This window comes from Lucilia cuprina, chromosome 4 (assembly GCF_022045245.1).
Source record: "Lucilia cuprina isolate Lc7/37 chromosome 4, ASM2204524v1, whole genome shotgun sequence".
Lineage (NCBI taxonomy): Eukaryota > Metazoa > Arthropoda > Insecta > Diptera > Calliphoridae > Lucilia > Lucilia cuprina.
The window spans coordinates 10,416,794-10,488,021 of record NC_060952.1 but is presented as its reverse complement, the minus strand read 5'-3'; the positions used below and the strand labels follow the sequence as shown (position 1 = coordinate 10,488,021).

General features: G+C 27.2%; 1 protein-coding gene across 1 annotated transcript; it reads left to right on the top strand.

Annotated features, from left to right (window-relative positions):
* The first annotated feature begins 52,727 nt into the window (after nt 1-52,727).
* LOC111680951 (putative leucine-rich repeat-containing protein DDB_G0290503) lies at nt 52,728-66,203 on the top strand. The gene is made up of 5 exons (XM_023442664.2): nt 52,728-55,288; nt 63,106-63,257; nt 63,446-63,580; nt 63,667-63,924; nt 63,995-66,203. The coding sequence occupies exons 1-5, from the start codon at nt 52,860-52,862 to the stop codon at nt 65,689-65,691; spliced, it is 4,671 nt and encodes a 1,556-aa protein (XP_023298432.2). The 5' UTR covers nt 52,728-52,859; the 3' UTR covers nt 65,692-66,203.
* The last annotated feature ends 5,025 nt before the right edge of the window (nt 66,204-71,228 follow it).

The window sequence follows — 71,228 nt, the reverse complement described above, 5'->3', positions numbered from 1 at the left end:
TTCAGTTCTAGTTCAGTTCTAGTTCAGTTCTAGTTCAGTTCTAGTTCAGTTCTAGTTCAGTTCTAGTTCAGTTCTAGTTCAGTTCTGGTTCAGTTCTAGTTCAGTGCTTTTACAGTTCTAGTATATAAATTTCTTTAAATTGTATTTTTTAAATACCATTTCAAATTTGTAAAATAACTTTAATACTTTTATTAAAGGATATATGTTTGTGTGAGATATTGTATGTATGAAAACATTTAATGTCTATGTTAGAGTTGGTATTGTGGTTGTGTTTATATTTTGGCTAATGTTCTATTATTTTAACCACTTTTGATTTTGACACCAGCTGATGCTGTGGTCACTCTCAAAGAGAAAAACCTCTGTCTATATAATAATATCTATAAAATATACTTGTAAGTGCTAACCCAACATATATTGAATGTAATCACACAAACAATTTATATTAAACATACACACAGATGCAAAAAAATACCAACACCCATGCAATACACTTATATGTATGCGGCATATAGTTACTGCCTTCTGTACCCTGCAGTTTAGAAGTAAAATATTACATTTTACAATAATATATTATTAATAAAAATATATTTCTTACAAGTATTAGTTCATATATGAGATTTACGCATATATTTTTAGTCCAAAGTAAAAATTAATACGTTTAACAATTGCCGTTACTAAGACTACAAGGCATTTCAAAAAATATTTGGTTAATATTCAATGCTTGCAGTTCACATTGAAATGAGTGTGTTAAAGGACCAAAAATAATAAAAAGATTTAAAACATTATTCAATACAAAAACAACCAACTGATATACACATAAAATGCGTTTTAAGCTAAAAGTCTATATTTTCATGAGATGGCATTTTTATGTTAGATAAATTTTTATATAATTTTGTTTAAAATAGATCTTTACATGTATGTATATATTTTTATATTTTTGGGAGTATTTGTTTGGTTGAAATTTGGATTTAGATTTTAGTTTGATTTTGGGTTAACTATGGCCAATTGAACACAACCACACTTTACGTTACTGCTGACAGCATGGCCTGGAGCTTTGGGAGGCTAGATTTCACCAATAACAAAATCCTTTAATATATAAACAGATTTTTAAAGGATTTTGCATTAAAATGTGCAAGCATGCAAATGATGGGTAAATGCAGACAAAAAGAATATTTAAAATTTGCCAAAATATTTATGTGTAGTTTTTGGTAAATTTATATAATTGAACATTTTTTGGAAAAAATTTAATGGAATAGAAAAGGATTTTTATAAAATGCATTAGTACATAGGTATGTAGTTTTTTTTAAATTCTCAAATGACTATGCATGGTTAAAAAAATTGGACTTTTTTCTAACTCGTGTCTTGTATCCTATACCGTCAGTATAACTAACTAAATTAAATTAATTTTATTCAGCTATTTTTTAATAGAACAACCTATTATACTGGGATATTTTCCTGTTTAAATTTATAAATATTGAATTAACATCTCACTCTAATTCTAAAACAATTAATCTTATACATTTAAACCTGCAAAAGCCCCCAATATAGGACTTACCATATCAAACTTATTTCGTTTACAAATTCCTGCATATATAATGTCATCTAAAACAAAGAATTATTTAGTTTTAGTGGTATTAGGAGAAGCTCAAATAACAAAATACATATTTATTTGAAAACTAACATTAAAACGCAGAAAAAAATCTAAACCTAAAAAATAATGGTAACAGTAACTGCAGCAGTTGCTTGCATTTGTTCAACATTTTCAAAGAACCCCAACGAAAAAGCATCAAACCACAATGACAGTACGGTCATGTGAATACTATTTGTATATGTTTTCAAATAGATTTTGTTTTATTTTGTTATCACACCACGAAGTGAAAGGACAAACAGAAATGAAATAAAAAAAATCAAATAAGCAAATATTCGAAATTTATTTGTAAAATACGGTTAAGGCTTAAGCATATTTTGTTAGTTTGAGTCCGGGTGTTGGTTTTTATTTGCTCTCTGAAATGTTGATATTTTTATTTGCGTTTGTGGCATCAGTGTTTAAAAAAATTAAAATCCTTTTACAAAAAATTTCAAATACGATTGTGTTTTATATAAATATTTTTATTTGTATACTTCAGTAGTTGGAAAAATATAAGATGATTAAGATTAAAATATTTATGGAATATTTAGAAGAAAAAACATTTTCTAAAGGGGGTTCTTATATGGAGAGGAGGTAATTTTGAGGTAACTCTAGCTGCATTAGTTCAGACTAGTGATTTCAACAGACGGAGAACCAGACGTATGGGAATCTAAAAGTACCCACAAAATATTTATTTAATTGAACATAAACCACTATTTTGGATGTGTTACGAACGAAAATCAGTATACATTTTATTGATGGTCGTTAAAAATATTTTAACATAAAGTATGATTTATAATTTATTAGTGAACACAAAATATAGCTCATACGCCTACAGTTATACATATTACATTGTTCATTAATATAACCATAAATAAATTCAAGATGGAAAATACAAAAAGCTAAAAAATACGTTCTCCAGACAAATTCAACCCTCAAGACTTTCAAAGACCTGGTAGACCTGTAAACACTTGGAAACGACAGATATATGTAATACGAGTTGTATTAATCTGATGATGATGATGAAAGATGATGTTTTATGATAAATCGAACTGGATAACTAAATATTTTTATTTTGCACACAAAATCGATTTTTAAGTGAATAAAAAATAAAACCAAAATAATAGTAATTCATGATATCTTCTGGGAATAATAAAAAAACAGATGGACTAAGTGCTCTTAGTGCATTACGGTGTATGCGGAAACATGTCTTTACTGTTTTTCTGATACGAAAAAAAAACTATTTTAAAATTTTCTGGAATTTTCTAAACATTTTTTATAAGCTAAAAATGACGACAATTTTATACCTATTTCGATAAAAAGCGAAAATACCCAGTAAAGACTTTACTTACAAAGTAAGTAAAATTCGAATTATACTACAAAATGTACTTAATTTTGTTCGTGAAATCGTCACAATTATTTATAATTTTCTACTTGTTGATCATAACCGCAACCAGGGAGATCAGAATTTATTGCCAATTTTTTCATAAAGCCACAACGTGGCTTTTAGTTTCTAAAAATTTTGTTATTATTCTGCTGCCATCTTGAAGACATTAATTCTCGAACCAGTGCTAGTGTGTACTAAACTTATATTTGTAGTTCTGTTTCTTTATTGATATTTCATCGATAACGGTGTATGCGAACATTATATAAGATTATATATTTTTGGGACCCATTTCGAAAAGATTTTAGAAAACTTTTTTAAACATATCATACTGAGATCAAGATTTTCAATTGCAGGTAGGAAACTGTCGTATTTAATAGTTAAAACCCTTCGTTTAGAGGTATTCCTACAAAAGAGTGATCCACAGGACCTGTTGTGCGCTCCTTAACCAGTCTCTCAAGTGGGAATCGAACCCACCACTTCTGGTCTACCAGGCTAGAACACTAACCTACCGGAGACCACCACACACTAATGTACATATCCAGTAAAATATTTTCAAATTTTGGTAATGAGTATTACATACATTACTTGGTAATAAAATTTACATTTGTGTTGAAACCATTCCATTGAGTAAGAGAATAGACTAGAAAACATATAAAAATAACTGTAAAACAAGTTTTAAATCCGGAAAAGGCGAGTAAGCAGATTTGTAACCAGTTAGTTTTTGGTCATCGTCGAACAAAAATAAGTAGTTATTTATCCAAAGAGTAATTACTTACAATATTACTTACCTACTTACCGGGTAAGTAAAGGTTTTGCTGGGAAAATTAAATGTGAAATTTGTACTTCTTTGTAGTTTTTTTTACACGAGTCATTCAATATAAAGTACTACAAATTATTTAAAAATTATTTTATAATGTATAAAAATGGAATACGGATTTCTTCTGAATGAACATTTATAAATTTGATTATAGTCCTAAGAAAAAATAAAACGTTTTTAAAATTAGAAGAAAAAGAAATATTTTATAAAAATTATTACTGGGTTATACACAAACTCTACATATATGGCTAACATTTATTCTATTAAAAATTGCATACATACGACAACGGTATGTAGATCCATACACAAACACAAACATATATGAAAATGTATATTCTTATTAATTTTTTTCCCCAACTCGTATTTATACTCAAAATATCTCATACGAAGTCAGGATGTCAGTGCAAATTTATCGCTTTTAATTTTACGGAAGAATGATAAAAATAAAAATAACAACAAATACAAATGCAACAACGAGTAAATAGAAAAAAAACACCAAATAAAAATGCTGCCTTAATAGTTTCTGCATAAGAGTTGTTGTACTTGCCGTTGCATACTTTCAATGATTTCGTTATAAAAATTGTAGAATGAGTTTGGTGTTGCAAAGCGATTATTGCCTTTTTTAGTTTTTATGTTTCTGCGGCAACTTATTGAAAACAATAAATAAAGATTTTGTGACAAGTCATCTTATAAACCGTTTAACCTCCAGTAAATATATAGAGACAGTTGGAGTAAAAGAGAGTGAGTGAGTTGAGAGGGGACAAAAAGGCAGATTGTTATTGAAATTGGTTTTTCCTTTTTAACTGGTGTCATCTTGTTGTTTTCTTTTTTAGGCTGGGGAATGTTCCTTTTTATGTGTTTAACCGCATTGTCATCAGTGTAAAATATTAATATTGTGATTATAATGCGGTTATAATAAATTGTTTATAAAAATATATTTGTATCTATTATATGCATATAATAAATAAGTTTATGATGTTTTTAGCTGTATGAAATGATTAAGATGATTTATTTTCAATAAAAGTAAAATTATCATTTGAGCTTGAGTAACTAACATGCTGCAATAATTAAATATTTATATTTAATTTATTGATTTCTTATTATTTTCTTTGTAGGTATTAAAAACTAATTAAATTTCCCACAAACCTGTGTATACAGGTTTGGGGTCAGTTTTAGACAGACAGTTTATACAAAAGAAATAGTCTTTTATATAAAAGAATAAAAATAAGCATTAAACATAATTTACTTTTTATTATACCTGTTAAAAAATTGTTACTAAATAAATGTTAACAAACAAAGGTATGCAATATGATGATACATTTTAGTGAGTTTAATCAAAAACAATTCAAGGATGATGATGGTCGTAGTTGTAAAAAAGAAAAAAAGAGTTAAAAAGTCACAAAACAAACAAATGACAAATTGCAACCCAAAAAAAAAACAACAATAAAAATGTTTATTTTAAACATTTTCTGAAAAAAAGCAACTAAAGTTAAAAGTACAAACAAACCATTAGAGATGACCACAGGAAATTCGTGAACTCACTATGTGTAGCAAACGGAAACTTTTAAAAAATACCATTGTATATTTGAACTTTTTTTGTAAAAATACAAAAAAAAATATTACACTTGCAAAAAAATTTTAGTAAATTTAGAATAGAAAAATATATTAGTCATATTATATGTTAAAAACTGTCGTTAACTGAATTTAAATAATCTTGTAGTTTTTACCACGTATTTTTATTATGATTTATGCCCTTAACATTTAATGTTTTTATGAAATGCTTTATATGTATGTATTTGTTTTGAGGTTAAGTAAAGTTTTAAATTTATTGTTTATATTTTTAATTTCATATATAATTGTTGTGTAACAACATGAAATGTTCGAAATAGTAAAAAAATGAAAAATATTTAGTCAAAATAATTACAAAGTTTGCTAACACCGCAAAATCACACAGCGGTAGCAACATAATTAAAAGTTTTTGTTTAAATGTATAGAAAAACATTGATGCAGTCAGTTTATTTATAAAGGCAAATACGAATATGTGGAAACAGTTTATTATAGTTTGTTTACAATTTATTACAAATTGTTTGTAATTAAAAGAAGTTTTTTTTATTTGCTGCTTGTTGAAGTTTAGATATTTTAAAATGTGCAAAGGATAATAAAGTAATGAGTTTTTCAATAAAATTAAAAAAAAAATGTTTCTTATTTTTTATTTTCCAGATATATAAATTTTTGTACTTATTGGTGATGAAACGTCCATTTTTGTATATTTTTTTCGATATATTACCCTTTTGCTAGATCGTTTATTACGGATTTCAAAGTTATTGATACAAAATTATGGGTTTCTAGTTTTAAATAGAAGGTACCATGCTTTCTATTGCCTTTCTGCTTACTTGTATATACATTTTAAAAACCTATTTTATGGGATGTGCCCACCTACTAAAACCAGTCCATCCATTTTGTTTCAAAATTCCAAGAACATTCTGAAAATTTGAGATGTTGAGATGTGAACGTAGCATCTAACCTGCTTGAAAAAAATACAAAAAAATTCTGTAAACATTTTAAAAAATAAAAACAATTTTTTTACTACATTATCAATCTGTCTGTCCTTGTAATTGTCGCAAACTTACAGATCAAAATGTTAAAAGTAAAAAAAAAATACGAAAAAATTTGGAACATTGAAAAATTGGGGGAAATCGGTCAATAGTTATTACATAGGTGGACATGTTTTCTTATTACTAAATAGAATACTCGTCAGAAAATAACAGAAAGTAAGATCCATTAATAGCACATGATCGGATCAAATGAAATACAAAAAGATCAACTAAGTAATAAAAAAAACATTCAAAATAAATTCAAGTTGTAAAAGTATAGCGAAGTCCATTCAAGAATTTTTCATATTTTTCTAGCATATAAGGTCTGGTCCACACTAGGAAACTTTTGTTAAGATCTTTTTCTTAATTCTCTTTTGAAGTTTCTTTAATGTGCACACATAGAAATTTTTGTTTTAGAAACTACATGTAAATTGCATTGATTTATTGTTTAAGGAATGAGAAGAATAACAAAACAGAACTAGTTTCCGAGTACGAGAAACTCCGTTCCGCGAGGGAGATGAATGATATTCTTTCTCTTTCTCTCTCACGAAAAATCAAAAGTTTCCCAAAAAAGTTTCCTAGTGTAAACCTTCAGTATCAAAAATCATTTGAATCCAAAAAAATCGGCATTTGTTTATTAAAGATTTTCCTAAATATATTAACGTTTCTATAAATTGATTTACAAAGAATTGATCTTATGTCAAAATTAATCCTTAAATTAAAAAATTATAAATTTACATTCACATCAAACAAGTAAATAACATGTTGCCAAATTATCTAGTGTTTTCATTAAATCCAAATAAGTCTTTTAGAAATTCTATCTTATATAAAAGTTTACTTAATTAATTTGCCAATATTTAACAGACATTTTGTATTTTTTTTATAACCTGTCTATCAACATTCACGCTTAATTATTTCTATACCTCTATCTACAATGTCAATTAATATTTTACAAGCTATCAACAAGCTCTATTGAAGAATTAATTTAATTTTACCCCAGCCAACAGTTTAATATTCATTAATTTCTTCAATAGCCAAAAATTTTGTTGACATTCTAGAAAAGTACCTACTACTAAATGTATGAATAACAACGCAATTTTTTGGTCATTCGACCATATTGGCATTTCAATATTTTTTAATAAAAGCAAAATATTTGTCTTCTATTTCTACACGAAAAAAAGGAAGCAACATCAACAGCAAAAGAGGCAAGAGAACTTTTCGTTACTCATCTAGCAATAATAACACAACATTTTTTTTCTAGACCAACAATCAAGCAATGTTGACTTTTTCTATTGCCTTCAAGAGACTTAAAATAAAATTTTTGAGGGGTTTCTATATTTCTATACTTTTCTAAAGGTGTTGGGTATATAAAATAAATTACAAGTTTTGTAACAAAGATTTAATAGATTTAAAAAGGGAACAGTTTTGTGAAAAATATTAAAAAAAAGTAAATAGTATGAATGTCGAGCACCTGCCTTGACGGCCTTATGTCATGGTTGTCTTTTTCTTCCACTGGGTAGACTTAAGAACGGTCTACCATCGCCCCTTTGTTCTTCAATAAAGAACTCAGGTGGCAATTTTTGTATATTGGCTTTGACCGGTTCATGCACAAGTACTTTGCTGGAGTACTCGAGCTATCTAATCTCTTACCATTGGATGGCCTCTGTTGATTCGGCAACAGAACCTAGAGACATAAGCAGTGGACCGAAGTACGATCCATCAATAAGCCGAAGACATTGTTCTTACCCAAAGGGACACACTGTGGTAATTCTGATATGAACAGATTATACTTTGAACATATCCGTACAAGGAAAGAAAATTCAATGGTATCAAATGTATATGATACCTTTCATCCATCATCATTCAACCCTGGACACATCTCATACAACACATTCATAAGAGAAAAACATACGACACATTTATTATAGGAAGACGGGTGGTTGAGGCCCGCCGTACCCCACATTCATCCCGTACCATATACAATTAATACCAACTCATTTCCAATGCTTAGTCCCTCAGCCACTCCTCTGTGGGTATCTGTTGATTTTCGGCAACAGCACCGAACTTTTCCCGAAATATTGACTTTATCATGCATCAGTCTTTTAACCGCAACTTACTCTCCCTGTGAATTTGGGTTTAAACCACAGCAACTACGTGAATCCCGAAGGAACCTCAACCAACTGACCAACCAGGCCAGTTGCAGTCCTGCGGCCAACTGGCCACCAGATTATGCGGTTCTCTGGTCTGAAGTCTGTCAATCTATGCAAGGACTAAGCCAAACAGTAGACTGTAACAAATTTTTCAGTCCCGGCCGGGATTGCAATAATACCAAGGCGGAGGTCTCACCAAGCTAACATGCCCCCGGGGGAAAGTAAATAGTATGTAAACAATCCACTTCAGATTTGATACCTTAATTATTTTAAAAATATTTTGGACACATCTTTCAAAATAAAATCCATAGGTATTTTTCAACACATTAAAAAAACTTTGCCGATTTATTGACGTAATATTTATTTCAACTTTGGAATTTGGGTATTATAGCCGTTATACTTTTTGAAAACAAAATTTTCCAGGACAAATAAATGAAGATTTGAATTCTTTGGTTTATTTCTGAGATATATATTTTTAACTTAATTTTCGAAATGACGTATTTCTAGTCGAAATGTGGGAAAATGGTACTCTTTTTATTTAAACTTTTCTCAAAGGTAGAATGATTGAATAAATAATCAATAATTTATCTTTTATAGATAAGTTATTCAATCAGAGCAGTGCTGATTAAATATTGTTTCTACATAACTATTATTCAAATTCATACTCAACTACTTTTTACCAAGTAGTCCTTTTTGTGTTTTCTTTAATACTGAACTTAGGAACATAAGAGGTGACTCTTGGCTATTTTCTAGTTCTACAAATGGTACTTTCAACACACTGGTTCCTTTTTTACTTTCTTCTGTGTTTCCCTTTTAATTTCCTCCATACATAAATCAAAGTTCTTATTTATTTATTAATATTTTGATTGGGTAGCAAAGCACCAGAGTCTGTGTTCTGTAACGTTCGAGTAAAGAAAAACATTGAAATATTAAAGTCTTCTACTTTTTAATTGCGTGAATCAAATAATTTTATATATATATAGAAAGTGGACAGATATTACCCATTTGGAATATTAAATAATTTTATGGGTCTACTGAACCCATAAAACCTGAATGTTTGAGTTAATGCCTCTGGATCAAATATAACTCAAAATTCAAAATGTTTAATTCAATCAGGGAACCGTATAATTACTGTGCACAAAAGGATTTTTATTTTTAGTTAATATTACATATGAAAAATACCATTAAGGTACTATTTGATTTTTTTTTTTCTAAATTTTTCAAATTTAAGAAAGTGTTTTAAAATTTTGACAGTATAGAAATGTATATAGACTATACGCAAAAATTTAGCTGTTAAGTTAATATAATATGTAGGGCGCTAAATATACTGGCTTATACTAGAATATTTCTTTTAATTTTTTTTACTTTGATATTGTAGAGCACTCAACTTGTACGTACATTTCCTATAAAACTTCTGCAGCAACTATACACATACAATACCACATCAATATACACACAAAATTCATTTATAATGTCCTTGTTATACAATCTGTTGTATGTGGTATTGAATGTTGTTTTTGTGTGCGTAAAACATATGGATATGCGTACAGTATATGTATATATGTACCAACAAAAAGTGAAAAAAGTCTTCCTCATCCTTGTTGTTTCATTTTTTTCAAGTATATGTATATAGAGGTGTTTTATATCATGTTTGTATTTTTCTGGCGTTAATTTTCTCAATATGGTTTAACCTGCAGCCAAAAGTTAATTAAAAACCAACAAACTCCAATATTGGTTAATAACACAAAAACACTGCAACAACAACACAAAGGTTGTATATAGTGGAAAAAAAGTATTTGAAATTTAAAACTCTGTCGAATTAAAATCAAACAAAAGCTGAAAATGTGAGCCCGCATATAAAATGGTGCAAATGTTGAGAGTTTTAATATTAAAAGCATTTGAAGTTGGTAGATATTAAAAAAAAAATTAAAATTTTATTAATAAAACCATGATATGTAGATTATACCAGCGACTTGTTTAACGGTATAAAAAAAGAAAAAGTTTGAACTTTGAAAGAAATTTTAATTTACACTTTTTTAATTGAGACAAGTTATGTCTTAATAGCCATAACAAATATGTGTTAATAGCCCTATAATATAGTTATGAATAAACAATGACCAATATTTTGAAGTTTTACAAATGTAGTGATATAACCAATATCGATGATGGGTTTAAATGATAGCAAGCTAATAATATAAATTACTCAGTTCGACAAAATTTTTCAATTTATTATTTATAAAAGAAATCCAAATATAACTTCAGAGTCCTTTTGAGACTTTATAACAGCTGGATAAATTTATTTAACTCAACTTTAAAATAAACGAAAAACATTACAATCGGCTCGGAATAACTTTCTAAGATTAGCTATATCCGCCCTTCCGTTTGTCTGTGTGACCATGTAAATATTGCGCGCCACTACACGTCACCATTTTCAAGATATGTTGATGAAAAGCACAGACTAGCACTAAAACAACCGTAACCCTTAAATTGGACGTTTGAGTTCATAATTATGTAAAATGTACAGAAGTTTATATGAAACTGATGATTTTTGTAATGCTCGGGCCTGATTTATCCTAGACCCCATAAAAACTCCCGATGAATATTCTACCTAAATACGATGAAATTCTAAATAAATTACTTTGGTGTAGACGTAAATGCTTTTTTAATTTATTGGGATAGGCATTGAGGCTTCATTTCCGAATTAAGGGTAAAATCAATTTTAATGTTTTATTATTATTCATTATCATATGGTTGACCATGACCGACTAAAGTTAAACAACACTACAAAAATTCGATAAAAGTTTTCCTTAATAAAACATAACATTTAACAAAAAGATTATTATAAGAAAAATCCTAAATAAATTTAATTTTGATTACCTTTGTCTGGATGTTATCATAAACACACAAGAGACGGCAGTAACACTAACAATAACCCTGTTGTTAACCCTCATCTATAATAATACGTCGTTGACAGTTGACTACAATTTCTTTCAAAAATGACAAAAAATTAAAAAAAAAAATAAAACTTTCACTAGAAAAGATATTTTCTATTTTACACTATGTTATTTTTTTTTCTTCAGCTTTTTTAAACATCTACAAGTTGTTGGTTGGCTGCTGACAATGAAATTTTATTTTATGTATTTTTTTATATAAAAATGTACACACATACATATATTTTTAAGTAATCTACCGCAAAACTTAAAAAAGCATAAATGTAAAGAAATATGGTTTTCACGAAAGTTAACACTAAGGCTAAAAAAGTCTATTAGTCTGTCTGTCCTTACAACTGTTGGTAATATGGTGTTTTCAAATGTCTATTCTAGCATGTACAATATACAAACTCCTAGACAGTATATCTATCTGTCCGTCCATCCAATTGTCTATGTATACATATTTAGATGAGTTCCATTCTAGTATGAATGAATATTATGGTTGTTGCTCTTGTTACTGGTGATTATATTCAACTAACATACATAAATATATTTTTATGATGTTTTCTCTACTATTTTTTCTAGCTGTTTTTTTTTTATTTTTATATGTTTTGCAGTTGTTGTAGAGTTGGTTGCTACAAGGGCGGAAAGCTGTCATAAGCAGATAAGCTGCCGCAATAAGCTTTCGTTGGAGATATATTTACACTGATTTACGAGATTCAGTTTGCATATGGTAATCGTAGGAAAACACAACGACCTTTTTACAATTTTTATTCCTCAGTTTTTTTCCATCTTTTTTCACTGGTATTTTATTTTTAATTTATTTAAAATTTTACATGTTCTTTGGGTTTTTTCACAAAGAAAATTGCTTTCGTGTTCGTTTGTCATAATTTCAATTTTAAATTGTTTATAAAATGTAAAAAGTAAAAAAGTAAAGGCATCCTTACTAAATGTACTTTAAAATTAAATGAATTTCTTTTTTTAAGTGTTCCATTTTTCATTGTATAATGAAGTATATTTAAAGTATTTTTATAAGTTTTTGTAATTTTTAATATATTTAAAAGCAATTTCTTGTCCTCTGTTTGCAGTTTTTTAACACTTTTTTGTTATTTCACACTAAAATCCAATCTTAGAAATGGTTTCGTTCTCTATACTGTTGTAGCTTAATCAACAGTAGTTGTATTACTACAAGAAAAACTATTTATGTGTTAGTTTTATAAGGGTTTTCACAGTTTAGCTCAAACCTAGCAAAACAATGGAACGACTTGTACTTACTCAATAACTTACTTTTCAATGACTTTTACATAACATTTTCATTACATAACGATAAATAATATTATTTGTAAGTACTTACGGGGAATAATTGTTCATAATTGGCCAGAATGACTTAAAATACTATTGTTTAAGAATGGTATGAATATCTATCTACTTTAATTAAATACCTGTTTTGATGGCCTACTTCACGGTAGTATTTTTCAACCACTGGGTGAGAAAAATGTAACGACTCACCACCGACTCATTGTTCTTACATGGATGCTCCGATCCAGTAAACGTTCATTTTGCTCAAGTACTCGAGCTATCTAATATCTTGCCATGGTTTCCCGTTGGGGAAGGATAGCTGTCATGAGCAAGCTCAATCTAACCCCTGGCAAAGGAAAAACCTTATATGTTGCCCATCCAAACTATTGAGATGGTTCTGTTGATTCGGCAACAGTACCTAGGGGACGAATTAGTAAACAGTAGCCACAAAGACTGAATGAGATAAGTTGAGCATGTTTTAAAGTAAAATCTAACACATTCCATCCATTAAATCCATCGAATTAACATTAGAAACACAATAAAACTCCACTCCTCGTATACCCAATGTTTTCATTATCATCTCAAATCCAACAATGTATTAATTCATACTATGGCTATGACTATGGATTCCATAGTCATGTTCTATAGTTTGTACCGCTCATAGAATCTAGGAACGATAACATAAATTTATCAAGAAAATTATATTACATGTATGGTTAAATGTATGATTCTTTTAACCACGCACCCAATTTCTACTAAAAAATCAGAAAATATGAGCAAAAATAAGAAAAACATTATCGAAAATTTTTATTTTTTACAACGTTCAGGTCCTGCTTTTGAAAGTAGTGGAAAGAGGGCCAGAGGTAGACTTATTAAAGTTGATGGCTTAAAAAAAATATTTTTTAATAAATTTTGTCTCACATAGCACTTAATGTTGTTCACTGTGAATCATTTTTTTTTAACAAAATAAAATAACTTTTAGTTTCCACTAAGCCGCTTCCTTATTTTCTATTAACCGAAATTTTGTATTGTCGACTTAATCTGTTATCATCCTAAATATATTTTGTCTGCCATTGTGGATTGCATGTTTTTCTTATATCACTTTTTAAATATGTGTTTATTACTATTGAAGAAATACTACGTCCATTACAAAGTTGTGCTAAAAAACTATAAATGTAAGTATTTTAATTTTAATTAAATAAATATAAGTGTCACAGTTCATTTTCATATAGTTTTTTTTACGATAAGAAATATAATAAGAAATCGAATAACTCTAATCAAGAGATTAGAAAAATCTATTTAAGAATTAAACATGGCAACAATTTTCTAGATAAAACAGAAGTTAAATAAAGCAACAACATTTCTTAAGAAATAATATTTTATCATCAACTAAAAGATATAAAAAAATATAAAAAATTAGTTAAATTTTTCATTGTTAAAATTCATTGAAACAAATTAATTATGTTGCTTTATGACACACGCATCCATTACCAAATCCCTAAAGTATTTATGAGTGTATAATTGTGTCTACATACAGAAGACAAATTAAAACGTATGCATCCATATATGTATGCTACACAACATTTCATAACTAACCAACCAGTCAACCAACTAAAAAGTATTCTAACTACTTAACTAAAAATCATATAATTTATACGACGCCAATGCCAAATGAAGAAAAGAAGAAAAAAACATTAATATTCGTAAACGTTAAAATTACGTTTGCATCCGACATTGGAGTACTTAAAAAAAAAGACAAACGACATGCTTCACTTAAAATAATGTCGGTAATGAAATTAAGCTAAAAAGTAAATCACTGCTCAGTGCATGCTCATGAAATGTAAATAAAGATTTCAAAACGCAATCTTAGTTAAGCATCAAACAACGCTAATAATTTATTCCTACAAACAACCCAACAACAACAACAACAATCTGTAAGAAAATAAAAAAATATCAGTTACAGGACTTTACTCTTGTGAAACAATCCACTTACCCACACAGCATCGGTTTAGTATATTTTGTGCCTTTTACGCGTATGTGTGCGGAGGTGAGTGGAAGAAGAGTATGTATTTTCAGTAGAAAGCGCAGAAACATGTAATTGGATGGAGTTCAACTCATTGAAACGTATAAACACGTTTCTAAAATTATGTTTTACCTTAATGCACCCTATACTGTGTTTGTATATTAAATGTACTCTGGCTAATACTTGGTTTAATATATGAAACCAATTTTTGCTAAATCTTTTAATAATAATATGTTTAAAAGAATTAAATTTTTTTCATTCTAAAAAAATATGAAGTAAATAGACAATTTTGAACCAAAAATTTCTAAGAGTAGATCATTTTGGAAAAATACAAAAAAAATTAAAAAATATTAGAAATTTCACAAAATATCAAAAAACCATTAGAATCAAAAGATAGCTTCAATCAAAATAATTTGTTTATTTTCCTTTAATAATCCCCCGGGACTTTGTAACCTTGATTGGATTTATTGCAATCTCATGTAAAAGAAGTGCTACCAGTACCTCTAGTCTGCCAGGACTATAAACTATTAATGATCAAATAATTGACTGAAATTTTCATGGAATGATTTAACATGAGCCCGAACCAGAGAACCGCATAATATGTTTTCATGAGAAACGGACTTAGGAATTTATTTTGTTCCGGATATTGGGAGATCCCTCCGGGGTATATGTGGTGACTGTAACTTAAACAAAATTTTGCGGTAATGGATAGTCCTTGGCTTGTTTGATAGATTAGTCTTTTCGTCTAGCGAATACATCTATATGTGCTATTGCTGACTCAACAGAGGCCATCCCATTGCGAAAACGGAAATAACATTTTGCATCTCGGAAGTTAAACAACTGAGCAGTAATGGTCAAAGAGTAGATATCTCAAGTACTTGAGCTAAGTGCTTGTACATTTGACCGACTCACTCTGTATTGAAAGCAAAAACGTGTTTTGTTGCCCCTCATAAAATTTTCATTGCTTTATTTTATGATGATTCCCAAAATATTTTAAATCTATTTTTAATTTTTTTTAAACAAAATATCTAATATGGAGTACCGTATTGAAAGGGGGTTCAAAGTCGCTTCCCATGATAAATAAATAACCGTCATTGTCATATTCCAAAATATTGAAAGTTGTTAATTTTTTCACTAAAAAAATAAGATGTATTAACAATTTGGAATTTTTACGCACCACTAGGCTTGGCTATAAAAAACCCTTTTAAATGATACCACATATTGTAAATTTTTTTCAAGAAATATTGTAAAATTTAAAAAGTTAACTAAAAGGGAATTTTTTCGTAAACGGTCCAGATAACAAACGGTCATCGATAGCGAATATTTTAAGGGGGGGTTACTCAAACACCGTTTTTGTGAGTCGGTCTATTGTACATATATCTAGCAGAAAGTAAGAAAAATATTATAGTTACAAAATTAAAATTTTTGTTCAGAATTTGCAGAAAGAAATAGTCCAAAAAAATATTTTTAATGTTTTGTTCCAAAACAAACAACATTTACTACTATAAAATCCTGTTTGCAAAATATCTAAGAGTCGGCTTTTCCCGATTACTTTTCGTCTAGGTAAACTTTTGCATCTCCTTCAGTAGCAACCAGCATTTTTGTGTTTGCTGAATTGTGTTTTTCTCTCTCTCCCTCTGTATCTCTATGAATAATGCGGCCACCTTTAATATTTATAAGCTTGTTTCTTACAACAACTACAGCAAAAACAAACAAGTTACTAGACCCCCATTAATAGTAAAACATTCCATGCAATCTCTGATGAAGCCAAAAGACCAAAAAAAAACGACGAAAAATACAAAAAGTTTAGTGATTATTACTGACGGCATTACGTGACTGTTTTGGAAAGTGTCGAAAATATGTAATGTCAGAATCAGTTTTATTTTTCACTAATGCTACTGCCCCGTACTGGTTGGTGGTGTTGTGTGACTGTTATTTTGCTTTGATGGGCCATAACCAACCATCATCGTCATTATAACCCTCAGCAGAAGTTGCTTAGCGGTAGTGATTTGTTTTAACTTAAAAAAAAACACACACACATGCATACCCATATTGAAACACAAGGTAATGTAATGTGTTTTAAGTAGAGATTGTATTCCTTTTTATACTGCGTGCCTTCGAATTTTTTTTAATTTTGTTTCACATTCGACTTATGAATGTCTATGAAAATGACCTGATGATGGGGTACATTATCCATAAATCCTATTGAAAGTATTATAAGAGAAAGCAAAAATAACAAGACCAAAAACAACAGCAATATTAGAAACATCAATAACAACATAAACTATTAAGCAGCTTGTAATTTGTTGCTCTGCCGTTAAGGGAAGTTCATAAAATATACATAATGTACTTCTACGACTACTGCTACTATAGCCAGTTATACATACATACTTATCTTAACAAACAAAGACGAGAATCCTAATTTCATGCTACACATGTTTTGCTCATAGAGTTTTCCTAATGGATTGGGTGTAGAAGATAAATTTGTTTTGATTTTGTATGAAGTAGATGTAGATGATTTAATGCAAAAATTAATTTAAATTAGTAATAAAAGAATTTGAATAAAATTAAGAGAAAAAATAGAAAAATATTTACTACTTAAAATCTAAAAACTTCAAATGTAAGTAATTTAATCGATTGTCAGATAATGTTTAAATGTGTCTAGAAATCTAGAAATTAAGCATGTAGAGCCTGGAGTATGTTGGAACAAAAGGGCACTAAAAGAGAACTTTTTGGTACTTTTAAGTTTATCAATAAGTGAAAGAAACATGAAATTATATATATAGAGCCCAATGTAAATGATAACGTAAAAAAGGGAAGATTTTAGTACTTTTTCCTCAAAAGGTACTTTTTTAATTTTCTATAATATTGAACATAGAAATATGAAAGTAAGCATGTGGAGCCCGATGTAAGTAAGTACATTGAAAAGGTAACGTACCTTTTTATTTTTTCATAATATTGAACCAATAAACATAAAATTAAATTTTAAGAGAACTAAGTTATTGCAAATCTGAAAGAAAGTACGTTTTCGTTCTATGACTCGCACTCGCAAGCAGAGGACAATTTGTTACTTCCTCGTACAATATTTTTTGTAATAAAATCAAACTGAATGTTTTTAACGCATAATGGTGAAGGGTATACAAGATTCGATATAGGCGATTATTTAAAAAAAATGTATGAAGTTTTAGAAAATATTCTTTCCCAGAAAGATCTTCTATAAAAAAAAGTATTTTTATAAATCTTCAAATGCAGTTTTTTATAAAAGATATTTTGCAGCCTTTTATAAAATCTATTAATGCAACTTTTACAAAAGTTTTCAAGTTTTTAATGAAAAAAATGAAAAAGAGGGTATTTTAGAAAAAATAATAATCTAAAATACCCTCTTTTGAAAAAAACTTTAGCACAATTAACGTTACAACTATAAAAATTAAACAAAATATAGCTTTAACACTCAAAACAAGCCGTTTACAAATTTCACCACAAATACGTTAACCCATTTAAACACAAGCTGTAGGAATATTAAAGATGTAATGCTTGCTTTTGTTACAAAATACGAAAATGGGAAATAAAAAAATCGCTATTTAAATTACCATATTTGAATAAGAGTTAAGCTTTGTCGTTTTTAAACTGCACACTCAAACACACCAATAAATAACCAATGAAACAATATGATATAGAATGCAGCAAAAATGAAAAAAAAAAAAATAAGAAAAAAAAACAAATATACTATATAAAAAACAGAGCTCATCCATAAATTTGTAGCTGATGAATTTTAAGTATCTTTCTGATATTGTCCACAACAAGTCAATTCACGTTGCCATTTTTGGTTACCATTTTATACTTTTTTTCTTTTATATCCGTTCCGCAAGTGAAAGAGAAAAAAAATAGTATTCTTGTATAAATTTACATACATTTTATTTTCAATATGCAGTTGATTTTTTTCTTGTATTTTTTCATGCAAAGAGGAGGGGGAAATGCTCGTTTATTTTTGTTACCGCCATAAACTTGATTAAATGCCGCCGCAAAGTATTTGTTGTTGGTTTCAGTTTTTTTCTTTATTATTACGTTTTCAATGCATAAATTTAGAGATTTTACAGACAATAATTTTTTTTGTTAGGTTTTTGTATGTATTTTTAGAGGATTCTCTTTTATTTTATTGCTCTTTGTTACTTGAATTCATATGGGTTTGTATGGATTTTTAAATTAATGGTTTACACAAAATTTGTTAACGTTTTTTAGAGAATATGTTTATTTAGAAAACACTAAAGGAATTAAAAAAGATCATAAAATGAAATTTAAATTAATTTTATACCAAGTAATAGTTTTAAGTATATGATACCCATTGTTAAGTAACTGCTATATATGATGCATTGATGTCTATGCAAAGGTAAATTTAAAAAAAAAAAACAAAATAAGGCACAAATATCTAATTCTTCAACTATTTTATATTTCCTTAATATTTAAAGAAAAATAACTAAACAAATTATCCACCTGCTGCATGTTTTCATTTGAAATTTATTACTATTCAATTTTCTTAAAAAATTTATTATCTACTAACGAATTTTTCATTCTGAAAATCTGAAATAAATTGAAGTCTATTAAATGTGTTAACACACTTTAAAGGAAAAAAAATCGACCTTTACTTTTGTATTTACAAGTCAACTACTTAAGAAAGTTGTAAAGTTTGTTTCTTCCTTTCTTTTCTTTTTATAGAGTTGTAGGAAAATAAAATATTAAAATACAATGAAAACAAGAAATCAACTCACAGTAAAACAATTGATTCCAATGAATTTTCAACAAATTTACCAAAACACAAATCAACATTAATCAATGGCGAAAAAAAAATGCTGAAAAGGGACGTCAAGAGAATGAGAAAGAAAGAAATGATAAAGAAAAAAAAGAAATTGTAAAAAACGAAGTACCGGAAGTTGCAAATAGGAAAACATCTATTGAATTGTCAATAGTTAAGTTTGTATATGTTTTTTTTTATTATTTTTTGTTTTGTTTTTCATTTAAAAAATACGAGAAACCATTGCTATGAAAAACAAAACAAAAATCTACAAAATAAAACAAACAACTACGGAAATAAAAGAATTTTAAATGAAGTTTCAAGTAACGGATGTAAAACAATAAAAAACAAGATATAAATTGCAAAAAAAAAAAATAAAGAAATGAAACAAACAAGAAATTCTTATATTTTAAGGAAAAATAACATGTGTTGAAAAAATCAAAAATGAATTATTAATAATGTTTATTGTAAAATATTACTGGAATAAATTTTTAATCAAATTATTTATTAATAAGGAAAACATAAGTAAAGTATTAAAAAAATATATATTTTGTGTAATAAATAAGCATAAGTCAAGTGGAATGAAAAAAGATATTAAACCTTATAATTAAAAATAAAAAAAGTTTTAAAACTGTCAAAATTTAAAGATTATACAGAACCTACTTATTTGGTTCAGTCCATTTCAGAATTCATTGCTGAATTGATAAAGATTTTCGACCTGAGGTTTCAAACAAAATATTTTTTATTTTTCTCGTGTTCAATACACATTTATTGTGAGGCATTCCTTCAAAAAATTGGTCCAATGGGCATCCTAAGGTATATATTTTTTAACACTCTAACTTTTACTGTTTCCTACTATTTCTTGTTCTTTGTACTTCGACATTAATGTTTATCGTACATAATTTGGAAACTAAAGATGTAAAAGCAATGCAAATCGTATGAAAAAGTGTACAATATATTTTTGTTTTTAAATAACTTTTATGTAATGAGAACAATATGTGACAATATGTAATGAACAATAGAAGGCACTAAAAAGTATGTTAATAGGTAAGTGATAACAATTATCTAAAAATTTTAATTTTCATTTTGTGGCCACCTTAATAAACACATACATATATACATTAGAGTGTTCCGAGGAAAAGCCTTTTTCAAGAATTTGATTTAGGAATACCTCTCAATCGATGCGTATTAATGTACTAACCACGAGAAAAATAAAAAACATTTTTTTTCGAATGATCCTCAGTTTCTTACTAGCGATTGAAAATCCTAACCTCATTATAATTTGTGAAAATTAAAATATTTGAAATTTGAAATTTGAAATTTTAATTTTTGTAGAGTATTTCTGCTCTATTAAATAATTTTTAGTGGGTTGTAGAGACATATTATTTTCGCTTTTTATCGAAATAGGAATTAAATTTGTCGTTATTATTCTTTTATACAGAAAAATGTTAAAAAATAATTTGGCATTTGGTTTTTTAGATTATTTTGAAAATTATATACCCCTGATAATACACTGAAAATAATCCATGCTCAACTTTACGAAAAAAATTTGGTAACTTCTATTTTCGTAATATTTACAAAAATTTCGTGTATAATACGAAATATTATTTAATAAAACCTTTTTCTATTTTTACGAAAGGAAAACCTTTCATAATATTTTTTCTTAAATTTTAGCGAAATTAAACATAATGATATTAATTGTATTATAATTAAATAAAACTACAACATTTTTTTATATTTTAAGAAAAAGTATAATATTATTCTAGAATTTATAAAAAATTTAAAATTCGTGTGGAGAAAAATTTTGAACTAAAATTAGAAAATTTATTTTAAAATAAACAAAAATGTTTGAATAAATTAATATTTCGGAAATTTTACAATATTTATTCAAAATTCCATTTTTTTAATTTATGTAAATAAATTTTTTCAAGAATATTTTGCATTACACTGAAATATTTCGTAAAATTTCGTATATATTACGAAAGAATTTCGTGGTGCGAAACAACGAACGATTCGTACAATGTACGACATTTTTCGTATATATTAGGCATGGATTTTTTTCAGTGTATATTAAAAATTGTTTTGTGGAACAGCAAGTGTACAAAAAATTTTAATTATTTTTGTAGAAAAAGGCTCAAAATTTTTGAATTTTGAAAAGATTGCAGATCTTTTATGAACATATTGTACTAAGTTCAATATTTTAAATCACTGGTGGGAACTGAGCGACTATTAAAAAATTGAGTTTTAATTTTCTAGTATTTAGTACATTAATATTCCTTGTTTGAGAGGCAGTCCTCCAAAAAAATTGCTCCACGAGACATACATATGACTATACATAATTTTGTATATTTCAATAAGAGAAAGGTGATGTTTTTCATTAAAATATACATACATTTGTGATAAGTTCATTATTTGATTAAAAATATAACCAATAATTCAAATAAATCTAGTTGTTTTTTATAAAACTTACTGAGGAAAATGTTTAAAATTAAATAAATTGTGTTAAAATAATTTAATGTTAACTTAAATAAGAAAGTAAAGAAAATTTTTAAAACATATACTAGGGAGTTTCTTTAATTTTTAAAAGAAATTTTGTTTAAAGTTGGTCATACTATCTACAAAAGAGTTCCACTTCAATTTAAAGAGAAGTATGAATATATGGTCGGACATGGCCGACTATATAATACCCTACAACAGCCAGTATGTTTAAAATATGGATTATTTTTTAAATAATAACTTAATTTCATAATATTTTTTTTATTATTGGCCAAAAAAGAGATTTTCTACAAGAGGGCTTTTATTGTTGGTAGAGAAATTAACGTTTTTGTCAATGTTATTCAATTAATTTTGACTTTCAAGTCATTTTCTGAAGGGAAGATTATATGGGGGCTGGGGTTAAATAAATATTGTATATTGTTTAAAAGGTTCAATCCACCAAGTATCTCCACAATCCGATACGAACTCGACAAACTAGAAAACAGGGAATAAAAACACCCTAATACCCTTATACAAATCCACAGCTCCATACATGATGTAAATATATGTGACACATGCATACATGCACAAACACTTATGTCCAGAAGCGTATTGTCCTGCAGTAACAATTAAACACATTTTTACTGTAGAATTTCTAAATAAAAGTAGAAAAAAGTAAAAACAGCATGATAAAGATGAGAAATACTTTGATGAAAAAATAACAGTAAACTTTTGAGCTGCAATGCATTGTATTTGGGGAAAAAAAAGCTGTTTGATATTAACACGTTGGTTGGTTGTTGGTCGGTTGGTTGGTAAGATACATCATACATCCATATATACATATGTATATTAGATGCAGAGTACAGAGTTTATTTTCTATGGCATTACGTTTGTTTCACAATTTTTTTTTTTTTTTTGTAATTTTTTTCTTTTTTGTTAAATATTGTCATAAAATATGAGGCAAACACTTACTCTCTCACTGCCTTTTTGTACATACTTGTCAAGCGTTTTTCAGTTTTATTCTTACATTTTTTTCTATTCTGCTGCTGATTTTTCTGTTAATATGACTGCAATACAAAACAAAATTTTATTTCTTTTTATATTTGGAAAAAAAGTACAGAAAAAATAAGAACCTAAGCATCACTGAATAAACAACAATGGCTACAAAAAACAAAACTGTTTGAACAATAAAAAACAGGACATTTGAAGCCAAAGGAAAGGATTTCATTTTTATATTCTTTTGCTTACGTATTGTACTCATCTCGTTCTTTTTTGCCAGCAGATTTATTTATTATTTTTTTCACTCTTTTCGTAAACTTATTTTTTTCTTTTTGTTTTTATTTCAAATGTCGTTTTGTTTTAATACACTTTTTTTGTTGGTGTGTTGCTGCTTTTATTGTTGGTGTTGTGATGCAAGCTGTCATGTTATCGCATTAGAAATTTGTTTCCATTTTTTCCATTTAATTTTTTTTCATTTCTTTTTAAAAGTGGACATTGCCACAATAATTGGAGCGTAGATTTATGTGCTGTTTGCATGAGTATGTTGGTTCGTTTTTTTTCTGCTTACGAATGCATTGTGTTGACAGTATTTCGCCTTAACAAATAAAAATATACACAAAAACTTTTTGTAACAAAATTTAGAGCGTTTTTAGAAAATATGAAAAAAAGCAACAAAGTTAAATTGTTTCCCTATGTATTAAAAAAAAAAAGAATATTAAAGAGAAAAATTTTTACGATTTATAATATCTTATAGAAAGAAACTAATAGAATTGTGATAGATTATACATTTCTGATCTCAATTACGGAAGATTGTAATTCTTTTATCAATTCAATGAGCTTTAAATGAATTTCGACACAGGGAAATAACATAAAAAGAACCCTGCAGTTCGACAAAGAGTCAATGCAACCGAGAAAGACAGCAATTTCTACTTACGCCTTTTGTCACGGATGTACTCTTTGTTAACGAGGGTGAAGGTTATAATCACTTAAGTGTTGCCTTTGTAAGCGAGAGAGTGGGTACTTTAAAAACCAGCTAAAGTTTGTTTATCCGTCTCTTCATAATCTATGGGGTAACGATTGAGTTTTTCATTTGACAAGCACATGTTAATATAGCTTGTCATCTGGAAAGTTGATGGCTAAGGATAACCATGAGTGGTAGGATAAAAAGTAATTCGGGACTGGCTTACCGAATTGCTGGGAAAAACAAAAAACAATGTTTCTCAAATAGCAAATTCAATGTTCAACAAATTGATGAAAGATTATGCTCTGTTATCGACTTCTTAAAAGACACCAGGATTTTGTATATTTTTTTTTGTTTTTACCGCTAATAAAATAAAAGTACGTTTAATTATTATAAATTATTTAATTAGGTTTTGAAACTTAATACAAACCGTCAATTAGTTTTATTGATTATTATTAAAAAAAACCTCAACGAACGTTTTGTACAGTCTCATTTATTGCTAGTCTACAATTAAAACTTAGAAAAAAACGAAATTCAACAATCAAAAACCTTTTCCAGAAACTCATATATTTTTCTGTAACTGCAATAAAAATAATTTTATGATAATTGGATTTTTATAAAGAAATAAACAAATAATTCGTGTAACAATGCTAGGAAATAAAACAAACAAATTGTTATTTCTAAGAAAATGAACTTAACTTGATAATTAATATTTTATTATATTAAACAAATTTTATTTCATATCAGTACGACTGATAATTGTACGAGGTTAGTGTTAAACGTTTTCTTAAGATATAATGAATTATTTTATAAAAGTTAGCAAATTCACGATTTGATTCGATATTCCTTTTTCCGATTTCAATAATTATTAAATTATTGAATTCTATGTTTTTTAAACAGTATTATTTTTACACTTTTCTGACTATCTTCGTTTTACCTGTAAGTTAATAACAACATTACGCAAACAATTCTATATAGATTCATTTATACAAACTGTCGATCTGAAAAATGTAGAAACGGGTGCGTATGTATGTTTGTGTATTTAATTAAGGAAAAAAATAGTATCCCCTTTGGTGATAATTTGTTTCATTTGTATTCATTCTTTGTTATTTATTTAGTTTTATCATTCCCTTTTCTTTACTATTCGTAGGACTACCCAGCAGTTTTATATATATATAGTCACTGTTATTGGTACCATAGCTAATTTTAACCAAAATACATCCATGCAAAAGCTTAGCAGTGACCTTTACTTGTAACCTCTTACCTATAAACATATTATCCTATGATATGCTACATATCGTCCTTATTACACAGAAGCAGTCTTGTGATGTATTCTTAATATATGCTTTCTTATTCATTAAACAACTTCTCCGTGAAAATTTAGAAGATTGTCTTATTACTTATAATCTACTATGGTAAGTACTTGTCTCCAATGTCATCACCATGTTAAAACAATGACTAAAAGTTCTATTGTATCCCTTACATGGTAATGCATGTTTATGCTGGTATAGTAAACGAATACAAAGGCAAGTCATAAATATGAAAACAACAAGTATGTATATGTTTGTATTTTTTTTTTTTTTTTTGTTACATACCTTTACAAAGTAAGAATTTATGCGTTTGTATTAAAAAAGCAAAAAAAAAACAACACACGTACACATACAAATGTAGTGCAACAATTGTAGGTACATAATTACATTTTGTTCGAGTTGTTACATTAAAGTTAATTTAACTTTCTGAATTATTAACGCTTAAAATGTTTTATTGTTTTATTTTTTCTGCCAGTTTAACCACAACAATTGTTAGTCCGTTTGCTTTCTCAGTAGGAAAATAATAAAGAGTGTGTAATTCGTTTAGCTTTTCATTTGTAACATATAGAAAAGATATTGGTCGAGTAAAACAATGCCTTTCAATTTTCCAATTGTTTTCTCTAAATTCAATTGATGTGGCGTATATCATTAATATTTTATTATTGCTTTGGCCCAAACAGTTGAAGATGGCGTTAGTTTGTAAACAAACCCAGTAAAAACTTTCATTGCAATGTAGTGAGTAAAAAAGAAAACAGCTTTCCATTACTTATTCATTAGCAGTTGAACTCATTACTTTAACACGATGATGGTGTTAAAGGCTTACCACGTTCGCTTACAATTCGCTTCTAAGGTACTTAAGAGTAAGGAGTTTGTTAGTTAGCTTGCTTGTTTGTTTGTTTGATAGGAGCATGTACGTACATATATATGTACATCAAATGCGAAAAAATATACCTAGGTCTCTATCGGGCCTGTTGTGTGCTCCTTAACCAGTTCCTTCGTTAGAAATTGAACTCACCACCTCCGTCCGGTCTACCAGACTAAAACACAAACCTATCAGATTCCACAAATAAAGAGTTGAAAATTATTTTGTTTTAAAAACAAGATATAAATGCTGATACAGAATATGAAATTCATTTTCAAGCAGAGCGTATATACGATACGGTTTAGACTTTCTTACTTGTTATTTCATTAATTTTTGTTTTCAGTTATTTTTGTACATTAGTTTTTATTTACTTGTTGATGGAAAACATAAAATAATTTCTTCTTTTCTTTTATTGTACGAAATTAAAATAAAGTGTATGTGTTTCCGAGAAAGAGTACACAGGAGTAAACTTTGGAACTATTTATAGACGTGGGTAAACAAAACGCTTTAGGACATCATGTAAATGTATTGTTGAGTTGTGGCATTTTAAAGCAAAAGACTTAATATTTATTAGATTGTTATCATGAAAAGAAAGTTTACTCATGTTTTATTAACTCTAACTATATTTTGTTTTATCAATAAAACACAAGGAAATAATTAAGATTTATTGAGTTGAGTTAAGGGTTTGAATACAAAATAAATTTCTTACACAGGCTAAAAATCACGCTTCAGGATATCTTTTTAATAAAAAAAAAACTTCAAATGTAATTGAATTTCTATTGTATAGGTAGTTAATAATTAAAAAAATTCAAAGAATTTGTTGTGTACACAATATTAATTTTCTACTTAATAATATTACTTTACCCTGATTTAAGTTAATTATTATAATTAATAATTTTCAAACTATTTGTTTAAAAAACTTTAAGTAGCAAAAATATTTTTCTCCAAAAAAAAAAATAATAATAATAATTTAAAATTTAATATAAATAGTTTTAAAAACTAACCAAAATATATACATAAACCTAATAAGTATGTAAGTAACATTGTATGTAATTTGTATTTTAACAACAGCACAGCAGCAGCAGCGGCATCCAACATTCAACAAAGAATGAGAAAAAGTATGCATTTTCATTTAGAAAGTTTTTAAGTCAAACTATGTTAACTTCTGTATACTTGAGCATATTTTGTAGTCTTAAACTTTGAAAATAAACATTAGAATACTGTAATAATTCTTTATTAAAAGTTTGTTTCTTTTTCTCATTCATTCAACAACAACAAAAAATATATAAATAACTTAAGTTAGCTACGCAACAACCTTACAATTTGCATAATTCGTTTTTCTTTTGCAACGTACATGAATATTATAAAAAATATATTTCACAACATTGTTTTCGAAAGTTTCATACAACAATATAGGCCAGGCCAATATTAAATATAATTTACATGTTAAATCCTTTACTCAAAATATTTACATTAGGCTGGACACATAAAAGTTATTAAAGATATTTATTAAAATATATCAAATTAAAATCATTTGTTAAGATTTAATATTTTTTTACTGCGGATTTTATTCCGTTAATATACCATTTTTCTGTAGATAAAATATATGTATGTATCTGAAATAAATGAGTGGCTCTCTAATAAACATTTTATGTGCACGTGTTTGCATGTGAAACGGGAAATTTGTGCGTAGATGTAAATACTTTATTAGAATCTAAAACTTTCATGAGTTTAAGAAAACAAAAAATTATTTCTTAATTAATGGTTTTAACGCATTTTCATGTCAAATGGTATTGCATAGTTTTCGACGTCCCTAGCGCATATTAAATATGTTGAACAAAGCTTAAGTTATATTATTTAATTGAAATATTTTACAAGGTTTATAATATTTTTTAATGATATCACTGTGATGAAATAATGACTTAAAATACTATTATTGAAAAACTGTCATTACATAATAACGAATTTTTATTCTCATTATTACTCATTAAATAAAGTAGGACCTATATTGGAGATATAATCATAACATTCCACATAGAGTAGAAAAATATTAAACAAGTTTTCGTGACAACTGCTTAAAGTTTTCAATTAAAACATTAAACTAAATTTTAGTTTTTAACACAGAATCAGAAATTTTTGTTACAGACAAGTGTCATTTTTTGACACACCAATTTATAGGTATGAACCATAACGACCTGAGGAAAAGAAGCAGTCAGGAAAGACGTTTTCCAAAATACTGTTTTAGAATGTAATGGCTCACTACTCCATTTTTACTTTCAATAATGTTGTCAATAATGAAGTTCTGTCAATATTAACAAACAAGTCATAGTTCTCTATTCGTTGGAACCGAATCTTACGTTTTACAAACAATTTTATTATTTTTATCATAATTATGTATCTCTTACAAAGCAAGAAACAACATTCCTAGTATAAAACCCATTATGTATCGAATTTTGTTTTTAAGAGTTATTTCTAAGTTATTTATGGATCGATCAAATTTGCTGGTTTTCAATACGAAAATTCACGACGAATTTTTCGGAACAAATTTTCGTCCTAAGATATAGAACACACAAAAGTATATCAAAATACGTACGTACAATCAGTGCATATGACGAAATTCGTCATACGTAAATAACTGTGCGATAGGTTTATTTCTATTTCTTACGCAGACGAACGACGAATTAATTGGGGAAAATTGTTTTATGACTAATTCCGGTAGCCCGAATTTTCAGAAATTTGGCGGTTGTGAGTACAGCTAAGGACAATACAATATTATGTTCGAATATTCGAAATTATATTCGACAATTCGACGTTATGTTCAAAAATTTTTTTATGCTCTTAAAATAATTTTCGAAAATTCGAAATTAAATTCGAAAATTTTTTAAAGTCATTTAAACCAGTTCGGGTGGCCCGAATTGCCTGAAATTTGTCGTAATATTTAAAATTATGTTTGAAAATTCGATGTAATGTTCGAAAAAATTTTGAAGCTGTTAAAAAATCTTAAAATTGGGGATATTCACAAAAATATAATTTTAGTTCTTTTCGAGGCCAATTTCTTACATTTTCTAATTTCGAAATAATGTTCGAATAAATTTTAAAGCTGTTTAAATTATCTGAAAATCATGGAGATTCACAAAAATAAAAACAGAAGATATCTAAAGCCCTATGGGTAGCTTTACTTTTTTGATAACCATAACTCCCTATATGACGATAATTTCCATTTTTTAACCCCTCTTACTTCAGTAATAGTAAAATTTCATCCAAATTAATCCATGAACATCCACTTACCATGTAATCGCTTAAATGCTAAAATTTACTTACACAATATTATTTCATGTCAATTAACAGTGATGTCAAGTGGTTATCACAAACGCTTACAAGTAATTAGAAAAATTAATCTTAAACAGTCTGCTATTTTTAAATGCGAGTTTAGAAATGAGATTCGACATGAATAAGTTTGATGTGAGTAAAATTTCTCTACTTAATTTTTTGAGGATCATTCTATAATTTAGCCTACCCCCACATAAAGTCCTTCTGAAAATTACTATAACACTCAATACTAGATCAAAAATACTAATACGGAGATGAAATTCGACATAAAAAGTTTTTTGCAATCTAAAATCTCTGTACCAAATTTTATGAGGATCCGTGCATAATAGACGGACCCAAATATATCCTTTTTGCAATATACAGTTTGATGGTGGGTATATAAAATTCGACATAATGAAATAATGATATTTAAATATGTTATTCCTTTAAATTTCTGAGAACTGTCCTTATAAATAAAAAACTATAACATTAATATTAATTGGAAGTATAACTTTTTAAAATTTTTTAAATTAACATAAACATACAAATGTTATTGATGGAATCAGCATACCAAATAATACTAGTAATAGTGAAAAATATAAAGAGAAATTTTATTAAAATTCTTAATTCATAAAATTATCTAGCTTTATTGAATGTTATAAACGAATATTTCTTAAAGTATGAAATAATTTCAATAAAATTTTACAAACTAAAAAAACTATTTTTTTTATCCCGAAATACCAATCAAGGAAATAAAACTATATTGTTGACTCAATACATTAACATTTCTGACATACAACTTTAATCCCATACACTTTCGCTACTGACCTCAAAGTCATGTTAGTGTCACATATTTATTTTGTGGTTTTCCAAATACATTTTTTTGCTGAAAAAATATTATCGGCTTAGATATTTTTTTTTCCTTTTTGTATCTTATATTTTATTTTATTTTGGTTTGACTTTTTTTTAAGTTGAGGTAACATGTGTGTTTTATTTCTTAGTAAAATAGATTTAGAATTGTTGATGCAAGTGATGGTGTGATATTAAAGTTATTTTGCTATTTTATTCTATTTTGTTATTGTTTGTAAGTGTATACTAACACAAAATAAAACTATAAACTACTTATGTATATGCAGCATTTATTTATTGATACAGTGTACTAACTAAAAATTTGCGCCTTTTATTAGGTTAGTGTTTTAGTCTGTCACAAACTGTATGGCTTAATTTTTAAATATTAGTAAAATACTTAACTAAATAAACTATTTTGCTATTAACAATATTTTTGGCGTTAGTACACTATTAAAGTAAATGACCTTAATATGCATATATACATACGTATGTATATACATATATATAAATAAGTGCGTGCATTAGCAACTTCATTATAGTATTTGTGAGATTGTTTGTCTTTATATTAGAACATTAATAGAAATACAAACATACATACATAATATATACGTTTATATTTACTTAATAATGCCATTAGTTTGGGATTTTATGGCTTTCTTTTTCAGATTTTAATGTCTTTATAGATAACATTAAGTACTTCTAAGTACATTTGTGAATATTAAAGTTTAATATATAATCTTAATTAATTTGAACGTGTATTTAAACTAAATTAAAAAAAATATAATTTACTTAGAAATGTCGTAAAAATAATGTGAATTTTGCCTTAAAATGATAATTTGTATCACCTTCATCTCATATAATAAAAGCCCAAATTGTACGCTTTAAGCAGAAGCTTTCAATATTATAAAACATGACCCTGCACAGTGGTTTAGAATATTTAAAAAGATATATATTAGAGATATCGTGTTGAAATTTCGCATGATTGGTTCAAGTTGACTAAGAGTTTTGAGTGGTCGATGAAGTCCATCTACAGAAAAACAGAAAAGTTAAAAATTTAACTACTTCTTGACAAGATTTTAATATGGGGGTTATATATTTTTCTTCAAAAGATTTTTCTATATATTTTTTATTTCCTGAATTTTTTGTTTCGGAGAGCTTACGAAGAATCACAAACGTTTTAAAAAGCATCTGTTGATTATATCAAAAATTCTAAATGAAACTGAAAACCTTCCAACAGTTATTTTGTCCCAACAAAAGGACAAATTCATTCAAAGAGGAAACAAGTAAAAGGACCTAATTTTCAATGTTTGTTCCATAACAGTCCCTTAAAATTTCTTTTCAGAAATCCATTTTCCTTTTTATAAAAAAGTATTAATAAAATATTCCATTTCTTCCAAATTTATGAGTCAAATAAATGATATTTTCAAATGACACAAATACTATGGCAAGAAGAATGCTGTTAGGAGCCATAAAGAGAAAATGCGATGCATTCTGAAAATTAAAAACAGTTTTTTCTGCAAGACCATTCATCAAACTCACGAACTTAAGCCTGATTAAATTATAACCAATTAATATAAAATTTTAAAATGCTCCTTTATACTGTCCAATAACAATATATAACCAATTAAGTAGTTACCAAGAAACTAATTTCTTGCATAATTAATTTTAAAATCCTCTTAACTGTTAATATTCTATTATTCCCTTTTATTACACTATTTTGCCAATAACCAAAATTTAATAATAATAAATACTTATGATACAATGAATACCTTTGTTTAAAATCTTTGTTTTTAAGTCCAATTATAAAAATAATTTCATGTTGTTGTATTTTTGTTTTTTTATTATTTATTAAAATGTTTTTTAAAATAATTCCTATCCAGGCATTATATTCACAGTATCCAATGTCCTTTTTTCGAACATGATTTTTGTTGCTACTTTGATGTTGATACTGTTGTTAATTTTGTTATTTTAGAGATGGACAAGTACACGTTTCATTACCGCAGGATAAAAGATTTTCAATTTATTCTAATCTCAAATGAACAAATTTACAATGTTGAAAACCTGCGGCATTTAAACAAACATATTAAACATGTTTTTATTTTTCATGTGCTTTTAGTTGTAATTGTAGCTAAACATTTTCTTTATTTGTTTATGTATTGAATTTTTAGAAACATTTTTTGGAAAATTGTGACCTTTTATTTATTTATTTATTTATTTATTTATTTATTTATTTAAAAAAAAACAACTAGAAAAGTTAATATAAAAATAAACTTATTGTATTTATTTAAGTTTAATAAGTTTAATCTACCAGCATATTTGATGACCTTTGCCACAAAAAATTGTTTGATAAAAACTAACGAAATTGCGTTAAAATTTATAAATTTATTAAGGGCCATATTCGAATTGGTACTTATAACAAAATTTTCAAAAATTAAGTTTCCAAAATTTTACTGAACTGTTTCTCTATCACAAACTTTCATACACATAGAATATGTTTTCTGAATACAAGAAATTTTTGTTTGTATGTAGATCTTATATTTTTTAACAAATTAATATTTACCAACACAGCGTATGAGTAATAAAAATTGAACCAATATTGAACGTGTTACTCTAGAGTTTTATTTACACACACACACAAGTACAAAAACACATACAAACAAATAACATGTATTTGTATAGCGAGAGAAAAAAACACTCTCATGTGCATGTATGTAGTTATGCATTCTACTCTCTAATGTGCATTGGGTTGAAATCATAAAAGTACGTGACAGTATTGTTAAGAAATTTAGCCATTAAAACTACAAATTCATAGATTTCTGTTTCTGAAAGAAGTTGAAGAGAAAACAAAATTGTATTAAACTAAAACATTATGTAATATTTTTTTATTTCAAATCCTACAGACCATTTCCTTGCTTTGAAAATCAAAAGGATTTTATGGTGTTTATTTGCAGTAGTTTTTTTATAATTCGCTGAATAGAAAAAACCGTAAACCAGAAATCATAAACATTTGTGTGTTTGGAGTTTTAATGAAAAATGTAAAGAAAATATAAAACTAAGTTTAAAATATGAATGAAAAGACATATATGAAATATACAGTGGGACTGTGGGAAGGCGTCATGTCCGAGTGATTTACGACTTTACTTCGAAAAAGAAAAATAGTTCATAAAAATTTTATATTTACAGAACATCAAGTATTAATGAGTTAATTTTACATGGACAGCCAGCCGGATCGAATCAAAAAGTGGTGTGTGTAGGACCAATATTCCTGTGCATTACAAACATCAGCACAAACGCATAATATCCTCTGTATTATAGTTGTGTAGGCTATTAAAATACTGTTAAATTTTGTTCTAACATTTACCTACTTGGCCCTTTATAATAACCACATACATACTTAAAAATTAGTTCTAATACAGTTATACGCTGTTATAGAAAAGTGCGTATGCTTGATATTTTGATGAAGTGATAACTGCATATAAAGTATACGCAACATGATACTAACAAAATGCCTAATTGATTAACTAAAGCTTTTTGCATAACATAATACTTTTTGCATAACATAAATAAAAGAAATCACATGCGTATGATTAATATTTCAATATAACGAAAATTGCATATAAAGTATACGCATACTAATTGCAATTACAAATTACACAGCTATAAAAACCTAATTGTAAAAATATTCCATATTGAGTGTAAATTATATTCTTCTTACACTGTAACACACTGTATATTTCTGACATAAAACCAAACTAAAACAAATAACTTAATACTAAGATTAAAGAATATTGTTTTATATTCGACTTAAATAACCAACCAATAGATTGGAGCAATGTCTACTACGGAAATTGAAATAAAAACAGCAACAAATTACAGTCTTTGTTAAAATACAAGATTTTCAATATAATCACGATTTTTTCCAAAGAATAAATGAATACAAAAAAAAAATAAATAAAATAAAAATTTAATATGTTTATAGTTTATTTATTTGTTGTTTTAGAAATAAAAATATTTAACAAGTGTTGGATGTAAGTAATTAAAGCCAAGATAGTTTGTTCATTAGAGCTATATTCATGTTTTTTTTTATTAACTGGTTTTGTACAAATTTATACTAGAAAACCTGATCATACTAATAACTAAGTAGCTACATAAATCATTACTTTATTTCGACTTTTTAATACTAAGAATAGTTCTACACGGTTTTTTGAAAATTTCCAAAATAAAAAGATAAATAATTTGTTTTATGTTGTGAAATAACCATAATCAATATTTTATGTTCTTTCGTTACAAATACCCATATAAATTAAATTCTTAATTCAATTATCTTAAAAGATATTTTATATTCTTACAGTATTTTAATTTTCAACATTTCACATTCAATAGCAACTGATGGCTTTAACAACCAAAGACACGTTTTTGCGTTATTTATCAAATGGTATTTTTTTTAATTCAAACCACAATCTTCCCAGTTACTTGTTAACTTTTTTTCTTTATTTATTGATATTTATTATCATTCTATTGCAGTTTGCTTATTTAGTTAAATTGTCACAGTCTGCAACCTTTAGCTTCTTACCTCAATTGTTCTCTTTTCTATTTTAAGCATGCAACTGTTGCATACATGCCACTTATATTAAGTGATTTATTTTTAACGACTCTTCGTGTGACATATACAGCATTATACACGTTTTTATAATAAAATTATAATGTGATTAATATCACAATATATATTCCAAAATGTTTTTTGAATACGAAATCTATTTAGAAATCTATTTAGAAAATTAAAAAGAAAAAACTTTTAAAGAAAATTTCACTTTATGTGAAATTTTAACTCATTAATCTTTTTATAGGAAATTATATTATATATTATTGGAAATTTTCAAAATATTCCCTCTTAATATTTGTTTATGGAAAATTTTTCATAAAATATTTTCAGCAACAAGATTTTCATAAATTTTTCATTTATGCTTAGATTATTTTGTTAAGAGGATGTATCTACATGAAGTCCGAAAAAAATTATATTTAAAGCCCGTTGTGCGCTCCTTTTCATGGGAATTACTCAATTTATTATGGTTCAACTATCAAAATAAAAACATCAAAAATTCTCAGGAGGAGGCTTCTTGTGCTGCCTTCGTTATGTTAACTCTATAGGATCTTTGTTGTTTTATTTACCGTCTCTTATGGGCTTTTCACAACGAAATTTTTAATTCTGCGTCAAATGATTTTGCGTTCATCAAGTCAACTAACTCGTGCTCTTATCTCGTAAAGTTATTGCATTATTTATTTTATTTTTTTTATTTCCGAATACTTCCAAATAGCCAGATATTCGTATGATATAAACCTAACTGCTGGGAGGGGGTTGTATTCGCTTAAAGCTTTATTACAATCCAATGCAGTCTTAGGTTTAATTTTAGAAATTGCTCTCTGGCTCAGGTTATATTATATATTAAGCCCTGTGGCGCTTATTAACACTTACTTGGCGGACGAAATCCATTACTTAAATTTTAACCATATTTATGGTACAACTTAAAAACCAAATAAAATTATATTGTATTTTATACTTACTTGACCAAAAACTTAAATTTTTTGTTTAAATTTAAGCATTATTGCTTTAAGAACAAAGCGAATAGTATAACAACAAACCCAAAAGTAATTCTAAATATTTGCATTATTATGGCCAAATCACCTGAACTTCCTTCCGTATTTCCTGTTTAGTTCCTTATGAATATACTTCTAAATAGTTAAAAGGCATTACTACTATACACAAACAACTATACACTCTTCATCAACAAAAACAATGTCGAAGCAATACATTTGTAAATTGTAGACAAAACCCAATGTTTTTTTTAACATTTTACCAAAAATATTTTTGAAATACTCAAAATTTTCCCTGTTGCTTTTATTTGTGTACTTATTTATTCTTTATTTAATTTTTTGTTGCTTTTTGGGGCCTTTCAACATTTGATAAACGGCTTTAATAGGTACATACATCCTGTATTCACCAAAAAACGGCCGACCTAGTCACTCATTCACTTACTTTTTGTTTACAACTGAAAATACATTGTTAACAAGCTTTTGATTGCCGTACAACTACATACATACGTACTTGTACATGGTAAAACAATAAACACACTACAAGCAAAGATGTATGTGTGCTTTTTGATTATGTTTTTATAGGTAAGCATTGGCGTTGCTTTTATTTTTGGGGCATAATAACAAGCAACAGTAGCAACTACCACCAAATATGAACAAACAGAAAAAAATCCCTTTTCAATTTCCCCAGAGGGTTTTCCGATCAAACAGGATGTTCTTAGGCAGTTCAAAGTATTTCACATTCCATCATCAAAAAACAAAGCAACAGGCAAAGAAAAAACACTCTTACTAACGTTCTAAAACTTATAGATAACAACCACATACAAGTGTATGCATACATATTGAAATACGAATTTTTGTTTATACAAAAAGGGAAAATACAAATTTCTGTGCAAAAATTTAAGCTCTTTATTAAATACAAATACATATTCGTAAAAACTACTTGAAATATTTCACATTTCACCCACTATAAAAAACAATGTCTGTAGTACTATACTATATATGTTCTTATGTATATATTTACTTAAACACAATTACTATGCTCTACTAGGCAGCCATAAATAAATACTTGTGCTGGCACAGGAATTTTTGGAACTTGCAGAATTTTGTAACACTATTTGCCCTTCAGTAATGCATTTTACCTTTCTCAGTTTGGGACAAGACACCAGGTAATATTTCACTTTATTCAACCAACCGCTTAAATATATTAATGAGGAGAAAATTAAGTTTTTACTTTTATGTTGGAGATATGCAAAAAAATTTCTTATACACATACATACAGTACATATAAATATAAGTATAGATTTACATATATACTTTGCTAAAAAAAAATGCGTATATGTTTCCATTGAAAATAACAGAAAAATATTTATAGCAATACTTCTTTTCAAAAGATTCGTTATTAACCTTTTTCTTACTGAAAACTTCACTCCATATTCATAAACAACAAATGGTTTAAGAACAAGCATTCCTTACAATATTAAATTTATTAAGTCTTGTTTATAAATAAGACTTTTGATATTAAACAAGTAAAGACAGACAAGATGAGACTACAGATAAGACAAGAATACAGACTATCATATAGACCAGACTAGACTATAGACTAGACTATAGACTAGACTATAGACTTGACTATAGACTAAACTATAGACTTGACTATAGACTAAACTATAGACTATAGATCAGACAATAGATTAGGCAAAAATTAAGCAGTTTATAAAAAGAAATTTATTTATTCATTTAAAAAATTGTCACAATGAAATCCGTTTTGATTATATTATTACCGTTGTCTCAGGTGAAATAAATTGTCCTTAAAAATTATGGCTGGTTTCACAAATCATGAGCTTGTTGTTGCAATTTTTCTCTTTGTATTAAATATCACTCTAATCCATTTAATAAGCTTTTAAACCTTACTAATGTAATGTTATATTAGACACTTCATTCTATAAAATTACAATGAATATAACCATGCCCTTTTTCTTTCTCGCCACAGCCATCATAATTCAATGAAGAAAGAATTTCCAACTTTTCGTTTTTGTATAATATTTTCATATTTCTCTTGCTCTGTCTAATATAAAATAAAATTGCCAAAAATTGTTAGAGGGTTTGAAAATTTTTGTAAAATATTTCAAATAACAAGACAACAAACAAAGTCCCAATACTTCCCTTAAAGTTTTCTTTAGCACCAGTATAATATATAAATGGCATCCACGAGATTCCATCAAGTTGTAGAAAAAACAAAAGAAACTAATTTCCAAATATGTTGCAAGTGAAACACAAGGGCCAGCAACAAATGTATGCCATAAGGTAAAACAACAACAACAATATCAATAATAAAAAATTAAGCAAGTTCAAATAAAGGCAAACATCCATTTAAACAATGAATATCTTGTTATTGGTTTAAGCTGAAGGTGGAGGCACAAAGTTAACAAAGTCTTGTGATTGATAAATATTTAAAACACAAGCAACAATGAAAAATAATTGAAATAAGTGAAGCGTTTCATTCAACATTACGAATGTTGGAAAATAGAATTTAAAAAAAACAAGACGTTTTTTTTTTAATTTTTACTTGCAGTGATGTTTTTGGGGAATAATATTCCTGACTGGATTGTTTGAATTCGCAGTTGTTTGCCTTTGTAGGGTTGTGTATATTTAAATGTAGATGTCTGCTTTGTATATAACAAAAAATAAATAAAAAATACACACAATTGTTCCCCAGATGGTGTTCGACAATACGCCATCAATGTGGCTTATAAAAGTCTTAAACTTTAGCAGTTTATAACAACAGCATCACTGGCAACGTCACACTAACTCTGCCACGCATTGCACAAAGTTTAATGTTCAATGTTTAACATTGATGATGTTATCAGTGATGCGTAAAAACGTCGATTTACGCTGTCTTTAAATTGCGACGACCTTCCATCCGCTCATTGCTTCTTTAGATAAATAGTGACATCTTACCGATACCGGCATTTTCCTAGACTAAATTCTGTATTATTTTATAATTTCATCTCATTGTATATTTTTATTTTCTTAAAAATGCGTATGACATACCAAAACACTTGAGATTTTAAAGATTTAAAAAGATTTATTTGCAAGAAGGTTTATTTTTTTGGGGGGATAATGTCATATACTTGTATTGTTTCCTTGAGTACACTGTTTTTAAAGGAAATTATTTAGAAATGTGGAGCTGTGCATTCTTTCACATTTGCTTGATAATAGAAATCTCTATGGAATATTTACCTTTATATTGTTAATTCGCATGTCATGGAATTAGACTAATTACTTTGCATTTTAGAGAATTTTGTAATAATTCGATTGTTAAATAAATACTGATGTAATCTATTTTCATTCATTTTTATAATATGTACAAATATGTGTTTGTATCTATATTTAAAAGATGCTATTTACACGAGCACACAAGTAATATGATCTGTCAAAGTATAGATAAGGATTGGATCGTCTAAAACCAATTTGTGAGTTAGATTAAAGAGTATATCTAACTCACAAAAATCATGAATAATTCAGTACTATTGTATAAATAATAATATTTGTAAATACCCACTGTATTCTCATTAAAAGCACTACAAACTTCAGGCATTACACCTACCAAGATAAAAAAGAAGGTTTTAATTGTTCCCTTTTTATTTCATCCTAAATGTTAGCAGCTACAGGAAACGAGAAGCCGCAGACATTTTTAGACAAATTGTTTGCTTTTGATTTCTTTGTGTCACAAGCTGCTCAAAATTAAACTTGTCATGGTAGTTAAATAATTACAATATCATTACATTACTCCATATATACACATTTAAATCTGAACATATCTATGTGATTTCTATTAAGTATGAGTAAATGTCTGTTTTATTTTGGCGCGACCTCGTTAATTGTCAAATAAGTTAAACTACTTGTGCAACTTATTAACGCACATCTCCTTTTAATGAGTTTATATTCATTCATTCGTTCTGGATATTTTTTTTCCTTTATTTTATTTTTAATTTTTTACTGTAGTCGTTTTGTTATCACATTTCAATCACTTAACACAAAAGGATTACAACAAGGATTGAGGGTATTTAAACAAAAAAAAAAACAAAAAAACAATAAAAAAGCCAGACTTTAATATAATTTGCCATTGTTGTAATATTAAATAATAAAGTATTTACAAATAAGTACATGAATTCAGGGTATAAAATTTACTTTTTATATACGAGGATTGTTAAATATAATTAAAAAAAATGAATTCGTGCTATATAACAGAGTCTTCAAATTTTGTAATATTTACATTATTGTGAATGCATAAAGCAACTAACAAATAGTAGATTTATTTCTCTGCATTTATATTTTCGTTGAGATAGCGCAGAAAATCGATCGTAGTTTATGTTTAGAAAAAACTTTTAAGTAAAGTTAATGTGTTGAAAAAGTGAAAATGTTTTATAAATAACAAGAGTTTAACACTTTTATTAATGTGAAAATTTTCTTTAGGAAAATCTCCCCATAATAAAAAAAATAGTGCATGAATAAATTTATATTTATGATGACCCTCGTACTAAAATTGACATGTACAACGGATTGTATGTGTAAATATGTATATGAAAAAAACATATAGCATGTATCCACATCCGCAAACAAATTCATTTAATAATAGCTTGTTAATAATAACTAGGGCATATTATACAGTAACTGGGCTTTCAATTAAACCTCATTTACACATCAATGTGTTTATGAGAGTTAGTGCCAAATCTAGTTGATTTTAACTTAATGCAAAAGAAAATCGATGTCAGAAGTAGATTACAACAAAAATCTACTTAAAATTTACAACTTTTAGTAAAAAATGCTTTTTTTGAATTTTTAGAAAAAATCACTAAAAAAGTGTAGTAAATTTTCGTTGTTATGAACAAAATCGTCCAAACGGTAGGGTCGAAATATTTACTGGTGGTATTTGTGCCGATACTAGTCTTGATATCATGATCTATCATGATGATACTAGTGTTTATTACTGAAATGTCTATTTCCGAGCAATTTTCTGAAAAGATCTTGGTATGGGGTCAATCATTACGAAAATCGGCAGTATTATTTAGACTTATACAAAACTAAGTTTTGCAAATTTTATACAAATATTAGAACATTTAACTTAATTATAATGTCAAAAGTCATATTCGGGGTTTCGGTTAATTGACTCAGAAAGTAATTCTGAGCCGATTGAAAAACTTCAAGGTGGATGGGTTAACGTTTTTAGATGTTACAAACTTTCATTTTTATTAATAAAGAACTTTACTTTTTTATTTTAATTCCGAAAAATATAAAAAAAATTGTTAAAAAAAAGATATTTCCTAAAGTTATTTATGCAGAATTTAGTCGAGATATTAATGTTTATAAGTGAGTTTTAAAATTTTAAAATTTCTCAATAGTGTTTATCCTTGGGTCAAAAAAAATATACCTACATATATGCCAAACTTAAGCAAATTATATACGGACAGACAGACGTAGCTAAATCGAATCACAAAGTGATTCTAAACAAATTGCTATAATTTGGGTATTACAAACATCAGCATAATACCTTCCACACCACAGTGTCATATTAACTGAAATATAGCTTCGGCACAAATATTTACCCCTAAAACGTACGAATTTCGAAAAAGAACCAGGCACCATTTTGTCCATTTTTTGTGGATGCCGATGTATTCGACATTTTTCTTAATAATAGTTTGCAAGACATTCAAGTAAGACTGTTTTACCCGTTTCTACCATTAAATATATAAATTTCAAAAAATCCCTCCTTAGTGGATATACAAATATAATCAAAAATACAACAACTGTCACAACTAGATGATTCTATGTGCTGCCACTTGGGCTGTGCGATTAAGAATCAGTAAGTCAGTAACGCGTGTCTTTTATATACATATATATAGAAGAATATATATCAAAAAATGCATTCGTCTTTTGAAAAATGAAAAAAACATAAACTTATAAATTTCCCAATTTATTTACCAGTGACTGTATTAATGTGCTTGTACTTATTTAAATTTAATTTCTTTTTTATTGTTAACATTTTTTCTATAAAATAACAGCAAACAAAACAAAAAACAATGTTTAACGAACTAAATATTTTTTATTCCCATTACAAATTAACAAGAATTGTTTAAACATTGTACTTATTCGCAATGTATTATATACCTGCCTAACCGTGTATATAAAAATGTTACATACATATAGGCATATATACATGAACTAATACTACTGCATAGCAAAAGAGTCTATGGTAGTGGCAACCTTTTGAAAAAATGCAATGGGGTGTTCCCAACATAATAAAACATTTAAAGATTAATTACATGGTAACACGAGAACTTTTATTTCTTGTGTGTATTTAAATCTCGGTGATGGTTGGTTGGATTGTAATAAAAAAAGTAAACATTTATAACTTTATTTTTTTCCACTTTTTTCTTATATTCTGCAAAAACTGTAATAAATCATGCATTAAAAACCTTTCACTTTTCAACATGTCTGTGTAAAATATTTTTTTTAGTTTTTGTATTTTTAATTTAAAGTTATAGCTAGTTGTTGTTATTGTGTTTTTAATGGAAACACTTAAATAAAACTAGAAAATTCTATTTGGGTCATTTGCTCTAAATACCAATATTTATATACAGTATAGGACAATATAAAACGAATATCAAGATTAGTAATAAAAAATTAAAAAAAAAAAATATTTTAAAATTCTTTAATATATAAAATTTAAAAGTAATTTTATAAAAGTAGACATTTTAGCAAAAATTCAACACATATTTTAAATATTTCAAATTTTTTTTATTACGAAAATTGTCTTAAAATCAAATAAATAATCAAAACTTGGCAAAAATTTTTTAATTAAAAACTTTGAAAAATATATTCCAAATCTTGTCCTCACTCATCAGAAAACCTTTTGAGGAATGATATATAATATAAAAATAGCAAGATATATTAAAAGCTTTTTTTTATAATATTATATTTCTATGTTTTTCATAATGCAAGTATGCATGACAAAAAAAAAACACACAGAAAAATTAGATGTTGATGATTTTTCTTAAAACAAAAAATATAAATATTTATCCTGTATATTTTCATCTGTACATCAGTTGCAACAACAAAACAATTGAATAAACTTAGAAATATACTTAGACCGGAGTTGTGCAGTAGCTAAAGAGTTTTTTTAATGAAAAAAAAAATACATATATATTTAGAAAAAAGTAGAATGCCAAGAAAATCTCTTTTCACATAGAAAGCAGCAGCTTTCACAGAAGGCAACATCACTAGCTTAAGCTCAGTGATGTAATTTTATGCGAATTTTCATAATATATGAAAAATACCAAGAGCAGAAAAATCCAAGAAAAAAATTATATTATAATGGAAAAACTAAATGAAGGAATAAATGTAGAATCACAATATGAAAATGTGGAAATTGCAAAACTTTTGCTACATTTTTTTGTCTTGGCAAATTTTACTAAAATCCTTAAGTTTGTGTCGTTATGTGTGTTTATGAATAGATGGAAATTATGCAACCATAGCTGCTGCTACTGTTGTTGCAAGTTTATATAATTTTTTTTCAACAAACAAGAAAAATTCTTATATACATTTTTTTTTGTTTGGCCTTGTCCATTTACCACATTTATAATGGCCGTTGGTTTCGAGCATCTGCTGCCTCTGTAGACCAGGTAGACTCAACCAACCGACATTCATAACAGCTGCTCTATAAAATGTGATCAACATAACGGAAGTGCAGCATTAAGAATACTGAATATACATAGTTTTTGCCACCATCAAAACAAACAAACAACTACTGGCAAAATTATAAAAACAAACTAAGAAATATTTTAGTAAAAAAATATATAGTTATAAATAAATTAAGCAACAGTGGTTTGAGAGAGGAAAAACTTAAAGAAAATAAGGAATTGATAGTAAATTTTCTAGGAGAAAGTATTTTAACAAAACTTTTTGCTAAAAGTAATTTTAAAATAATGTTTCTATAAAAAATTAACAAAAATTTCCATTAAGAAGATAGTTCTTTAAAGTAAAAAAATTCTATAAAAAAGCAATTTAAAAAAGAATAATTTCTTCTTTAAAATTAAATTTAATACTTATTTTACAAAAAGAAGGTTAATGGAAATTGGTTGAAAATTTTTCTATAAAAAGAAAATTTATAAATTTTGTTTTTCTATAAAAAGGAAATTTATAAAATTTTTCTATGAAAATAATATATATCAAAATTTCTATAAAAAAATATTGTTGCAAATTTTCTATAAAAAGGATATTTATGAAAAAGTTTCTATAAAAAGAAAATTGATGCAAAAATTTGTATAAAGACATTTTATTTAAAATTGTCTATAAAAATAAAATTTGTATTTATAAAAATAAAATTTATATAATTAATTTATAGAATAAGTTCTTTAAAAAGAAAACTGATGGAAAATTTTCTATAAAAAGGAAATTTCAAACATTTTTCTATAAAAGAAAAATACTCGACATTTTTCTATAAAAAGTGAAATTTTCTAAAAAATAAATTTCAAAAAATATTCTTTAAAAAGAAAATTCCCGAAAATTTTTATATAAAAAGAAAATTTGTAGAAAAATTTTTATAAAAAGTAAATTTGTAGATAATTCTATATAAAAAGTAAAAATTTGGAAAATTATCTATAAAATAAATATTCTATTTAAAGAATATGTATCAAAAATTCTCTATAAAATTATTATCGTAAATTTCCAAACGAAGATATTTTTTATAAAAAGAAAATGTCTGGAAATTTTTCTATAAAAAGAAAATTAGTGGAAAATTTATTAAAAAATAAATTTTTTGGAAAATTTTTATAAAAAGAAAGTTTTTTGATCGAACACAAAACTGAATCATATTTACATAATTAATTTATATAAAATGTTTTATAAAAACAATTTTTTCTAAAAATAAAATTTGGAATTAATTTTCTTAAAACAAATTAATTAGAAAATTTTTGTTAAAAGGAAAATGTCTGAAATTTTTTTATCAAAATATAATTTAGAAAAAGAGTTCCTATGAAAAGAAAATTCCTGGAAAATTTTCATTAAAGATAAAATTTACTAGCAAACTTTTTATTCAAAGATTTTTTAAAAATTCTCTATAAAAAGTAAATTTTTAGAAAATTGTGTATATAGAGTTTTTGAAAAAGTTTATATAAAACAAATTTTTGAAAAATTGTATATACTTAAAACAGAAAATTGACTATAAAAAACTGAAATTTTTTCTATAAATAAAGTTTTCTATACAGAAAATTTATTGTAAATTTTTAATAAAAGAATTATTGATCGGAAATTCTTATAAAAAAAATATTTTAAAAGAAAATTTATTTCAATTTTCTATAAAAAGAAAATTTATTAAAAAAATATATTAAAAAGAAAATTTATCAAAAATTATTAATAAGAAAATTTATCGAAAATTTTAAGTACTAAATACAGAGTGCAAAATCTTAATTTAGTTGAAATTTTCATTTCATTATTTTCTGGCTTAATTCTCTTGTTTAAATGTTTTAAAAGATAAAATTTTATTATTTTTAAATTAACAAACAGAAAAAGAAAATATGAATGAAATAAAAATGTTGTTCTATAATAAATTGTTTAACAATATGAAGAATGGTCATTTTTTATTTAACAAATAATACAAAGAGTGTGTTTGACAAAATAATATAAATATAACTAAAATAAACTAATTTTTTGTTGATTTAAAAATGTTTTCTGCGAATAATTTTCATTTTTTCTGCTAAAATAAGAAAACTTTCTTACTTAGTAAAAAAAGAAAATTTCCTAACGTATATTTTGTTATTAATTTACAAAAAATAACATGTTTCTATTTGTTTTTTCTTACTTGAGGTACAAAAACATATAAAAAGTACTTTTAGTTATTTTTTCACTTTCTTATACTTCGTAGAAAATGCAAATGAAATGCAGATAAGAAAACAAATTTGTAATATTAAATGTCATAAAGTATACACTCCTCTTTTGTATATTCTTGTTGTTGTTGGTGGTATTTTAACATTTATATCCTTGTTTATTTAGAACCCAACAACAAATGCAACCGCTGTGCAAGGATGTTTTATTTAAATGTAACTGTGTATGTGTTTGTGTGTGAATGCTAATAGGGATTTTGCATAGTGTGTGTGTGTGTGTTTGAGAGCAAATTTGTTTGGTAAATACAAAGACAGGTAAATCCATTAGTTTTATAAAACCCATTATTAGCGTAAAGAATATTAAATAACTGTCATATCTTTAGAGATTTCATAACATTTACTCTACCACTATTACTTTTATTTAAAGAAAGATTTTATCATTCCCAGCAAAAAAAAAGATAAAGCAATTTGTAAAATGAATGAAAATAAACCAAAGATTAGAAAAATAAAGAATAAAGACAAATTATTCGATATTTCTTTAAATAATTGAAAATTCTAAAGGTCTAAGACAATTTATTTAAATTTTCTTTAAAAGGAAACATTTGGTTATACTCTCGATTGTACTACGACAGTTTTATAATATTATCAGTAACTATTATCTCTTTTAAAAGTTAATACTTTTCCATAATTCTTAATAATCATCCATTATTAATAATTCCTCGAAGAGATACTTATTGATCAGAGTATACTACTTTTTTACTCCCAAACTACATTTGTTTTAAAATTAAACATTTTTTAATAATATTTATATATAAGTAAAATTGTTGAAAAATAATTTCATTGGGTTTTCATTTGCAATTCTTCCCTCATACGTACATGCAAATAGAAGGTAATAATTTAATTATTTTGTTTGTTTTCTTTCTTATCTTATTAATATGTTGCTTCTTATTTTATAAAAAATAATGTTTTTTTTTTTTTTTGTTAAAAGCTTTCTCGTTTTTTAAATGAATATGAAATGAGCTGAAAATAAAAAGAAAAACACAAAATATTCCATTTAATTACTTCAGTAATTGAATTAAGGAAATATTTTTCAGAAAATTTATTTAAAAACATATTCGTTTTTATTTTCTTGGATATACATACATTGGATATACATACCCAGCAAAAACTTTCATTATCCTGTAAGTGGTGAAAATGCAAAAACTTACTTACTTAATTTACACGGTGATGTCATTGGAGGCAAGTACTTATCACAAATCACATGAAAAAGTATACTTTATTTTTAGTATAAGTCCTTATTAAGACTACTTCTATGTAATTCAGACGATAAGTAGTAGTCATTGAAAAGTTTGTTGTTAGGTAAGTAATTACAATTAAAAGTCTTTATCTAGTTTTTGATAGGTATCGCTTATATCCTGCAAGTCTGTCATAATTCAAATACGAAATTTTGTATATGACTTACGAAGAAGCGAAAATATTTATATATTTTTTCAATATATTTTATTAATGTTAATATTATTTAAGTCAAATTAGTTGTACTACACAATAGTACATTTTCACTTCCAAATAATTTGCATGAAATCAACATAAAAATGATATCTTGAGAATGACTATAAAAGTAGTTAATTTCGTTTCTTTAGAAATTCTTTTTTGGATGTTTCCTACATAATAGTTATCATATCTAAAACAAAACAATACATTCATCTGAAAAGAATATTTTTTGATTAAATATGTTTTCAAAATATGTGAGCAGTAATATCACGACACCAATTTATTAGCTAGTTTTGATTTTTAATATTTTTTGAAACTTTTAAAACTAAATATTATTTAATAACTTAAATAATTGTATTGACCACGCCCACTTTTTATATGTTGAAAAATATACTATAATATTTAGAATAATCAACTAAAATAAATTGTAAATATTTTTTTTATTCATTAAACGGTCTTAAAAAATCATTAACAAAATAAATTCGAAAAGTGGGCGAAATGTTTTGTTGTGGGCATGGCTATGATTATGTAAGTATAATACATTTGAAAAATACTTTGTAATTTTCTCATTTTTTTTTACTTATGTGAACAAATTTAGTATATTAAAAGTAGGCGTGTTCCTAGCATTAACATGATAAATGAGCATGGGGTACGATATAAACTTTCCTTTTTTGTTAGTGTAATTCAAACTTGTATTTTAAACAAATTGCTTAAGATTGGCATAGTTATTATTTCATTTAATTATAAAGCTATCGGTTAAATTAAACATAAATGGGTTGATGAAATTTTCACGAATTCTAGTGCTATTGGATAGTAAGCCAAACACAAATTTTCAGCTTTATCGTTTCAGAAATTCATTGGAAGCAATTAAAAAATAACTTGCTGACCTACTTTGGACACTTTCTCTAAGACCAATAGGTGAAAAGTTGCACTCATTTGAATAAAACGCTGTATGACCAAAATATATAACTTAATAGTATGTATGATCTACATGGTGCAATTTCATTCAAATTGGACAACATCGATTTAAAAAGTTTGGTCACTTGATACGAATATATTAAATACTTCAGTTTTATTTCTAAAAATAACTTAAATCTACATAATTCCTTTTTATATTAGGATAAAATTTCATGTAAGTAATGTTCTGTGTATAAAAATTATCCTGCTTGCATCAACAAGATCTATCATATTCGCAAATCACTTTATATATAGTACATTTATCTGGAGCTATTTAAAAATAAATCCACACATGCATAAAGAAATTCATTCCATTTAGTTTCGAATTCTTTTTAGTTTATCAGTGCTGTAATTGCTATAAAAACCATAAGTATTTAACAAAAAATAAAACAAATATCCAAAAGATTAATTACAAACATACACAAATATTTAAAGATATTTAAATTAGCATACGTCAAACGAACAACAATAAAAACTAAACCAAATTAACAGCAAAAGAAAATCCCATAAAAATAAACAAAGATGATCAATTAAAAAAATTAAGATAAATATATGTATATATGTATATACCTACATAATATGTATAAAAAAACAGGGATGGAAATTTAATAATATTAAACTTTTCAATAGAATACATGATAACTTTAAAATTTTATTAAAAATATCATTGCTTTAAAGATATACATTTTTTAAAAAGCTGCTTTTATATTCTGACCTACTGATCTATAATCATAAATATTATTTCAATTTATATTGCTATTTCCAAACCTGATCAAAAACAAATTAAGTTTTATTTATTTATTTGTATAAAAACATATTTATAAGCAGTTTTTCACTGTAAAATGTTTAATTTGCTAAATTATACAAAAAAAAACAACGATTTTCCAAAACAAAATACTAATTCCTAAAAATAAACATTAACCAAAAAAATTAGAGAGAATTTATTAAAATACATTATAATTCAGCATAATAATTAAATTCCTGTACACTTTTCACTCTTTATGCACTTAAGTGAGAGTGAAAATCTTATAATCTTTAAAATAATTTTACTCCAATAGTAAATTTGTTTTTTATGATCATTAAAAGTAAATAATTGTTTCTCTTTTGATTTTAATGAGAACATATTTTACTAATTCTATTTCTAACACAATCATTGCATACACTCACATGTTAGAGTGTGCTATGGTAAAGTGTTAGAGTGTTTACTATACACATGTTCGTTCGTTTTTTTGTTTTCCTAATTTTCATAGTTAATTTTCCTTTTTATATGTTTTTCTTTTTTTGTGGTTTGGAAAAATTTACCAAGTGTGTTGATTTTTAATAATAATACTAACAACAAGAACAACTAACTCATGATCATTAATACAACACTTATAGTGTGTAATTTTACCACTTACGTGTGTTTGACATAAAACACAAAAAAATAAGTTTTCCCCTTTTTCACTTTATTGTATGTATTTACATACATTCAATTTTATAGAGAAAACAATGGGAACCAAATTTATAAATTTAGCATACAATAAATAAACAAGAAAGTATAAATAAAATATAAAAGATAAGTATAAAAACAAATGAAACATGCTGAAATCCCAACTAATTCAGCAAAACATATAAACCACATAAAAATATTCGCGTAAAATATATGAATGTATGTATAATAACCCAGCAAACAATATTAACATATATTTTATAAAATCGAAGTTCAGTGGAAGGTTTTATATTTGGCCTAATTTAAAGACAATGTTAAGATGATGTGGTTATAAAAATGGCAAATATTCTACAACCAACATATTAAGAAGAATTCGAATAATATTTTAAAAGGTAATTTGTACAATTACTTTTAAAGTGTAATTGATCAACAACAATTACTTGTACTTGTTATTAAAGTTTTAAAATTATTTATAAAGTGTAATTGACCAAAGACCAATTACAGTTACTTGTTATTGTAATTGAAGTTTTGTCAATTGCAATTACTTTTAATTGATGTTTACCAATTAAAATAACTTTAAATTGTAATTTAAGTATTACTTACACAAATTAAATGTAATTATGTGGAAAAAATTCAATATTACAAGTAATTGCAAGTGAAAATTCTTCAATCACAATTACAAGTAATTAAATTGGCAAATCTTCAATTACATATTACAATTACTTGTAATTGGTAGAGCTGCAATTGAAATTACTTCAAATTTTATTGAACATATAATCACGTAAGTAATTGCAATTGAAAATTTATCAATTACACTTAAAAAGTACTTAAATTGGCCAAACTTTAATTACACATTACAATTACTTGTAATTGGTAGAGATCCAATTGAAGTTACTTCGAAATGTTATTGAATATAAAATCATTATCCCCCAACGCTGTACCGGAGACCAATTTCAACATAAGTCAATAGCATGAACAAATGTCATCAAGGCTGTAACTTGTTGAATTTTTTTCTTATTCGATTAAATTCGTCCAGTCCCCCTGTTAAATTATATAATTTTGTCATTCCACTTCTTATCCTTTTCATATAATTTTCTATCCTTATTAAGTATATTTATATGCATTCTGGATCCTTATAGATAACGGAGTCGTTAAAGCTATATCCGCATGTATGTCCGTCTGTCTGTATATATGTTGAAATCAAAAGTCAATCTATGATCAATCAAAATTCGCAATCAATGGATAATAAATTTAAGACAAGAAATTAACAAAAAAAAACTACTATTTCAAAAAAAATATATATATTAAAAAATATAGGGAATTTCGTGTCAAGTGAACCAACTTTAAAAATCGATATTCCATTCATATACATTACAGGACTATAAAGCCCTTCAAGCAAATTGAATAAGCCTTCTTTTGAGCAAAAAAAAATAAAATAAAATATATACATTTTTTTTTAATTAATTTTTTTTTTTGAAATGAATGAAGAATGAAATATTAAAGAAATAGTTATCTGATAGTAAAAAAAGTAAAAAAAATTTTGGAAAGAATGAAGAAATAATTATCTGATTTCCTTTGGACAATTTTTTACAGGACCATTTGGGGAAAAGTTTGAATAAATCACTGTATGACCAAAATGTCAATATAGCTGAAAATGTGTGTCTGACCTGCTACCCAATAGTTCTATTCTTAGTGCTAATTTTGTCAAAATCGAGTTTTTGAGTTGGGTCCCTTGACATGAATATTCTTATATACATTATGATATCCCGTGGACCATTTTTTTTTTTTTTTTTTTTTTTTTTTTTTTGAGGAGTTCTTCGCATCCCTAGCGGCATTTGAAAACCTTAACGTTCGAAAAATATATTCCAAAACAATTTCTTCAATCATTTGGAAATGGGTCTCAAATTGTAATAAAAACGCTAAATTAATGTTTTTACAGATAATATTTATTTTTAAGTTTCAATAATTTAGAAATTCTTAAAAAAAATTTCTTTCTACGTAAACCAGTTGGCACCATATTGTGTACCTGAAATTAATAATTTAACCAAAACAAAACCTCTTTCACTCAATATTTCAATATTTTCTTTTAATTTTTTCAGTTAAAAACAAAGAGTATAACCATCTAATACAAAAATAAACACTCATTCGTTTATGATTATTTAATAATTCTCTTGAAAACAAATAATTAACAATCAATCATCATCATGCTGTGAATGCTGGTGGCAATAATTATTTTGGTTTGCTGGGTGTGATAGATCTTGTATACTAAAGATATTTAGAAAAAAAGAAGAAAAACAACCAAAAAAATTTGACGCTGACAATGTTTTTTTTAATACTAAAAGCAGTGTAGTCGAAACGAACAGTCCGAGTGGCAGTGGCACAGACATTTTTTATAGAAATAATCAAAACGATTGGCGAAAAATAAAAAAATAAAATAAAATTGAACATATAGATAAATAGATATATTTGTATTTATGTGAGCAATTAAAACTATTTATCAATATCAAACGAATTGGCAGCATAAAAAGATCAATCGATTAAAACATAGATATAGAGAAAGATACAAGATACATAAAAATAAAGTGTAAATTCTAAAAAGAATGATAAAGTGAAACGAATCAATAATTAATTAATAATTAAGATAATGAAAATTTAAATTTAATTTTCAATTGTAATAAAAGAGAAAATTATTTTTCTAAAGAAAAGTGCAAAAGTGTATTTCACAGATAAATCTATGTGTAACCAAGTAGTAACAGTAATAACGAAAACTCAACAGCTAATAAGTGCAGTCGTTTAGAGATATTTAGTTAAAACAGTTTGCAGTCAAGTGGAAAATAGAAACGCCAAAAGCGTAATAAAAATATGATTTTTTAAATTCTTTTTTCTAAAACTATAATTAAAATATTTTAAATTTAGCTAATTAAAATAAAAATAAAAATGTTTAAAAAATAAAAAAATTTAAATAAAAATAATAATATGTAGTAAAATCGTAAAAAATCTGAAAAAATTGGCAAGACATTGAAAAGTTAAAATAAAAAAAAGAAGAAAATTTATTTTTTTGAGTTTTTAGCAAAATAATTATAATTGTACGGGAAGTAATTATAATTATTAAATAATTAAATGTCTTTATGGCGCGTGGACGTAATCAAAATCGCGGACGTAACCAACAAATACAAAATACGCAGCTAAAAAATTTTCCACTTAATCAAGAACAACAAAACCTACAGCAATCGCATCCTCTGCTATTGCCCAATACAGTGTCTGTGCAACAACAATCTTCAAATACTAAAGCCACCACCAACAACACATCCACCACTACTACCAAACCATCCTCTAACCATTTAACAAATGCACCTGTTGCCAACATCAATAAACAACAGTGCAACAACAGCCAGAAGAGCAACACTACCTCGCCCTCTATAAATTCTGAAAGTTACGGCCATATTAATAAAAATAATAATATAAATGCAAATAAAAATCTAAACATTGAAAGTAATAAAACAAATAATAATAATTATAATTATAATGATGCAAATTGTTTAGAAGCCAATGGCGGTGATGAAGATCTGAAAACACACCTTGAGACAAACGGCGACCCCGCTATATCTTCTTCTACTACAAATACAACTTATCAAATGACGATGTCTAATAATAGCTCAGAGAATTTTAGCCAAGTCAAAACGAATGACGATACTCACGATATCGATGCCGACTCACATAATGAAGATCATCATAATGATAATGCTCTCCCTGATAATTACAGTAATTCAGCAAATCTCTCATTAGATGCCTCTCTGGAGAGCGAAAATATAGCAATGCTGAATAACGGTATAAACGAAGAGTATGATAGGCCAGAAGCACTAATCAATCGTTCTCCGGTCATCGAGCAAAACGGGAGTGTGATCGCGTCAGTAACGGGTAACAACAGCGTTCAAAGCGTTAACAAATCGGCTAACGGGCAGTTAAATGATTTAACGGAATGTGATCGTGATCGTTTGTTATCGGAAAATATAGATAAACGTGACATTGACAGTCCAGCCGCAATGGGACAAAAAAATACTAAAGGTGATAATACAAACACCTCTTCAAACTCTCCTTCACCAACAGTAACGCCCTCTTCGAGTACGCGGGCATTTCGCGAATCGTCTGTAACATCGTCGGTGCCATCGTCATCAAACCACGAAGGTTATGCCGGAAATACCATTAACCAACAGCGCGGTCAATCGCCTAGCATGCATGTGCCCACAATCACTGTGGTAGACTGCAGCAGCACCGTGGGTAACCATCAAACTGCCAAAAGTTATGACAGTAATAAAACAGATAAAGATGAATTTTATGATTTCGAAATGGAAACGCCACAACAGCAGCTCTACCAGAAACAACAAAAACAACAACAAGAGTTCAGTGATCACAACAATGAAAACAAAGAATACGATCATGCCGCTGCTGCTGATGCCATAAATACAACGCAAAAAACCAACTCCTCTTATGGTATGCAACGCACTGCATCACCAACGTCAATGTACTCACGTTATAATTACATCAAACTCGAAGATGTCGAAGAAGAAGACGAAGAAGAAGAGGAGGATGAGGTAGAAGAACACGAAGAAGAGGACGAGGGAGAACATGAAGACGAAGATGAGACCAAACATGCACAAAGAGAACAACAAATTGTGTATACCTCTAGTAATAGTAACAGCAATAACCTTGACAATGAATATCAGCAATACAAACACTTAAATTCACTTAGTCCAGAAAGGCAACAACAACAACAGCAGCAACACATTAAAAGCACAAACATAAATATCAACAACCACAACAATAGTGATTATAACTTAAGCACAAGTTTTCCCGATTCAGGCATGGGAGAATCTATAGCATCGTCATCCACAAATAGCCGGTATATAAATACCAACGATGCAGATTGTGATGATGCCAGTAACACTATGAAACAACAACAAGAAAATACACGAGATGTGGAACAACAACATCAACAACAACAACACATGCCATTTGTGCGTGATGGCTACTCAACCGATTGTGATGAAACATTAATGCAGTGCGATGAATTACTCTTAGATTTTGCCGAATCACCAGATTATTTAGATCCCGCCTCTTCGGAACGTTTAGTGTGTATTGAAAGCATAAGTTTACCAGATGTTGTTGTCGAGTCAACGAACTCATCCGGTAATTGTGGAATAAGTACAAATAATAATGCTGCCACATCATCATTATTAACAACGTCTTCATCATTATCCCCATCCTCCAATTCAGGTGCAGATCGTGATTATATTAATATAAATGGTGCCACTGGTACTACACTAAATAGTGTCCACTTTATACCCATTCATGTGGAGGGTAGTAATAATAGCAGTAATGTTGGTGGTGGTGGTAGTGGACGCTCATCACCTCGCAAACAAAGTGTCGATGATAGCCTTGTTGGTAGTAGTCGAGCTACAATAGAAATTGTAGAAGATGCCACAGAACTGCAGCATTCGCCATCTAGTACAAGATCATCAACAAAGAATCTTAGTGATGTTATTGCAGAGAAATTAAAGTAATGTATATTAATTACGTTTTTCTTTGTTTAAATAATTTATGCGAATTCAAGTTTACTAAAAAGTATATAAAACATGCCCGTATTCAGAAAGTATGATGTAGAACAATATCAAACACAATTTTTTTTAAATTGTTTTTTTTTTCTTTCTGAATTCTGGCATTACGACAATTATCTGAGTAGCCTTATTCTTTACAGCCGTCAGGATTATGATCTCATAAACAAAAATCAATTCTTTAAAATTAATAAGGATCTGTCAATATTTGATTCTAGTCCCCAAATACAGCCTCTTTAAGAAAATTTGTTTATTATTTAGTTTTATCAAAATTTGTGTCAAAATTTTCGCAGCTCGTAGGATATACAAAATATATATAAAATTTCTAATTTTCTAAATTTGTGCTGATGTTTGTAACGCACAAAAATATTGGTCCTATACCCACCTTAAAGTATACCAATCGGCTCAGAATCATTTTCTGAGTCTGTCTGTCTGTCCGTCGGTTCATGTAAACCTTGTAATCAAACTACAGGCCGCAATTTTGAAGATAATTGAATGAAATTTGGTACATGATCTTCTATTGTACTAGGGACGAAGATGGTTAACATCGGTCCATTATTTCACATATTCACATACAACTGAAACCCCAAATAGGGATTGTAAACATTGTAATCAAACTACAGGTCGCAATTTTGGAGATAATTCAATGAAATTTGGCACATGACTTTTTATCGTACAGTAGACGAAGCCTATTGAAAATATTTAATACCAATCAATTATTTAACCTAGGCCCTATAGAACTGAACCCGCCAAATAGTGCTTTTAAGTTCATAATTATGTTTAATATACTCGTACAAAGCTGCAAAACCAAGATCTATACTAGTATACTATTCTTTTTAGATAGATTTTGACTCGTATGAAACTTACTTATGTCGAATTTCATATATATACTAGTATTTCTAAGCTAGTAATGAGCGTCATTTTCTGAAGGGGTCAATTATGGACCAATTCTTATAAAATTTTGTATAGTGATTTTGGATCATAAGAAGGTCCACAGACGGATGGACAGACATGGCTAGACCGTCTTAGAATTTAATGAGAACCAAGAATATATATACTTTTGTGGATCTATGACCAATATTTCGGCGTGTTACAAACGGAATGAATAAAGCAATATAACCCCCATCCTTTTGATGGTGGGCATACAAATCAACATTCGGCCAATGTGAATCTTAGAAATAAAAGGATTTGGGAGGGCCAAATGTAAGCATTTTCTCACAAGATTATTTTTGAATAAAAAAAAGAAAAACATGTTGTAAACCTATCCTTTATATTTATATTTATATTCATCCCATAACAAAAAAGTTACCTTTGACCCTCTAATGAGTCGTTTCTTTTACGCCATCTCGTAAAATGGTCCAATATGAGCCGGTTGTCTAGAGAAAATAATGCTTGAACTTAAAATATAGTACATAAAATTTAATTGAAGTGTCTTTAAAATCATTTTCTTTAATTGAGAGCAAACACATACTTACTTCCGCATAAGAAACTATATTTTATTCTGCTTTAAACAGGCTGCATAAGTCATTATATTCAAAATTATTTACATATCACTCTTAATTGCATTCATTAAAAATTTATAACTTTATTTAAAATTTGGAAAAAATATTCTAAGAATTCAAGCATAAAAACATTTTTAATTGGTAATTCATAATTCACTTTAATTAATTTTATATGAACCTAAAATACACACATAAAAACAAAAACTGCAAAATATTAAGTAATTTCAATTACAAAGATGGATAACAAACACAGCACAGATACTTTAAGTGATGATGTAATTACTAAACATTGAACTTAAAGAAAAAATAATTTTGATTTAATTAAATTAACAATATTTCGTATGAAGTAGAGAAGCAAGTTCATAATAATTATATTAGTGCTAAATATGTTGTCAGTATATAAATTATATGACTAAATAAACATAATACTTCATGAATATGTTATCCGATTTTTCATACAAATTAAAAAAAAAAACTTTATACAAATTGCTTATTTGTAAATCAAGCATGAATCACTTAAATGAAATATTTATAATTAATATTAAATTAAAACTAATAAAATATTATTTTTTTATTTAAAACAAACTTATAGAGAATAAGAGGAAGAAGAAATAGCAAAAAATAAATATATTATTGTATATTTCATTCAACATATGTGTATGAACATATGATGAGTACAAATATATTTATGAGTAAAAATAAATATTTTCGTCATTTTTTTATACGATTTATTTTTTTGCTTATATTAAATTTTTTAATGGAACGTGCCAAATTTCATACAAGAAAATCTTTGCATATAAATTTTTTGTTATTTAAAAATTTGTCTTAGAGAAAGTAGAAGCTGTATAAGAAACTATAGAATCTACAGGACAGACATACCAGAACAATTTGCTGAGATATTTATTCCCACGCGTACTTGTAAAATATTTCAATATTTTTCTTTTCTTGTATGCAAATATTCAGATTAAATAAAAATACGAATTTGTGTTTTGCTTTTTTTTTTTTATCAACAGTATAAACATAAATTCATGCGAGTATGAATGTTTATTTTCTCAAACTGCAAAAAATTTATATTTTTTTATATCAATTGCTCTAAATTTTACCGGTAAAATGTAGCACATGCACAGTTAACGAATATAGAAATAAATAATATAGTTTTGCGTTAGACATATGTGCGTTTCTTTTGAATTTGAACGGATTATATTGTGATTTACATTGGTCGAAGCCTGCAATGATCAGTCCATGTATTTGAGAACTTTCTTTTTTTGGATGATTTGAGGATACGAAAAGGCCCATTTGGTTGATGGTTAAGAACAATAATAATAAAACTTAACTACTTCACATGTGGCCTCCTTACTTTCAATGACTATTACTTTCCATCTGCATTACTGTTAATTACTACTTTATTTTGAGTTTTGCAGTTTTATTTGTACATTTTATTGAATCTCTAAATAACGAAGCCATGGTGTTTTGAATCAGACAGCGAACTAACCAACAAGTAGTGCAGATTCGTATTCTGTGTGATCAAGTTTTGCTTTTTAAAGTAACCCTCTATTTTTAAGTACTTATACATGCAGTGATTTGTAAGCGGGCGTGAAAAGTACATACAATGTCATGAACCTGTTAAACTAAAAAGTTGTAATGCAAATGTATAAGTAGTGAAAAGCAACACTTTTAGCTTTTTACCTTATTACTTTTCAATGTAAAGTTTTGCTGGGTGTTATATATCAATAGATAGGAAATAAGGTATATTTTTATAACAAATTAATTAAAATATCTCGGATCCTGTCTGTCTGGTCATATGATTGACTGTCTGTCTGTCTGTCTTTTTCTCTATTTTTTTTTTTTTTTTTTTTTTTTTTTGTTTGAACAATTCACTATCTTATGATCTAATGGAGATACCGTAACGAAATGATTGGGATACTATAGACGTAAATATTTTCAAATTAATTTATAGTTGTAAACCTTTATAGACGGTGTGGAGGATAGTTGGTGACTCAGGTTTCATATTAAAAAAGCATTAAAATTACAAAGGAGTACAGGTTTTGGGATTTCCTGATGATCAATAAATGTACCTCTTAAGAATTCTCATTTAACAAGAATCGTGTTTGGGAGTTTCCACTATATAAAATTCAATTCAAATATCTCTTGATCTTAAAGAGATATCATGCTTTCATACATATTTCAAATTTAATTTTAGAAATATTAAAAAAATAATTTTAGTACAAGTTTATGTATAATTATAAATATAAATAAATTTTCTAAAACACATGTTTATATTTAAACAATAAACATAAATTTTTCTATTTTGTTTAAAAACAAACTAAACATTTGTCATTATTGTAAATGACGTCTTAAGAAACAAATATTTATTAACAAATCTCTTAAACTTTGAACCAGTCCAAAAAAAAAGAATACACTACAAAGTAATTTTTATACAATAAACATAAATGTTTTAATACTTATTTACTAAAAACAAATGCGAAAAGAATTTATTTAGTTTTTGTTGTATAGTATTAAATAAAATAAAAAAAACATGTGTGTTGTTTTTTTCTTTTGCTATTTGCAAAAAAACTTAATAAAAGAATTTAAATTTATTAAGATTATTCGTTCTCAATATTGTGTATTGAAATAATATTTATTTTCATTTTCAAAACAAAAACGCAGAAAAAAATCTTAAAAAAGAAATCTTTACTTTCTGCCAATTGAAAATGTATTATTTTGTTGCTGTATATTGGCCTTCCATATAAACAAAAAAATAATGAAAATATTCAATTATTTAAAAAAAAAAAGAATTTTTCCAGTTTTCTTCTAGTTTTGCGTGTTCTAAATTCATTGAAGTAAATAAAGGCAAAAATAAATTTAAATCAGTATAATGTTTTATATCAAATTGAAATAAGTGCTCATATATTATGGAGCAATTTGAAGGCTTCGTTTCGGGAAGGTCGTTAGTGTATTTTTGCCTTTAATTTTAATTATGTACTTAAAGTAAAAAAAATTTAAAGCAGATGTTAAATAATTGATAAACATTATCATAAAATTTAAAATTAAATTCACATACATACTTACATATATTTGTACATATATTTGTGCTCAAGTTTTACAAAACATAAACATTATAATCCTCAACAGATTTATTGATAGTTATATTTTGATACAATTTGAATGATATATTTGAAGTTAAATATAATCAATAGTTTCGTTTTAACTAACATGATATATTAAATAAGTACAGTTTCTGTAGTTGCTCAAAACACAACCTGTGAATGGTAATAGATTTTATGAAAATGTTATAAATAATTAACATAACTATATTTAATAAATGCAAAGTAAACAATGCTAAATATAAACAAAGGATTATTAAACAAAAAAAAAAAACATTTGGACAGACTATTGGTTAAACATAAACAATGTCTATGTATTTCTGATGAGATTGTTTATTATTTTGACATGATTTATATACATATATAATTTGTTACAGTGCACAGTAGGAGATTTGAATTAGTATTCAAAACAATTGAAGAAAAATTAGGTGTATTTAAAATCAATTTATAAACAGCTAAATTTATAAATTTTTGGTCATGTGCATCCTCTAAAGAGGGATTTTTTGGAATTCCAAGCACTGAATGCGTGTTTTTATATTTTGAAACACTTTTAAACTTTTGTATATAACATTCGTTATTTAGTGGGAAAATTACAAATATAAGTTTGGTACTTTTGGAAAATTCGTATGTTTAAGGGATTAAAATCGTACTTATTTGTGGAACTTTTTTTTAAACATTGAATTTTATTTATTGGTTTGTACATATGAATATTTATTTATAAGCTGACACTGTGATGTTGCATCGACAGAAAGAAAAAGAGTACCAAAAGGTTTTAATTTAATTTCTTTGAGCTAACTTTATAAAATTTTTAAAATTGGTGAATTTAATCACACTAAATGGAGTATTTTTTTGGAACTTATACTAAATCAAGAACTAAATTTGAGTGAATACATAAAATGTACTTTTTGAGCAATTCAAACCTGTTTCGAATCATTTGTGCTTTTCTGTGAAAAAAAAAAACGAAACACAAACTACTTTTAGAGATTTTAAAATATTAAACTTATAACTAAATTTTATTTTTTTCCTTAAATTGCACTTTTAAAACTATTTATAAATTTGTCTAACAATCAATAAGATGCAAATGTTTTATACACTTTCTTTCATGAAATTATATTTTTCTACACTGAAAAAAATCCATGCTTAATATATACGAAAAATGTTGTACGTTGTACGAATCGTTCGTCGTTTCGCACCACGAAATTCTTTCGTAATATATACGAAATTGTACGAAATATTTTAGTATAATGCAAAATATCCTTGAAAAAAATAATTTACATAAATTGAAAAAGGGAATTTTGAATAAATATGGTAAAATTTACGAATTATTAATTTATTCAAATATTTTTATTCATTTTTAAATAAATTATCTAATTTTAGTTCAAAATTATTCTCCACACGAATTTTCAATTTTTTTATGAAAATAATTCAAGAATAATATTATACTTTTTCTTAAATTTTATAAAACTGTTGTAGTTTTATTTAATCATAATATAATTAATATCATTATGTTTAATTTCGCTAAAATTTAAGAAAAAATATCACGAAAGGTTTTCGTACCTTCGTAAAAATAGAAAATGGTTTTATTAAATAATATTTCGTATTATACACGAATTTTTTGTAAATATTACGAGAAATGAACTAAGAAAAAATAGAGCTCTCGGAGAGGAGTTGTTCAATACATAGGTAATTCCTTCGGCATGCATTGGCAAGCGTCTTCAACAATGTGATAACTTATACTCATATCCAATCCTTAGACCAGTTTTATATTGACCTTTTGCTCCTAGATGTTCGATAAAACTCATATTCGCGGTACACCACAAGTTGGCATTTTGTCTCCTTTACTCTGGGTTACTATTGTAAGCTTGCTAAGGGCCTTAACCTAGAAAAGAGTTGAACCTGTCTGCTATGCAGACGAAGTCGTTACATTTCTAAGGTTAAAGGATCCAAATTACTTGTGAAAAGAGCTGAGGAGGTTCTAAAAACGACATTGAGAAGCCTCAATGTCTTAAGTGGTACATTAGTACTAACATTGTATATATTAGGTGGCTTTAACAGCCCAACTGCTCATAACTTTAGACAATTATCTGAAGTGCCTGATCGCATACTAGATAGAGAATATTTCGAAAACATTGAAATGCTGATCCTAGATAGAATATCTTGGCCAGGCAGAACATTGAATCAAATACCCGTAGTTATCTGATGCTACAAGGATGGCACTTAATTCGGAGAAAAGCTTACCTAACCACAACTTTATCCAAATCGAAATATATGCTATTGTCAGGCTTTTGCCAAATTAGATCCAAATATCTTGGGAGTAATTTGTTCCGGATGTAATATTCCTCACGAACAATAAATAGAAAATGATTAGGAATTACGACCACGAAACTGAGTTTCTGAAGATCAGAAGATAACACATTCAGTGAATACTATATAAGATTTTTGTTTTTGCCAACAAATATTTTCCAAGAAAAGTAGCGCACAACATGCCGTTAATGTTTTAGGTAAATTTCTTAGGATTTGAGGTAGATACATCCTTCTAACAACCTAACAGCAATAAAAACTATAATCAATTGACATTTCCGAGGTATTCCTTAAATAAGTTAATAATAAGATATAGTTGTTTCATATTTTCCCTGTCATATTGTTACCAATTTTCTCACTTTCATTTTGAATGACACAAGATATTTGCCTGACATAGACAACAATAGCATGAGGGCTATTAGGAAAAAACCACTATATAGCATCTGCCGATAGAAATATTTTAAATTGTTTTAAAGACAAAAACAAAAAATATTAATGATTTTTATGCTGGCACAAACAAACATCTATAGAGGCCAATAACGACAAAGACGACGACTAACAAGGTCGAAAAAATAGAAATGATCTTAGTGCTCACACAGGTTGTTGATACCGGCTAAAATTTGTTTCTAATAAATTGAAAAATTATTAGGTCTTGTATATATTTTTACTCGTTTTAATTTTATATGATAAATAGGTTTTCAATATTACAGGTGAAGAGATTTACAAATCATTAATATTTGTTGCATTGCAAAGGGATTTGTAGTTAAATAATTTATACATTTATTAATAGCTAAATTATGTTTGTGATTTGCTGAATTAAAATTTAATTTAATTTATTTATTTTTTTATTTTTAGAAATGATTTATTAGAACAGAAAGCACAATTTAATGTACAGCTAGAAGATGCACATAAAAATGTGAACAGTTTAGAAACGAAAATCAGTGAAATGAAAATGAAAATTGAAAAACTGGAACAGGAGTTATCGGCGAAAACCTGGAACGTTGAAAGTAAGTTTAATTTTTTTGGTTTAAAATTATTAATATGGAAAAAATGTTATAAATAAAAGATTATTCGAAAATTTCTTTATCTAAATAGGAAATCTTGTTAAAACGCTTTTTAAAAAGTTCTAAATAAAATATTTTAAAAATATAGAAAAAATTGACATAAATTGTAATTATTTAATATTTATTCACAGGATTACAGGGTGAATTAAATGCAGCTCACAAAGATGATGAATATGTTCGTAAAAAACTCAAACTACTAGAAGATGAAAAGACCAGTCTACGTCATCGGTTTAGTGAAAATGAGGATGAATTAAAAAGAAAATATGGTGGGTGGGAAATGTTATACACTTTTTTTTCTAAATATACATGAACAAAATAAATATTTGCTTATGTTTACTTTGTGCCCCTATAGACGACCTTGAAATACAGTACAATGAATTGCAAGAGAAATACAAACAAACTCAAAGCTTGGCAAGTAATTTGCATACACAACTGGCAAAGGCCCAGACAGAGGCGGAAGAATGGCGCGAAGAAGTGGATAAGATACGCAATGAACTTGAGGAACAAATCAAAGTTTTACAAAATGCCCTGGAAAATTCCGAAAATGAACGTAAGATTTGTGAAGACAAATGGCAGAGGGAATTTGAAATGCTAAGGACTCATAATATGGGTAAGAATTAAGTTTCGAGTTAAAAAATAATATCTACTCATGTCTATAACTCATAATTGTATATAAACAGAAACTGAAGAATCCATTATGACCGATTGTGAGTGGCAATTGCGTCAGATGCAACGTCAGTGTAAAGACAAAATCGACAAAGTCGAAAGTGGCAGGCGAGAGGCTGAAGATAAAGTTGAACAACTTGAGGAGGAACTGGAAGAACGTCGCAAAGAGATAGACGATTTAAAAATATATCAGGCCCAAGTGAACTCTCTCAGAGGAGTAGTCAACGAACAAGAACAGTCTATACAAAATCTAGTCTCTCAAATTGAACACTTAAAGAGTGATTTGGCAATTGCCAATGAAAACCTTTCCGAACAAATTGAAGCAGTTAAGAAAATTAAATATCATTGTGATAATGCTCTCTATGATAAGGAACGTCAAATGATGTATCGCATCGATGAGGTACGCAATGAGGCTGCCTCTTTCTGGGAGGACAAACTTTACACAGAGATGACAAGACTGAAAAATGAACTAGAATCGGTATATGTAGATGAACGACGCGAAGCTTTGGACAAGCTACAGAATGAACATGTAGAAGAACTTAAAGCTTTGACCAACCGCTATACAGATAATGAGGAAGAATTGCGCATGGAATTGGCCGAAACACAGCAACGCTTAGAACAAAAAACTCAAGAATTTATAGAATTACGAGAAAAGTCCGACAATGCTTTATTGCAAACACGCATGCATTTGGATCGAGCAGATCGGGAATTCCAAAAGGCCATGTGTCAGGAAGAAGAACGCAGAGAAGCTTTAGAAACTTCTTTACGTGAAGAGTTCGAACACGAAAAGCAAGAAATGGAGGAAAAGTTCCGTGAACGTTTGGGTCAAGTCAAAGATGAATTTGCCAAAGAACTGCAGATTAATACACAAGAATTAGAAGAAGAACATAAGAAAGAAATAGAACAATTAAAAGCCAAATTACAAACCGAAAAGGACGAGGCTTTGCAACAACTTAGCGAAAAACATCGCAAGAAACTGGCCGATGTGGATGAAAAAATCAAAGATATTGAGCAGCGCCACAAGCATGATCTTAAAGATCTAAAAGCTGCCTATGATGCCGAAAAGGCTGCCCTCGACAAAAGAGACATCAGCAATGCCAACGAAATTGAACAGTTACATAGAAAATGTCGCTGTCTCACCAATCTATTCGAAGAAATGCGTATGCGCTACGAAAGACGTGATCCTCGACCTGAGGATCTAAGAGAAATAGCTGAACTACGTGCCCGCTGTGAATCTCAGGAACGTGATTTGTATTTGCTGACCGATCGTCTGAGAGAAATGCAAATACAAATGAACGAATTGCAACAGAATGGTGTAGAGTGCAATACCATGAACAATAAAAATAATAAAAAATCGAAACAGATAAAGAAGCCACCGCCAAAAACTATACCAACAAATTGCGATGTTATTTACGAAGAAAACGAAGAACGAGAATCACCGCCACCCACACAAAATTCAATATATACAAATAAACAACAGATTAATAATAATTACAATAATGAAGACGATCATAATGAAGATGATGATACCGACGATGCTGAGAATGACGTAGAAAATAATGAAGAGGAAAACACAGGTGATAATATTGCTAAAGATCAAAGAATCATTGATGTTAAAGAAAAAATCGATCAGTCTTCTTACAAAGAAAAAAATACAAAATTATTGATCAAAGACAACGTAGATGACAGTCACATGATTACAGCTGTTTAGGAAGATTCCAAGCGAAACACAAAGCATATCATAATTGAAGCTAAAAACTATAAACGGCTGCAAAAGAACAAAAATCCAAAAAAAAAACATGATTAAGAGGCATACCTCCGTGACTAGATTTGTCATTGTCAGTCATAACGTTTCAAATCGTTGATTATAAATCTGTAACGAAATGATTCGAAATCAGATGCTTTTTTCAAAACACTACCAATTTCTGCGTGTTTACACACAAAATTATAAATAAAATACATTTTATTTAAAATTTATGAACTAAAGTTTTTTTGTAAAATACTATTTCTACTTTTAATATACGGTATCTCGTGTATTAAAAATGCACGCGTTTGTCATTAGTTACATTTATATGATTTGCGTATTATTTTAATTTCATTATTTTCTTTATTATTGTAAGAATTTATTATAAATATTCTCAATTGCTTCCTATTAATTCGTTGACTAGTTTTAGTTTTATTGCGGAAATTTATTATTATGTTTTATTTCCATTTACGACAAAATTTTTAAAGAAAAATTATAAATCTTATTTACTAAATTTTGTATTTTTTTAAACAAAAGAAATCCAACAAAAATAAAGTAAAACAAGAAACTCGAAATATTGTGTTGAATATATTTTTTTTTATTTTGCTGATTTAGGAAAGAGCAATTCAATTGTAACACATCGAAATGTTTGACGTTAATTATTATTAATTGTAATATGATCTTGATAGTTCCATCCGTATTTAAGGTATCGTAGCGTGCACACTAAGTTTACGTCGACAAACAGTCGGACGGATACAGCTAAATCAACTCAGAAAGTGATTATGATTAGTTTACTTTAACTTTTAATAGCCTGATTTTTTTGTTTGGGTGGAAAAAAGCTTCTTTTGTTCTACAACTTGGTTCATATGTGGTATTTCCCTGAGTTTTCTGACAAAAACCTGGTTGTTTCCTAGAAACGTACTTCTAAGTCATAACATGAAGTTAACAAATATTTAAATAACAAAATTAGTTTAATTTTTTTGGTTAGTTCCTGGCGGTTAAAGCAAAAAGTATGCAAAAAACTAATTGGCCAAATTTAATGAGATCAATAGTTTTCAATTGCAGGAAACTTTATAACTAATCATTTGAGTATTTCTACACTAAAAAAATTCATTCCTAATATATACGAAAAATGTCGTACATTGTACGAATCGTTCGTTGTTTCTCAATACGAAATTCTTTCGTAATATATATGAAATTGTACGAAATATTTTTGTATAATGCAAAATAATCTTGGAAAAATTAATTTACATAAATTGAATAAAGTGAATTTTGATTAAATATTGTGAAATTTAGCAAATATTTATTTATGCAAACATTTTAAAATAATTTTTCTAATTTTAGTTCAATATTATTCTCCGCACGAATTTAAATTTTTTTTTTTTTTTTATGAAAATAATTCGAGAATAATATTATACTTTTTCTTAAATTTTATAAAAAAATTGTAGTTTTATTAAATCATAATATAATTAATATCATTATGTTTAATTTTGCTAAAATTTAAGAAAAAATATTACGAAAGGTTTTCGTACTTTCGTAAAAAAGATAAGGGTTTTATTAAATAATATTTCGTATTATACACGAAATTTTTGTAAATATTACGAAAATAGAAGTTACGAATTTCTTTTTTTTCGTTAAATTAAGCATGGATTATTTTCAGTGTATTAACATGTGAATATTTACTCTTATAATCTAAACCAATAATATCAGTGCTAAATACTATGGATTTACCCCTTTTAAATAAGGAGTGAGATCGAAAAATTCTTAACATACATATATGTTTATAAAAAAGAAACCACTAAACTTACAGTTTTTTTTATTTGATTCAAATTATTATTACAATTTACAAAAAAAAATATTTTTATAGTTTTAATCACTAGTGATGAAATTTTGAACCCTTTTCGGAAACCCTTCCATTAACGTTTTTATAGTGCTTTCTGTCACTTTGCTCGAACATGTAGTTCATCTCCGTTTAAAATCTACCACACTTTTGGACACCTTTTTTGTACTCTTCAATTCTCTTTTAACAAGAGCCCAATATCTCTCCACTGGTCTTAGCTCCGGGCAGTTTGGAGGATTTGCCTCTCTTGGTACAAATAACACATTATTGTTCTTGTACCACTCAAGGGCTTGTTTACCATAGTGACAGGATGCCAAGTCAGGCCAAAAATAAGTGGACACATTATGAAGTCTTATGAATGGAAGCAGCCTTTTTTGTAAACATTCCTTGATGTAAATTTCGGTATTTATAGAGCCCGTTGTAACAAATGATTGGCTTCTTTTGCCGCAACTGCATATTGCTTGCCATACCAAGAACTTTCTGGGAAATTTTGTCTGCTTTTGGGTCCTAAACTTTTCTTCAACATTCCCTCGAGCATCAGCAACATAAAACTTTTGACCTGGAAGTTGCGAAAAATCTGCCAGAACATACGTTTCGTCATCCATTATGCAGCAAGAATATTTTTTTATAAAACTTGACTTCAATTTCCGTGCTCTGTTTATGGCCTCTAACTTTTTAGCAGCGTTCCTGTCAGGAACTTTTAAACCTGCATTAGCTTTAACTTTTTTTACCAAATAGTCCGAGCACTGAGCTAACCGAGCTGCTTTCCTACCGGATGTGTTGGGAGCTCTTTTGAAAATGCGTTCTATTTTTTTGGCTTTAGAAACATCATGTGGACCATTCCTTCTACCTGAACCAGGTTTTCTATCAACTGACAAGTTCTCCCGGTACTGTTTAATAACATTAGAAACAGTTTGACGGCAGATCTTTGTATGCTTGGCCAACTTTTTGTAAGACCAAGTTGGGTTTAGTTGAAAATATTTAATAATTTCAGTACGCACTTTTTTCTGGTCACTTATTTTAATCAGATTAACAAAAAATTAATATAATTGACATTACACATAATAACTAACATGTTTCTCAAAGGTAACTTGAACAAAAAAAAAATCAAATAATACTTTGGTTGAAAAATGTAATGAAAAACGTGTGTTAATAATTTTTCGATCTCACTCCTTATTATCAATCTGCACAAAATAAAAAAATTTTTTAATATTATTATCAAAATTACTGTATAATTTCTGCAATCAATTTAAATATCATATATTTGCAAACAATAGCAAATATGATTTGTTTATCAATATACAATTTAAATTTAGTATTATAAAATATGTTAGTATTGCACTTTGGTATTTAGGAATATTTTTCTTAATATTATTTTGTTTCAACTATAATTTTTTTAATTTCAATCACAAAAAGGCGGTCGAATATAAACACCCTTTATTGTATGTATTTTATTTGTTCAAATAAAATTTTATGCACAAAAATATGGAGAAAAATGTAGGATTTTGTATATACATAGTTCCAGCGATTTTAAAAGGGGTCCATGTATCCACTACAGAAAGTACTATAGCCTTACTTTAGTGATAAATTTTATGCACAAAAAAAGAAAAAAGGTGGATTTTGTATATACATAGTTCCAGCGATTTTTAAAGGGGTCAATGTATCCCCTACAGAAAGTACTTTTCCCAACTATAGCCTTTCTTTAGTGATAACGAAATAAATTTAGTATTGTCCGTCTATCTGTATGTTTGTTGAAAAAAAATATTCGGAAATCTTCGCGTCCAAAGTTTCTTTTTAATAGAAATATAGGCAAAATTTAAAATATCTGAAATGTAGAGTAATATAAAATATGAAGGCACTACTACTTAAAACTGCAAGGATGTTTTGAAAAAACTTAGAAGTTTCTTTTCATTAGAAATATAAGCAAAATTGAAAATATTGTCAAAAAATCCGAAATGTAGAGTAATGTAAAAAATTAAGGCACTACTTACTACTTAAAACTGCAAGGATGTTTTGAAAAACTTAGAAGTGTATTTGTATGTAATGAAACAATTGCATTTGGGTTTGTATTGCGGTTAAACTAACATTGAACAATAAATTGCATTTCATTCATTTAACTGCTAAATTTGATTTTGATATTTTCACTTCGACAATATTGAAAAATAAATACAAAAAAATGTTCATATGTATGAGTTTAGAAAATGGCATATATAAATATTAAATTTGTTCATTGGTTGGAAATATATTAAGTCTAGACTCTAGAGAATCCAATCTTTAGACACTCTTAATTTAAGCCAGAACTTCTGCTTCTTACTATTTGATCATTAAAGCATTGTTAATTTTACCCTTTTAATAATTATAATTTATATTTTTCATAAGTAAGTAGTATTCGACCATCACTGTAATATTATTATTTTATTTCATTTTTTTAATATTTAAATTGTAGTAGGTATAGAACATAAAAATAAATGAAATTTTATTGTTGCATGCATTTTTGTTTGCTCAAATATACAACAATACAAATAAATGGAATTTTTACAGTGAGAAATATAAATTTAGTAAAAATTTTGGCCTATCTTCTATATTTTAGAAAATATCTGACAATATTCAGAACAACTTACTTTTCGATGACTCTATATACCGTCTGCATTACTTAGAAGGAATTCTTTAATGACTTACAATTATGTGCTTACTTTTAGCATTGACATATTATTTACGAATAGACGCAGTGATAATATAGTTTTGTCAGAAACAAAACTACTTACTTGCCTATTTGCAGGCGATTGCAGTAAGTACTTGCCCTTTTTGTGAGCATGTTAGTACTTGCCTCCAATGTCTTCTCTGTGTTAAAAAAAATGCTTTAAATACTATTGTGTAAATAAGTTTTAGCATTTTAAAACTTTACTTGACAATGTAAGTTTTTGCTCAATATCGCTTAAACTATTATAATTTTTATAGTACACAGCAAGAGATTTTAAATTAATTGAAATGCAATAGTTTTAAATAATTCACCTCTGATACACTGTCGACATACAAGGATCAACACTGAACATTTATTTGATCGCATCATTCATCGCCTTGTTATTCATAAAATATATTTTACTGAAACTTTCCATAAAATAAGTAGTTACTTTTTTAATTACTTCTATTTTCATTATTTACTGTAAACTTAACACCCATCTCATGTACTTGAACATAATGGTCAAACACATTTGTGCCAATCTATCTAACTATTCATTTTTCCCCCTTAATGTATTTGTTGTCAGATATTCAAGTGTTTTCTAGTTAAAAGCCAAATTTTGTTCAAAACACACACACACACAAGAAACCATATGTACATACTAATAATAAAAATTCATTGCATATGACATTTTCATGTCAACATTTCAAAATCTAACAATCATTGCAACAGCAATAAAAAATGCACAAATAAAACATTTGATAAATGCCATTTAAATGTTTTAACAGAAATAAGAGGCAAAAAGAGTAAGGCTCAAATTCGGCATAAAATAAATGAATAATTTTATAGGTGAAATGATTTACATTTGAAGTGATGTCATTGAATTCGCTTTTTTTGTCAATTCTATTTGGGCAATATCACTAAGTAAATAAGAACTTTTATGGTTTCACTTTTAGTTTGCATACGCAGTTATTATTGGCATAA

Excerpts from the sequence above, each read along its gene's own strand:
- LOC111680951 (XM_023442664.2), top strand. The coding sequence starts at position 52,860 with ATGGCGCGTGGACGTAATCAAAATCGCGGACGTAACCAACAAATACAA. Across the intron at positions 55,289-63,105 it reads GTTATTGCAGAGAAATTAAA|AAATGATTTATTAGAACAGA; the intron begins GTAATGTATATT and ends TTTTATTTTTAG. Across the intron at positions 63,258-63,445 it reads GAAAACCTGGAACGTTGAAA|GATTACAGGGTGAATTAAAT; the intron begins GTAAGTTTAATT and ends ATTTATTCACAG.